Source organism: Coffea arabica, chromosome 8e (assembly GCF_036785885.1).
Source record: "Coffea arabica cultivar ET-39 chromosome 8e, Coffea Arabica ET-39 HiFi, whole genome shotgun sequence".
Lineage (NCBI taxonomy): Eukaryota > Viridiplantae > Streptophyta > Magnoliopsida > Gentianales > Rubiaceae > Coffea > Coffea arabica.
In genome coordinates, this window is record NC_092324.1 from 36,189,793 (window position 1) to 36,261,881 (window position 72,089).

At 35.7% G+C, this 72,089-nt stretch overlaps 2 protein-coding genes across 5 annotated transcripts in view; both read left to right on the top strand.

Moving 5' to 3' along the window:
- Positions 1-568, top strand: part of LOC113704308 (SNF2 domain-containing protein CLASSY 3-like) — a 6,623-nt gene extending 6,055 nt beyond the window's left edge. For both annotated transcript variants that reach the window (XM_027226125.2, XM_027226126.2), the window contains one exon: positions 1-568. This exon is cut by the window's left edge and continues 1,644 nt beyond it. In XM_027226125.2, coding sequence (XP_027081926.1) covers positions 1-189 — 189 coding nt within the window. In that variant the 3' untranslated portion in view covers positions 190-568.
- A 22,456-nt stretch (positions 569-23,024) lies between these two features.
- Positions 23,025-37,342, top strand: LOC113703943 (ubiquitin carboxyl-terminal hydrolase 18-like). 3 transcript variants are annotated; one of them, XM_027225474.2, is made up of 11 exons: positions 23,027-23,569; positions 28,897-29,059; positions 29,144-29,232; positions 29,336-29,421; positions 29,516-29,678; positions 29,778-29,901; positions 30,267-30,424; positions 32,136-32,220; positions 33,347-33,559; positions 33,927-33,988; positions 35,735-37,342. In XM_027225474.2, the coding sequence occupies exons 1-11, from the start codon at positions 23,196-23,198 to the stop codon at positions 36,804-36,806; spliced, it is 2,589 nt and encodes an 862-aa protein (XP_027081275.2). In that variant the 5' UTR covers positions 23,027-23,195; the 3' UTR covers positions 36,807-37,342. The 3 variants fall into 3 exon arrangements, with proteins under 3 accessions (XP_071917495.1, XP_027081275.2, XP_071917496.1); XM_072061395.1 differs by lacking the exon at positions 23,027-23,569 and adding an exon at positions 24,033-24,046 and having other exon boundaries at positions 28,896-29,059; XM_072061394.1 differs by lacking the exon at positions 33,347-33,559 and having other exon boundaries at positions 23,025-23,569.
- The last annotated feature ends 34,747 nt before the right edge of the window (positions 37,343-72,089 follow it).

The window sequence follows — 72,089 nt, forward strand, 5'->3', positions numbered from 1 at the left end:
GCTAACAAAGATCGCTTGTCTGAATTGGTATTTTCTTCTCGAGATAGGCAAAGTAACAAGTCCAGAATTTCATCCGTTTTCGAAGACAAAATCTTGGAAGGAATGCTTGACAACAAAATGCTGAATGATATCTTTGAGAATGTTATTAACCAGCCAAAGGAATCAAATGTATTTGCAAACTTCAATTAAGTTGAGCACAAGCATTAGCCAAGAGACCTTTTGCTGCCATATCTCTCATCAATTGTTGATACTGTAGCATTTTGTTTAGGAGCTCCAGTGACCTTTGTTCTGGCAGCTTTTGAAACTTGCTGCACTTTGTCATAGAGTCTACTGATATGTTTTAAACTGTCTGATTTTTCTGTTGTACAGAATAGTTTTTCATCGTCCTGGTTCTTTTTTCAAGTCCCCAGAACCGCCAGTGTGATTTGGTAGTTTTTCCAGCCAGATAGCGTGTTTTGTTTATGATTTCTGTAGTGTCAGGCTGGATACAGCAAAAGGTCTTAATTAGCTTTATAATGGATTAACTCTTGCAGTCCTCAATAGATTATTTTGAGGAATTCCTTTTTTAGATTTCTCTCTCTTTTTTTTTTTTTTGAGGTTATAGAATGTTTGTGTACATTCTACACGGGAATGTGCTGGGCAGTCTCCCAGATTTTAGTTATTGCAGGTGAGCCTTTTGCATGGAGTTTCACTTTGATTTGGGAGCTAAATCCATGATTTGCGAGTAAGTTCAGGTACATATTTCTTTCATGATCTTTTTCTATGTTGAACGATGTTTCAGTCCATCGAATTATTAAGACAAGCTATGTTCCCTTCGTTGTACATGTTTAGATTCTTGAAAGAATTTCTATAATATTCTCGAGCTTGGATAAGTAGAATGAGAAAGTATTCTGGTCACTGCATCGTCGTATCCCATAGCTCTTCGGAACATGTTTAACCTCTGGATAATGGCCTCTTGGGCAGTTAGATAAATTCCTTGACAGAATTGAATTGTCCATAATCTAAGCAGAGTGAAACTCCTGTAGATGCAGGTATTGCTCCTTTCTTGCTTGGACTTCTACTTCTCTGTTAGGAAGCAGAACTAGAGAATGGTTATATTTTATGTAGCTTGATACATTGTCCAAATTTGCTAGCTATGTTTCCGAAGGGTTTTCAATAACCAAGTTTCGAGGAATCTAGAAGGAAAGACTGCAAGGTGGTTTGATTATATTAGGAGAACTTGATTTTATATTCCTTTTTGGGGGTTATGTAGCATTAACATAAATCCTTAAATCCTCGTGCAAATTCTCGTGAATCGTTGGTTATGGATGCAGGCATTGGTCCAAAAAACTGGTTTTCTGCAACGACACAAGTATGAAATTTTGAATGGGTAAGGCTGAAATCTAAGGAGAAAGAATCATTTAAATGGTTGGACTGGAGAACACGATACTGAACTGATGAGATGTTAAAAAAGCTGCATAGGTACTGCAGAGAACTTGTTGCAAGACAATTTAATAGAACTCAAATTGGAGAGCTTTCCAAGTTCTTCAGGAATGCTTCCTTCAATAATGTTACCTGATAGACTGAGGATGTGTATAGCACACCGATTCCCTAGTGAATGTGGTATCATTCCTCTGAAATGATTCACAGAAAGATGCAACACAAGGAGGTTATTAAATGAACTTAGCACAGCAGGAACTTCACTTTCAAGATTGTTGCTTTTCAAATTAATGACTTCGATGCGTGCATAAGTTAGATTTCTAGGAATATGAAGTGAAATATGCTGCAGGCACAAAAGATGACTGAACTTATGAGTACCATCAAAGAAGCTATTATGCAAGATTGAGTTCCTTAAATATGTAACTGAAGGAAGCTCCCAATTTTCAGTGACGACAAGTTTAAGGCTGTCTCGCTTTGATCAAAAGAACTGTTCCAAGAAGTTAAGAACTAGAAAAGGGTCACTCTCAATTTGAACTTTGATGGCAAGCAAAGCTTGCCAGTCTGTCTAATTTGATGAACTGCCTAAATTGCTGGCTGCAGTAGGCGTGAGTGACTAATGTTATAGAGTTCACGAAACAGAGTATAACACTTGAAAGCATTTGAATTTCAAATTGGACCTTCATTTCCTAGGTGGATGGGCTATGCACATGCAATGTGTTGAGTATGGCCTGGCAAGGTTTAGCTGGAATCCTGTGTAGATTACCATATCCGATGAAAAAAGTACCTCCTTTTGGGAAATAAACTACTGTTTATTTTGGCTAATGTAGTGCTAACGAGCTTGATTAAACTACTTGATTAAAGCTCAAAATAAAGCTTTAGAGCTCGGCTCGTTAAGGCTCGTTAATTTTGGTTAACGAGTCGAGCTCGAGCTCGAAACATGCTCGTTTAGTTAACGAGCCGAGCTTACTCGGCTCGTTTGATACTCGAGTAGCTCGTTAGAGCTCGTTAATGAAGGGCATATTTGTCATTTTAGAAATCAAAATTATAAAAATTAAAAATTATAGGTTTTTATTAAGGTTAATTTGCAAGAGCTCGAGCTCGAGCTCGTGAAGCTCGACTCGTTTGTGATAAACGAGTCGAGCTCGAGCCACATGTACATTTAACGAGGCGAGTTCGAACACATTTTAAAGCTCGTTTTCCTAACGAGCTCGAGTCGAGCTCGGCTCGAATTAAACTCGAGTCGAGCTCGGCAGCCAAATACTCGACTTGACTCGGCTCGATTAACAGCTCTAAGTGCCAATGCCGGATTTGCTGGAAACTTGACAAATTATACTTAGTTTGTCAGGTCCCCATTGCAGCTTGGCTCACACCACACAATGACATTTCAGCTCCTCCTGATAAGAATTCTGGTTACGACTTGCAAGTAAATGTAGAATCACTCTCTTACAGCAAGTGACTATAGTTTGAAAAATGAGAAATGTTCCCAGAATTTTAAGTTCAGGAAGCATTACTACAGCTGTTGTGAATCCCTACAGTTTTCCTTGTAAACGTTGCTCAATGATGTTGGGCACTGGCTCTCTCTTAGGCCTTTGGTGAAAATCCCTTTTGCGGTACGCATCCAATTTCCCAGGAGCGGGTATCATAGTTTTGAAGAGGAAAAGTGAACAGCCAAACTTCTCAGCTTAAGAACCCCAGTGATCATAGTTTTGAAGAGGAAAGTGAACAGCTTCTGAAACACAAAAAGTAGCTGGTTCCACTTTATAAATGAAATAACTACAGCATAGATGTTTTTCAGTTTTTAATGAATATTAGTAATTTTTTGTTGAACCCAACTTCTTCGTTTCCTGATTACTGTAGTGAATGCTGAATCTCCTTTGAACTAGATGTGTTATTTCCAAAGTACAAAGTACGCTAAGTGAATCTCTTTATTGACTGAAAGCCACAAATTTCTATTGAAGCCTGCAGTACAGCATTTGGACTAATCAGGTAAAGGTATCAACTGTAAATTTACAATCAAGAAATCAGCTGGAAGAACAGAATTTTGTTCTTCCAGAATACCATTCTAGGATCAAGAATCAAATTCTATCTGAGAAGGTAAGACATACAAACTGAAAATCCAAAAGGCATTGTGCACACAGAACCTGCAAAATTGGATTTGACACTTCAACTTTGTATACTGGTTGTTGTCATACCTTCACTAATTTCATCTACACTATCAGCAGCTTTTGATGGGGCATGAGCAGTAAACGACACTTCATCTTTAAGTATTCATGCTTAAGAACTACATCCCTAGCTGCCTATAGGTTCATCAATGCATCCGCTGCATCCATCCTTTCTCTCGGCCTCTGAGCCGAAACCCCGACATGGAAAGCAGAAGCCAAACACCTTTCAATTTTATGACTGGCACGTCTTCTGGTCCGAGTATGAGTGACAATTGAAGATTGAAATAAGAAAATCAGAGACCTCAACCAACTGAAAATCGAGCAACTCAAAAGCGTCAGACTTGCAGTTATATTTGGATTAACGATGTATATAGGAAATACAATTAATCCAATTACATAAGATGATCAGTGAAGAACAAATTCTGTGCAAGATTAGCAGCATTTAGCTAAGCAAACATGTCCTGCGGAATTTCATTGACATCAAAAAGGTGCCAAGACAAAGTAATGTGGATTTTATTTGCATAGTTTCAAGGTTTGACAAAAAGCCGTATGGTAATCACCTAAAGCAACATATCCAACTGTTCCTACAAGTTCAATTGTTCTTGAATGGATATCAACTGCAAGAAAAATAGACCTTGCAAAGCCAAAGTCACCTAAATGAGCGCAAAGTTGCTCATTGAGAAGCATGTTGCTTGGCTTTATGTCACGATGATTGGGTGGGATTTAACAGCAGTAGTGAATATACTCTAATGCTGAGGTAACATCTACAGCAATGTTTAACCTCCAAATAAAGTTCAAGTTCTTTGGCTGCAGTAGGTTAGAAGAATTTGGATGTAACCAGTTTTCCAAACTCCCGTTAGGCATGAACCCATGAACCAAGGCTTTGAACTCATTGCCTCTGAAATCAATGCTTGAGAAAGATGTAATTATCTTGACTAGATTTCTGCGATGAATTTTCCTCAGAGCTTCACATTCAGGCATAAAACTCTTTTTGGATCCTCAGTGTTGAAGGTTCAGTACCTTCACAGAAACTGCTCGTTCACTGTACTCGAAAATTCCCTTGTAGATAGAACTATATCTTCCCTCAGCAATTAAATTGGTTGGAAAAAGCAATCAGTAGCTTGATGAAGTTCTGTATAAGAAAGTGTAAGATATTGATCTCCCAGAGGAGAGGCTGAAGATGTACTAGAAATTCTTCTCTTTCTTGTGGAGCAGCAGAAAGCAGTTAGGTATGCTAGGCGAAAAGAAACAAGGAAACCATCAAACGTGAAGATCAAAACTCCAATCAAGTTAAACTTGCTATTTGCAGAATCTAAACTTCCATATAGCTTTTCACTTCCAGAAATGGAAAACATTGTAGAGTTCCTAAAAAGACCTTCGTTTGGCACTTCTCCTTCCAACATATTATAAGAAGGATTCAGAAATGGTATCAAGCGAAACAGTGCAAGACTCACAGGAATGTTACTAGAGAGATTATTTCTAGAAAGATCTAGAAGTTGAATTCCTCTCAATAGATCCAATGATGATGGAATTGGGCCTTTAAAAAGGTTGCCCTGCAGACTCAGAAACTCCAAAACTTCACAAAAGCCAAGGGAGGATGGAAGCTCTCCAGACAATCTATTGTTTGAAACATCCGATCTCCCAAGATTTATCAAGTTACCCACCCCTGTTGGTAATAGTCCACTGAGACAGTTCTGAGCTAAGTTCAGGCTGAGAGTGAATGATTGAAGGCCCATCAGTTCTTCAAGTATTGCACCAGTAATTCTATTCTGTCAAAGATCCAAGTGTTGCAATACTTTACAGTTACTCAGAGAAATAGGCATGCTTCCTTCTAATGTATTCTCTTGCATTTCAAGAACATTTAGCATATTAAGATTCCCAATGGAGGCTGGGATCTTACCAATGAATTTGTTTCCTTAAAGATAGAGTCCCTGTAGTTTTGTAAGTTTCCTAATAAATTCAGAGATGTGGCCTCTAAGCATGTTCTTACTCATGCCAGATTCTCAAGGTTGATAAGGTTCTCTAGGTTGTCAGGGATTCCCCCACATATATAGTTTCTGTCAAGCATTAGGTATGTAATTTGGTGGACAGATTTGCAACAGAATTGGGCAAAGCACTTCCATGATTGTTAGCATTCAAATGCAGAATTCTCAGATTAGTGCAATTAGTCAAGAAAATCAGAAAGCTTAAGCCAGTGCTATCAGCACTTCCAAGTGGATTCTTTGAAAAGTCTAACCTTTGCAAATGTTTAAGATTTCCCATATTCATGCGTACAACTCCTGATAAGGCATTTGCACCAATGTCCAAAATCACAATTCCTGAAGCATTGGTAATGGATACTGGCATGGATCCAAAAAACTGGTTTTCTGCAACAGCAGAAGTATGAAGTCTTGAACGGTTCAGACCAACATCTTTGGGGAAAGATCCATTTAAATAGCTGGATACTGAATTGATGAGATTTTGAAAAGCTGCATGTGTACTACACGGGACAATTTGTTAGAAGACAGCTTAAGAAACTCCAAATTGGATAATATTCCAAGTTCTTCAGGAATGCTCCCTTCAAGAAGGTTATCAGATAGACTAAGGATGCGTAAATCAGCCAAATTCCCCAGTGAATGTGGTATTGTTCCTTGGAACTGGTTTTAGAAAGATACAACTCAAGGAGATTTCTCGATGAACCCAGCTCAGTAGGTATTTCACCTTCAAGATTGTTTCTCTCCAAATTTATGGTCCTGATGTCTGCATATGTTAGATTTCTAGGGATTTCACCTTGGAAAGAGTTGTTATAAAGTAAAAGATGCTGCAGGTGTAAAAGTTGATTGAGCTCACGAGGTATTGTGCCATGAAAGTGTTGGTTCTAGACCAAATTAATCATATAAGTAATAGTAATTTCTTTGGTAAAATTTAACAAAGAAATTCACAAAATCTCATACCTCAATATTGCATTAATAAATGCAAATAATTTGTACCATCAAAGGTTATTTTGGTATGGGTTGATGCGCGAACTAGATCTTAAAATTATTGGATGAACAACTTTTGATCTTCAATCCGACTACCTTGAATTAACAGCTACTAAAAAGTTCGGTAGGGTTGAGGCGCGTAGAACGCTCTCTTTAAGATGATACGCGCCCCTACGGTATTTTTTAAACCGATGCAGAAGGTCTATCGCGCCGCCTCCAGGATACAACAATCCAACTCTATAGTTGTTACTTCTCTTTGATCTGCACAACCAAGAGAAGCAGAAGCTTCTCAATATCTTACTTTGCCCACAGAAAATAGATTGAGGGAGAAAGAAATGAGTGTGAGGAAAATAGAATTTAGAATGATCTTTTATTGAGAGAAGTGTGTCTCAAAATTCTCTAAAGAATTTCACTATTTATGGGTTACAAAAACCTTTAGAAAAACATTTGAAAGTCCAATGTATAACGGTTTTTTTTGCAAATTAAATTATAGTTAATTGGTAGAATTTGTAACCTATAAATGAATTCACATTTGAATGGCTCATAATGACTCAATAATTCCTCATTTGAACAAATAATTCATTTGTAACTCTAATTCAAATAATTGTATAATAACTCCAATTAAAATGCATTGTAACTCCCACAATTATAATTCCCATAACTCCCAAATAAATTATTATAACTCCTTGTAAAGATTTGGCCAAGGAAAAAATTAAGATTTTATTAAAATACACCAACAAAAGAAGTTATTATCATGGATGAGTTCCTCGAGAAAAGTCAAGTTACCTATGTTGCATATGAAAATTGAAGTCGAAAACTCATTTTGCAAGTGGAATTGCTGAGCAAATCCTGATGGACTTGAGAAAGGAATACAGTGTGGAATTCCACTCTCAGTGGAAATAATTAGTTGTTTGAGAATTACATAATTGACTATATTGACTTTTGAAGTGGCAATGCCTGATTTCTTTTCCGGAAATAGTAAAATACCATTAGCGTAGAAGCACTGGTGCTCATTCAGTCAAGTCAAGATGCCTGTAGGACCACCATTAGTGCTTGTCAACTGAAGGTATTCTTCTTGACATTTCACTCATCAAAAGAAAATCAAATTATAGGAAATTTCTTGCTCCTGTCTTCACTCTTCCGTCCATAACCACAGCCAATATTTTGTATCGTTCCAGGGGTTCAAATTTGGCAGATATGAAAGCGTGGCAGTCTATGACTAGGGCTGCAACTAAGAGCTTTCGTTACTATGATTATTCGTAGGCATGCAAAGCAAAGCTAAATTAAGGAGGCATCACCTAGAGTGAATGCGTCTTTAATGAGGACACGGGACCTCATACGAGACCGAGAAGGTTTTAATTTAGTGATTACGTGTGTGAGATCTCAGGGATTAAAAGTCCTGTATTCTAAAACTCTTTGTTTCCTTTCAATTTTTTAACTCTCATCCTTTCCCTACTCGAAAAAAAAAAGTCTTTTAATACGAGTAGGGAAAAGAAATCGAAAAAGAGTGGAATTTAAGTAGTTGTTAGTATTGGCTAGAATATCCCCTTTGCACACTGCAATAGTGTTTGCAGTGGACTACTAGAAGGATTGTGCATGGGGCGAATTGAAAAATGTTCAGCTTAGGAGAGTGTGACCATTTTAGTTCATATCCAACTTTAGTTCTTTTTTTTTTTTGGGGGGGTCAAACTTCAACTTAGTATTTCTTAACTTGAAAATTCAAGGTTAACTTCAAAATAGAGCCACTGCTCTACTCTCTTCCTGGGCACATTCTATCAGCCACAGGGGAGAATTCTCTTCTCGACTAATGTCACACACAAGCTAGTGTTATAACAAATTATGCTAACTTGTGAGCTACTCTCTATGAACAAAAGAGAAGGAACATTGTTCAAACAACCCTCTCAAATTACAAACATCCTCAAGGATGGTGGCAATAATTGACTCATCTTCCTGTTTTAGGTGTATCCTATCCACAATTATCTTGCAGTCTGATTGGATTTCTATTTTCTGCCAATTTTCTTATCTTGCCAAAATCATAGCTGCTCTTATAGCTTCTGATTCCTGGATATCTAAACCAGCTTGCTTCTCTCCCTATATTGCCTACACTCCGATGATCTTCCTCTGTTAAAATAATCACCGACTCCTGTCTCCAATTCCTCTTGTATATTCTATCTAGATTGTTCTAGCAGAATGTTAGTAGTGTAGTAAAAGGAATAGTCTAAACTGTCTAGCAAAGCTCACCGCATCAAACTAGTTTGATAGTATTATAATATTAGATTTCTTAGGTTTCTAGATCAATATTAACCGACCTAAGAGTCTTAAATATAGGCAATTGGAGCTGAGTCTCCAATGTCAATGTGAGGTAAGTTGCTTGTATCTAAGCTTTGTGGAAGTTTCTTGTCTTTGCGTTGTGAGTTTGTGCTCAAGTTATGTAGTGTATTATGAGATAGTGTCCCATGGTTATAATATTTTTGGTGTAATGCATTTTGTATTCAATTATTAAGTGTTATTTGTAGAGTATAGTTTGGGCCTACCACTTGATAAAAATCAACAAGTGATATCAGAGCGGGATGCTTCGAAACATATTCGTTAAGGTGTTTTTTTGCAGGATGGCTCGATCAAGGACCAAATAAATTGTTTGTCGAAGTGAATGGCTAGGTACCGTGTGGTACGAGTAAGGCTGCTCATTAAGACACAGTTTGGGACTATATAAGTTGTTGGCCTGGGACCACGGTCACTTGGTCGAGGACCAATAAGGCATTATTCTTTCAAAGTGAACGGTCAGGGACTATACTGCGCGGTACGAGAAAATTTCGTCAAGAATAAGGGTGGCAGTGGGGCGGGGTTTGCCGTTGTCAAATAACTTCCCCCGCCCCAGTCCCGCTTCCCTTGCGGTTCTTTGCGGAAGAAAAAATTAATTTTTCATATTTAACAATCTCTTTATCAACGAAATAATTTTATTATTCATTCTATATCAAAATATTCAATAAAAACATGTCCAAATACTCAATTTTAGACCATCAAAATGAGTTGCAAATACTAATAATTAAAGAAGATTAGCAACCTGTCAATGCTATGAAAATAACATTAAAACTTCTGATTGAAATATAATAGGACAAAATCACAATTATATGTTCACAAATATGTTTTTAATTATATTATTAAATATTAAAAATTGGATAATAACTAAATTATTATATTGTGTACATATACGTATTATATATATATTTATAAATTTAAATATATAAATATATAAGTATTTTTTTGATATGCAGGGACGAGGTAGAGGATGGAGCGGGTGTATGCTGCTCCGCCCCTTGCCCCGTTTGAAGGCAATAGGAATTTTTCTCACCCCGTCCCACCCCATTTCTACTCCAGGGGGGACGGTTGCCCAGCTCCAACACTCGTTGGCCGTTGCTACCCTTAGTCAAGAACAGTTTGGGACTCTTAGAGTCATTGGTTTGGGATCGGATTTACTTGGTTAGTGCTGGGCACACCAAGGAGGGATGATGGATATTGCCGCATCAATAAGCGCCATTGAGAAACTCAACGACCCTAATTATGGGAATTGAGCACGCAAATGAAGTAATATTTTATTGGCCAATTTATGGGAAGTGGTCAACAGTGAGAACACAACACCACCAAGAGGGAACAAAGCTCTCGAGGAATGGACGAGAAATGTGGAAAGGCGTTGTATGCATCGGCAATTGTTGTAGAGGATGAGCAATTGCGAAGGGTAAATTTAGCACTGACACTAAAGGAAGCATGGGACATCCTGGTAGCTGCATTGGCCAAGCAGAACAAATGGAAGCTACAGCCACTCGAGAATGAGCTCTATTCGATCTCGCAGCAAAATCTCACTGTAAATCAGTACTTTTCTAAAGTGAAGTCTTTATGTGATATCAGTTTTGATGATTTCGATTGGTGTTTCAAAAACTTGCAAACCACATCAAAATGTCGCTTATTAAATTAAACGGAGTTAAATTCAACATTTACTAAATCATAGAAGATTTTTGGCAGTTCACCCATTTTTCGAATAATATGGGTGGTAAACGCTTTATTGTAACTAGTGTTAAAGGCACGCCTAATGTGTGTGCGATTTAGAGATAATTATTAATTTTTATGAATATATTAATTTTTTACAAAATTAAATTTATATAAATTATTCATGGAAAAAATTGCAATTTGTTAGTAAATTTTTTCTTTAATACAATTATAGTTAATTTGATAGTTACAACATTTAAAGAAATTATGGGAGATTGTTAGTAAATATGATTAGGTAATTAGGATAAAAATTAATTTCTTAAAGGCAAAATTAGAAGTTCAAAAAATGACCAAAAATATTTACCTCAACTGCCACTTCTCTCCTTTCATTATTCTATAGATATTTTTCTATGAGATCAATACAGACTTTTATCTTTTTATAAGAAATGTTGGTATTTCGAAAAGTGATAAAAATTAATAGCTTTAAAGGAGTTGCATGGAGTTGCTATGGCACTATTGAACTTTTGACACCTTTTTTTTTTGCCCAATTCCTACTCTAACTTTAGGGAAAGATTCAATTGAGCCAAGGGAGTTAGAGGGAAAGAATCTCACCTCTAGATAAAAAAAGATGCATTATTGTGCATCCTTTGGATTTTAATATAGGTGTATAGGTTTGAACCCCTAATTTGTAGCCAAACTTACATAAAACTTTATGTTTCACCTGGTGGCCAACTCACCTAAGAAGAGTTAGTTTTTGACACTTAATATTTACCATAGTCAGTTTATAAATACATCAATTTACATTTGAGTTGGAAAATGATTTGGTGATAGTAATGAGATTGGAACTGCAAATGTACCATGTAGAAAGGTATTTGTCAATGAACTGAAAGTGAATACACACACATATATATATATATATCTTTCCTATATAGCTACTTCACATAGCGAGTTTTTTACACTCACTCTCTCATTGTCGATGCGCTTTGGAATTTCATTATTTTCTCTCTCGCAATTTTCCTTTCATTTTGCCCTACCAATTCCAATATACCTTAATTAAGATTTAAGAGCAATAATCTCTCCAAAGTTTTTCTTTGTCACTTTTTTTCTCACTTTCCCGTTTCTCCCTGTTTCCTAAACTTTCAATGGTTAAAAAATAGAGTTTGAAAACTCCAATCTTTATCATCTAAATTTTGTCTTTCTATCTTCCTATCTATGTTTTTTTTGATAGATTTATTTCAAATCCCAGCATCTCACTGTTATTTCAATCCGAATAGTTTCAATTTCTTCACTGTATAACCGCAATTCAAAATCGAATAGAAAATTATCCTTATCATCATCAAAGCTCTATATATCGTACAACCAATTACTTTTCCTTTTATTTGTGAAGGATTGCACTTGCAGGTACGTATCAAGAGGGTTTCTTTCATCGTTTTCTCCATGACTTTTTCTGGAAATTCTTACCAATGGTTTGTTTTGTCACATATCAATTAAATAATGTCTTATATATTTATTGAGAGTTTACCAAATCATTACGAGTTTCTGATTACTAATTGCTTTTGTGATTATGTATCAATGTTTAGACATGCTTGCTATGAATTTTCCCATAGCTTTCATGAAAGCGCAAGTTCTTCAAATTAATTTGTCTATATATAAAGGGGTATTCCCGGCCAGCGTAGAAGTATTTGCTGGCGAAAGAGATGCTTTTCCGGCAGTAGGCAAAGCTACTTATATTTTGAAGCAATATGGGTCCAATCATTTGAATTTTTGCTATGTTTGGTCGCCACAAGATGACAGGATCAAAATACTTTAGCAAATGTTGAAGCTTACAATTTCGGATGCTGGTAAGCAAATCTTATGACTATTTAGTTTTGGCCAATTTTTGTGACAAAATTTGAATTCTTCTTCAGGAATAATTCTTTTATGGGGATATAGTGACACAGGTTTACTCTTATTTGTTATTTTCAGTTGTAGGTTGAACTGGTAAATCTCTTTTGGCAACAGGATTCTTTCTCGAGTGTGTGCATAATACATGTGTATATATAGCAATCCATTTGTTTGAGTTATTTTTCAGTCCTCTTTTGTGTTTTCTTTTTGTCAGAAGGAGATTTTATTTCTTTTTTGTTTCTTACCCTTCACAATCACCTTTACTAATATTACTATTATTCTGTTTATGACTTTCAGATTTTACCTGAGGGGACAACATTATATTTTGACAAGGGATTGACAATACGTTTTTTTTTTTTTTTGTCAATAATTAAGTCAAGAAGTTGGTGGAAATTTCAATTATTTATACCATACCCTATGCATCATTAAAGTATTTCTTCAAACAGCCAAGCTTTTGCTATTGATGCTTAGGTTGAAACGACAAATTAATAGATGTTCTTTTGGTTTAACAATAGTTATTGTAATCACTAAACTCATCAACATCTGGCAAGCGGTAGCTAATCTGTAAGAATTTTTTTTATTTAATTTCTGTTGTTAAAAAGGAACGAAAAGGCTCCTAAGTCGATATATTAGAAGCAGATATTCACCTCGAATTTTTACAAGTTTTTTTTTTAATTTTTTGCACATAAGCATGTTCAAATAAGAGAATTCAATATAATAAAAAATACATTTTTATTTGTAACATATGGAAAAATAAATATTCTAATTTATATTTAGAAATTCATGAATAACTAGAATTATACTAATATAGTCCCATTCATTACGAATGACGTCGAAAACTAGTTATATTATTTTGTGAGACATGAACAACAAGCAAGGGAGGGATCGGTTGGGTGGTTCCAACGTAGAGAATATAAGTTAGAGTTTTCGAGTTCGAGTTCGAATCCTCCTACTTATACTTAAAAATAAATTAAAGTGTAAACTTGCAAATGGCATATAAATTTGTAAATAAAAGTGAAGAACAAGCAAATGAACATACCAAGGAAACTATATAACGCTACAAAAATAACTCGTGTGAATGCACTACTATATATTGCTTAAGGAAAAGTGTGTATACTTTCATGATAGGTTAGGTGTATAAAAACTCATAGTATTATTTGACTTACATTTTAATGGTTACAAGTCATAGAGGCGTGGAAAGATCTACAAGAATATCAATCACATGCTACATCTTTTCGAAATTAGAATTGGTTATACAAGTTAACTTAATATTTTCACTCCTCGATAATAAAGATGAGAAAAAAAAGAAGAAGAAACAATTAGATTTGATAGTCAATAAAGATTTTATTAGCATAAATAAGCAATCAATTCAGCAGGATTCCCCGTCACCCACTGCTTTCCATTTTCAGAGTAACCTTGTACACATATATGGTAATGTCTTTCTCTACAAGAATGCACGCACCCCAAAAACCCTACCCAGATCCTCTCATCTTCAATAAGCCGAATTTTCCCAACTCGAATCACCCAAATAAACAATGGAAGCATATTGGGGTTTAGGGGCTATAGGGAGAAGTGGCAGCAATCCCTTTCCTGCTAAATCAACGATGAATGCTGAATACTTCACTGCTGAAGTGCCCATGGTGGACACACTTGTTCGAAATTATGACATTGACGCTAGTTTAGGAGGGTTTTCTGGCTTGATCAAACAGTATTCTGATGAGTATTTTGGGCCTATAATGGAAAGTTTCTGCAATCCTATTACTGCTGAATCCATCGGCGATGCTGAAAACTTCACTCCTGAAGTTTCCATGGTGGATACTCTTGTTCCAAGTTATCAGATTGATGTTAGTTTAACAGAATTTCTTGGTTTGGAAGAAAATTCTGATGTAGATTCAGGGGCTATAGGGAGAAGTTTCTGCAATCCCATCAATGCTGAATACTTCAATGCTGATGGCCCTATGGTGGACACACTCGTTCCAAATTATGAGATTGATGCTGGTTTAACAGAGTTTCTTGGTTTAAAAGACGCTGATTTAGAGGGTTTAGTGGGAGGTTTCTGCAATCCCATCACTGCTAAATCCACCACCAATGCTGAATACTTCACTGCTGAAAATCCTATGTTTGACGCACTTAATCAATATGATGAGGATGATGCACGTTATAGAGAATTTTTTGGCTTGAAAGGATATTGTAATGAGGGATCATATGATGCAGTCCGTCCATTCTTGCCGACAACTACTCCTTTAGCTCTGAATGTTGATGCAACAAACGAAGTATTTTACCAAGAAAATCAAGTGGGGTTTGAGCCAATACTGCAGCAAAACATAAATGATTCAAATCAGCCAGAAAAGCAAGTGGAATTCCTGCAGAAACTGCATCCAAATGGAATTCCTGCAGAAACTGCATCCAAACTGCAAAAACTGCACATAAAAGAGTATGATAATCAGCCAAAATCACAGGAAGAAGCAAAAGAAGATGAGGAAGTACTTATAATTGGCGAAATCCCAGCTCCAAAAAAAAAACGCCATTCACGGAAGAGGAAATGTGACATCATTGTCTCAGGTGAAGAACTCCGTCTAGATAGCTCGGGTTGGATCAAGTACGGCGAGAAGACACTCATAGGTTCGACTTATCCAAAAGGATACTACCGATGTGGATTTAAACATTGTCCCGCCAGGAAACACGTCGAGAAGATTTCGGAAAATCCGGACAAATTTGCTGTGTGGTTTAACAATGATCATGAGCACGGTGAGAATCCAGCAGCAAATTGCGTTGTCTTTGATGAGAAACCTTTCCTCCAACCAACCCCGGTGGCTACAACACCTGCATCAAGTAATTTTACGAATAGTTTTTACATGAACCATGATCTGATCAGGAACGAGGGAGAAGATTGTTGCCAGTATACTAAAATTAAAGAAGAGCCAAAAGACTTTTACGAGGGAAATTACAATGATACAGATTAAGTGGCGCCGCGATGGGAATTTATCCTAGTCTGCTTTTATTAGTGCTATTTTATCCTAAAACTTTTTGACAAGTTCTTTTCTTATTGAACATTGCATGGATTTTCAGTCAGCGTTATTTCTATGCAAGTAGGTCTAGATTTACAACGCATATTCTCCGTTTAGTATTGATATTTACAACTTGCATATGTGTTATATATTTAGATCTGCTTGTATAGGGCGGTTTTTTATACAATTAGTAGAAAACTTTAATTCATATTGAATCTCCATTTTTTTTCAAGTTCCGGATGGGTAAAATTTTGTTGTTTACGTCATATTCCTTTCTTGTTAGATATTCTATCTAAATGCCTGGCTTGATATTGGTTTCAACTTTTGTCTTTGTCAAACTAATTGAAACTACATAGCTATGAGTTTTCCTCTTTTTGTAAACAAAGCTCTGACTTTATTACTAACTTGTTACTACATTATTAGATTTGATATACCCGAGTTTATAACCAACGAGAACATTTAATTAATTACATTTTCGTTTTTCAGTTCTCTGACTGAACACCATATATAGTGTTCTCATACTTGGAAGGTCTAGGGTGTTTTTGAGTCTTAACTCCTCAATTAGGTAGGCTCTGGTTCTTCTCTGCCACTTTACTTTGACTCTTGGTGGACCAATTCTTCTAATACCTCAGCAAAGGCAGTGCCTCTTTAGAATTTAGATTGATCCCTTATTCTGTATATGGGAAGATATGGAAAGCTAGGAAAAAATCTTTCTGAAGCTCGAGGGCTATCTAATGTTAGCTTCCTCTGTAGCCGTTATGAAGTGCATACCAATGTATGCACTGAGTAATTTTAGCTTTCTCAAACTGTTGGGAAGTGCATACTAGTATATGGGATATTCAATACCACTTTTCAATAGCAATTCAGTGCTATATTTATACCAAATGTCCTATTATTTAAGTTGTTATGTGCTATTTATTTAAGTTGTTATGTATGCACTAAGTAATTTTAGCTTTCTCTAACTGTTGTGAAGTGCATGATAGTATATGGGATTCTCAATGCCACTTTTCAGTAGCAATTCAGTGCTATATTTATACCAAATGTCCTATTATTTAAGTTGTTATGTGCTATTTATTTAAGTTGTTATGTATGCACAAAGTAATTTTTTTCATCGGAAAATATTATCGTTTTCCGTGATCACATTTCCCTATTACCTTTTTCCCTCACATATATCAAATCGCTACAGTATTTTTTCCATGAAAAATGACGGAAAATGCAATCCAAACACAACCTTAGCTTTCTCTAACTGTTGTGAAGTGCATGATAGTATATGGGATTCTCAATGCCACTTTTCAGTAGCAATTCAGTGCTATATTTATATCAAATGTCCTATTATTTAAGTTGTTATGTGCTATTTATTTAAGTTGTTATGTATGCACTAAGTAATTTTAGCTTTCTCTAACTGTTGTGAAGTGCATGATAGTATATGGGATATTCAATACCACTTTTCAGTAGCAATTCAGTGCTATATTTATACCAAATGTCCTATTATTTAAGTTGTTTGTGCTATTTATTGAATTTGTTATATATGCACTAAGTAATTTTAGCTTTCTCTAACTGTTGTGAAGTGCATGCTAGCATATGGGATTTTCAATGCCACTTTTCAGTAGTAATTCAGCGTTATATTTATACCAAATGTCTTATTATTTAAATTGTTATGTGCTATTTATTTAAGTTTTCTTTATCTTCACGTAATAAGTGAGACTGGTACTAGATTTGACACTGAGTAGTATTACAGAGGGTCTCAACTGTATGCACTAAACTGAAACTTAGCTGGAAAGGGTGAACTTTGCCTCCAACTCTAGATAATGTGCCTTGACCTGGATTCAAAATGCTATGCCATGTTGTTAATGGTGTTGTGAAAGTATTGTGGAAAATCCATGCTTACATAATTTCTTTTCTTATTAACGATTTCAAATTTTCGTTTTACCATTTTTTGGCACAATGAAAGCACTCTGCATATTTATAGGCAAGGCCAGAGCCACGGCAGGGCCGCAGGGGTTAAGCCGCTCCGAAGTTTTGAGATTTTTCGATTAACCACCAAGAGATTTTAAAATTTTTCATTAAAAATCTCTCTCGCGCCTCCTTAGATTTAACAAAATTTCTTGTCCCCCTCCACTTAACTTTTACTTTATGAAAATTTGAACTTTTGCTGCTCTTTAAATATTTTTGACCTTACTATTTGGCTATTGATTTATAAAGTTCAACTTGTTGTTAATAGCTTTAACATTACATATTGACTTGCTAAAATTTTATCTATTATGTTAACAAAATTTCTTCAAAGCTAAATTGCATACAATTTTCAATTAATTATTTCATTTTCCTCTTCATTTTTTGTTTAGAAAATTTGAATATTAAGTCCTTGGTTCTGCATGCGTATGATCTTCTATATGTGAAGTTAAAACTAATAAAATTTGTATATTTCAAAAAGTATTCTCCCTAAGCATATAAAGCCAACATTTACATTTCTGTTACTTTTGTATACTTTTGTTTTTTCAAAATATGATTCGCTGTTCAAAGGTTGAAACTGTAGAATAGTCAGGCCATATTTTGTGCCCCTTAGGATTGTAAAAATGAGCAGATAGAAAAATGAGTAATTAGTTTATTAAAATTAGCTTCCTTATTAAAATTTTAATATCTTCCTTATTAACATCTCCACAGTGCGCTCTTGCGCACTGTGGCCCCCACCTCGGAGGAGAGCAAGGCTGTTCTTGCGAGGCAGGAAGCGGCTCTTTGCGCAGACACTGTTGCAATTTGAATTTAAAATTTAAATTCAAAATTCAATTTCGAAACGTTAATAAGAAAGCTGTAAATCTAGTTTGCAATAATTTACAGCTTCCTTATTAACGTTTCATACAATTAAATTTACTCTTGTTTTATTAAAATAATCTAGTGGTAAAAAAAACTTGTGGACATAGAATTTAATTGAAAACTTATACAATGAATGAAATTAGATAAATGATTGGACAGTTAAGCATCGAAAATAAAAAGAAAATTTAACATGCAAGCCAAAGTAATAAGATTATACTCGTAAAAATATTGGTATACATGGGTCTGCCCCAAGCCAAAAATCCTAGCACTGTGGCTCCGCCATTGCATTATTGGCCAGTTTAGGTTAGGATGCAAGACGCTAACTTTTTTTGTACTAGCAATTTGGCCTCACACTTTGTAGGAAGTTTGCGGACAATTGGCCGTTCAAGTAGTTGATAATTCCATGCATTGATAAGCAATACATACACTTTTGAGAATTTTTGAGACTTGTGAGTTTTAGACTGATTTACCCCTAGGTAAATCATTCTAAATTTTAAGATACACTTTTCGTAGGGGTAAATCAGTCTAATTGTCCAAAGTAAGGGTAAATCAGTCTAAAATTTTAAGTAGGGGAAAATCAGAACAAAAGTAGGGGCCAAATTCACAAGTCTCAAAAATAAGGTGAATCAGTTTAAAATTCACAACACATAATCCTCCTAGTTAATTATATATCCATATTTTCTTAGTCAAATTTAATTCATAAAAGGTTATAATACATGTGAAACGAGACTTGTGAACCAATTTAATAAGGTCGAACTCGGCCCAGAACAAAAAAAGAAAAAAACTTATATGTTGGTTTGGGTTTAGATCACACAAAATTCACATATCTGTGTTACTAAAGATCAAGCTCATATTGAAATTGAGCAGTATACACACACACACATACAAATATATATGTGTGTGTGTGCGCGCGCACACGTGTTTGCAACCTTTTATATGCCAAGTTTGGATTTACTAAAATCCGAACACCCTTAATTGTGAGTTTCCTAAAAAGAGCATTTTGATCTATACGTAAGTAATCCTACCTCATTTTATCTCCGATCATAGGATGAGCATATTTTCTAAAACATTCAAAATATAAAATCAATCAAACATTAGATAATAAGATTACTCATCCAAAACTAACGCAATCTAGAATGAATAATTCGAAAATAAGTAATCCCTTTTCATCCAATCTATGAACCAAATGCACCCTAAAGATAATAAGCATGTCATAGGAAAAGTTACACCTATATGCAAAGTAACAGAATAAAAATAACACGCTGTAAATTTCACTATAAACAACTACCATAGGCATCATAACTTTGGTTTAAGTTCCAAATATAGATTAGATGGCTAGGGGTTCATTCGCCGGAACAAAATATATACCACAGATTTTCATTATTTTAGCAAATTTATTGGGTCATATGTAGTGTTTATTCATCCTTTTACTTTCAAATGGAAGCACATCTTATGGAGGTCTCACGCCCTATTTTTTTGAGAATGAAAATGAAAGAAAAAAGGGAAGATTTTTCACATGACTGGGAGTTTGTTTGCGGCTATCTTCAACAGGAGGTCTTCTAAAAATGGTGTTGATAGTAGGCTTGAACCTGATTTTTTTGTTTAGCCCTTCTTCCTGAAGGTTGCTTTCATCCATCTGATTATCGTATTTCAACGAAGATAAAACCCTACTGTAAGTTTAAAATTGTAACGAGATCTAGATCCTAGCCATGATCATCATCAGTGATTACTATTTTACAAAACCTGATAGATTTTCCATTTCTTAAGCAAGAACTGCATATTGGTGGTTGTTCAACAATTTATAGACTTCAACAAATCAATGTTTATTATCGGCCAATGAGTATAATGTCTGGATAAAAGTATCTCAATATTCAAGACATGTAATTGAACTTGAAGATTGGCTGCTGTCAGATGCTCACATGGCTTTTGGCATTGTGTGGTTTTTAGAAATATGACATGCGTAAGATTTTGTGCCATTGAAGCGATTCTTATTTTACTTTTGCAAAGTTGGATATATTATGAACAGATTTGTTTTTGCTAAAAAATTCCTTGTTATCTTCAAGCCAAACTTGTTTACGGAATAAGGAATAAGGAATCAATCCATCTAATGTGCCTCTTCCCTATTAAGTTGTTTACGGCCAACACTAATATTCACCATCAATGTGTCGAATTGCTCACTTTTCTTGCCTCCGTTATAGTTTGGCTTGTATAATTAGTTTAATCATAAGAGGAAAAGGAAATTGTTACTTTTAAGTGAGAAATATAGTTTTAGACTTTTAGTCTTCAAATATTCAAACACTAGACTATAACTCCCTACAATTTGTTGGATGGAGGAATTTGCAGAGAAAAGAAGTGAAGATAGGGGAAAGAAGGAGATATTCTCTTGATTTGCATTTTGAGTGGAAAAAAAAAAGAAGAGAACTGAGAAGAAATATAGGATGAAACGGCTAAGAATTTTTTGTTTTTAAAGCGAGGAGGTCAAAAAAAAAGAAAAAGAAAAAGGGAAGTTAACTTATGTCATGATTAACTTTATTTTTTAAAAGTCAAGTTTATAGATAAATGCTCTTGAATGACAATAAATGCTCCATGAATTCAATATCACTCATTTTCAACTATAATTGACCAAAGATATCATTTTGGGATTAATTCCACTTTGCGCCACTAACTTGTATCACCTTTTCACTTTGCACTATAAAATTTAATTTTCGATATTTTACACCTTAAATTCTTAATTTTGGGTACTTTGCACCCTAAACTCTCAAGTTTATCCTATTTAAATCCAATCAATAATTACGCTAGCAAAATTAATGAGATAAAGGGCAGTGAAAGTTAATGACAACAAACCATTTTGTTCTAACTATGGTTCCTTAACTTTTTTGACCATTTTAGCACATTATCATTTATTAATATGGTCTCAATTATTAATATAGTTAGCAAAATAAACGAGATAATAGATAGTACAAATTAACGTAAAATACAGAAAACTTCCTTTGTGGTTTGGAGTTCAATCATGATAGCTCCTCATTGTTTATCCTTAATGATAATGTATTGTTTTATTTTTGCTATGGTACCTTGGCACTTTTGGAATAGTTTTAGCATATATATCATTGATTTGTTGAGTCCTCTATACTGTTAATTTTGCAAAAGTAGTTATTGATTGGATTTAAATGAGATAAACTTGAGAGTTTAAGGGACAAAGTATCCAAAATTAAGAATTTAAGGTGCAAAGTGTTCAAATTTGAAGTTAAGGGCGCAAAGTGAAAAAATGATACAAGTTCGGAGTTGTAAAGTACAGTTTGTCCTATCGTTTTGCCTTCAATATTGACCAAAGAGAGAAAATTGACAAATATAGTCGTTAAATTTTCTAGGTGTGCCTAGAAAATGAAAATTGGCATAATAGTACATAATGTTTCTAATGTTGATGGGAAAAGGACGATTGGCAAAAACGATTTTGTTAAAGTCTTAAAGATATGGTAAAATTTGAAAATATTATCAATAGATACGCTTTTCCTAAAAACTTCCTTCTTGTCTTCAATTTTGATGAGATTGACAAAACATAGTAGTCTCTAACTCTCAGATTGTGATTAGAAAAGAAACTTGACATGATAGTCCATAATGATTTGTTAGGACAACCACGAGGGATAAATTTGATCCTAATAAAACTGGAGCAAATTGATTTCTTTAAATCTCTGAGAAGTGCATTTTTATCTATCTTGAGGATCAAAACCCAAATTTCCCCCATTTATGAGTTCTTAAAGTTTGGGTAATCAAATCACCCAAGTTTTCCTCCCTTTAATATTCCTACCACCCAACTAAAACCCTTGACTTTTCCCGAATTGCCGAAAACCCCCACACACGCATCCTTCCTTGCCTCCATTTCCTAGCTTTCCCATTCAATCAGTCAAAAACACGTAAATCAAAAAAACCTATTCCTATTCTTCCCCAACCCTCACGCCAACCAAAAAAAAGAAAGGCACAAAAAAGAAAGAAGTGAAACAAAAATAAAAACCAAAAGTCACCCAAAACTTATTTATTTAGGATTATTATTATATACGCTGTAAGTGTAAATATTTTTTTTGTTGTGCTCTGTCAAATAGTATAGATGTATAATATATTGACAAAGAAGTGAATTTAAAATTTAAATTATGATGTATTATTTATCAAAATTTATTCGTATCAAAAATGAAAAATATTATTTATACTCCATATTTTGTTATATCATATAATCTAACAAATGAAAATTATATAATAAAAATGATAGTGGGGGTATAACTAACAAAAAAGGAAGTGTAAATAACATATTTTCTTGAAAAAATTTCTACCCTTAATCTCAGTTATTTAAAGCGTTCAGACCATCAATATTTAGATACAAGATTGCAAGAATATACACATTTTATTTAAATTATATATTTTAAAATATTCAAAAATTTACACATTTCAAAATTTGTTTTACAACTTTCATAGTACATTACAAAATTACAGTAAAATTTTAGATAAATATCTAAAAAGCTCATTTGCCAAACACGATCATTTTCCTGAAAAAAATCTCTATCCTTAACCTTATTTATTTAAATCATCCAAACCATCAATATTTAGATACAAGATTGCAAGAATATACTCCCATAATTCCAATTGTAATCCCAATCAAATTTCCTACCATAATTACAATTATAACCGTTGTCGCATCAATTAGTGACAAAATTAACAATTTCATTTCTTCCTACCTAGAATGATAGTATTACCAGTATTAAATATTACTAGTAATAATTAGGTTGAATTTCCTTTTTCGGTTTTGAAATTTAAATGCATGGATACATAATTGGAAACTTGTAGGACTATATAGAAGTAGCAGAACAATAGCTAGTGAGTGATAATAGGAAGAAACCCTAGATGTAAATAATACACTACTATTATTTAGTTTAGAAACTGAAAAAAATAAAATAAAACAGAAAGATCGATGAAATTGAATGTCGCTCCTCGCGGCGGTGGATCTGAATTGGCCATTGCAATTCGTCGTCACCGTTTTTATTGTGGCCTTCGGATTGCTCCACCTTGTCAAAAACACGGCCTCCAAGTATTTCCTCGCCGAGGACAGCGACCCCGACAACGACCACGTTTCTGAGTGGTCCTCTGCTATTGCTTCAACGGCGGCGGAGAAGAACAGTAGGAACTGTAATAATAGTAGTAGTAATAATCATATGATGATGATGACGACGACGAGTAGGGCGACGGAGGAGGTGACACGTGGCACGGCGGCGCCGGCGTTGGAAGACGACGCCTGTGCCGTTTGCGGGAATCGTACTAAGAAGAAATGCTCAGGCTGTAAGATGGTTATGTACTGGTAAGCTCGTGAATTTTTTCTGTACTTTTCTTTTTTGATTTTTTACTTCCTTCTTTTTTTTTTCTTTTGTGCAAATGATTGAATTTTTGAGTGGGCAGTAAGATTGAAAAAAGATTGAATTTTTAAATTTTTTTCCCTTCTTCTTCAGCTGTAAGATGGTTATGTAATGCTGAGTTACTGTTTTAATTTTTCTTGCTTTTCTTTTTTTATTGATTTTTTTCCTTCATCTGTTATTTTCTTTTGTGAGAAATGATTGAATTTTGAATTTTTTCCCTTTTTCTCCATCTGTAAGATGGTTATGTGCTGTTCAGTTACTGTTCTTGCTTTTCTTTTCTTTTTTTAATTGATTTTTTTCCTTCTTCTGTTATTTTCTTTTGTGAGAAATGATTGAACTTTTGAGTGGGCAATAAGATTGAAGAAAGGATTGAATTTTGAATTTTTTCTCCTTTTTCTCCATCTGTAAGATGGTTATGTACTGTTCAGTTACTGTTCTTGAATTTTTCTTAGTTTTCCTTTTTGATTTTTTCTTCTTTTTTCATTTGCTAGCGTGAAAAAGATTGAATTTTTGAGTGGGCAATAAGATAGGAAAAGATTGAGTTTTCCCCCCTTTCTTCTCCAGCTGTAGGATGCTTACGTATTATTTTGATTTTTTTAAGCGAAGGTTTATAATGGTTCGTAGTTGAATGAAAGATAGTAGCCATAGTTTTTCCTAGTTTCTTTTATCTGTTGGTTAAAGTTTTTTTTTCTTTTTCATTTATCCCATTTGCATTTATTTTGTTACCGGAATTCATTCAATTTTTATTTTGTTATTTCTAGATGATTTATTTATTTATTTTCAAAGTTGGTTGGACTGTTCATGAATTTCAGATTTGGTTATTGTTGCTGCTTTCTTTTCTTTCTTAGTTGCTTTCTCATCTTTTCATATTTGTTTGTGAATGTTGTCTTGGAATTTAGCCAAGGGTTTAGTTTGGTGTAATGTAGATAGAGTTAATTTATTTGATTTCCTGTTAATTCACTTTGGTGATAATGTTGCGGCTAACATGTGTCATATGAATCTAATGTTTAGTCAAGTTTTTCTTTTTCAAAAGGGTATTTAGCTCAATGTCATTTAGGTTTCGATTAAGGTCAACGTGCTTAGAGAAGTACAAAGAAAGTGTGTAATACTTCCCCTGGGGCATGCTCTGTGTTGAGTTGGGATAAACACAGCCATACATCTCATAAGTTTTCTGCTGGAAGCTTTTGTGCGCAACCTAAAGCATGTGTTGCTTTTGTTTGCTCTGCGATACCAGTAAAACAGTATTATGGGCAGAGTAACTTACTTAAACCCCAATAACAATGGCTGTTTGTGTGTGGATTGATTTGATGACTTGTCTTGTTTTCTGCTCTGCCACATTCCTAATTTATATTGTTATGATGTGGTCTAGAAGATCCTCTTTCCTGTGAGTATTTTGTTTTCTGGGAGTCATAAATGTGCATCCTTATGTTTAAAAGTGGCAACTGTAAGGTCGTTACTTTTTGTATTTTTGGTTAGTATAATGGGCAGTCTAATAAGTGTGATCATCGATGAATTTGGAATTGAAAACACACATGACTTACAATAGAAACTGAAAAAGCGCACAGAAAAGGATTGTTCATGGTCTTGGATATGATGGTGGTAATGGATAAAGATCTAAGTCAGCATTCTAGATTTAAAAGCTGCCTATATTAGAAATAGTCTGGAAAGGTGAATGGTATCGACATACTTAAGAATATTGTTACAAGTACTTGAAGTCCAGTAATTGTCTGAATGTCAAATCTAAGGTCATCTCTCAAATGGTATGCATTTGTAGTAGATGTTGACTCTTAACATTTTTGCCTTTGCCCTGCTTCATCTTATCCCACGGTTAACTTTTAATTAAAATTTGCATCCTGACTGTATGCTGGGAAAGTAAAGCTAATGTGGAACAACTCTCTCACCTAATTTCTCACCATCTTTATACAGCCACACCCAAATTATATGATTCTTTGCTTTTTTTGTAATTTTTTTTATTTTTTATTTTTTCGGACACACCCAAAAAAATTTTGATGTGAAGGGTAAACGGAACTCTATTTGGACAAGTTTTCAGGTAAACTTATGTTTAACCACTTTGCTTTGTAATTAAATAATTATCTAAAAGTCACAGAAAAAGTACTTAAAATAAAGGTTGTGAAACTAAAGGTGTTACAAGTTCAACAATGCTGTCTCCCTAGTTCATTTTATCATGTCACCTTTAAAAAGACCAGGGCTTTCTACTGGAACAAAAAATTAAGCCCTTTACCGAGCTTTCTTACTATTAAAGTCCTACCCTTTTCAAACCTCACATTAGTTGCTCCAGTCTAAAGCCAATCAATTGTATTAAACCTAAACAGCTGTCTGGATGCTTTTCCTGGCAAGTGTTTCTTGCCTGTTTGGACATCAAGTTCCAACTGTATGGAAGTTCAATGAATGATATGTTTGTGGTATCATTTTCATTCTAGAGAACAGGGAACAAAATCTTTTAGACCTCTGTAATAGGCAATCCTGCAATTCTTTGTATCTGTGTAGTTGCATCTAACTTGCAAGAAATTGATAAAAAAACATAGTGAATAGTATGCAGAGGCTTTAGATCCTCTGGAGCATAAGAGAGAGGAGAAATGAAGATGCAGGGCTTTCATTTCTTCAAAACAAGGTTCTTAGCAAGTTTAATTCATTTGAGGTCTGCAGGCTTAGGGCTCTGTACTTTATCTATTAGTAACATTTTTGTGCATGGTAAAAATTTGGAGACCAGAATGACAGCATGTCTAGTATAAAGCAATTTCTACAGCTGGCCTCAGGCTTTGATAAAACAAGAAGATGGAGCAAAACTGCAGGGGCCTGCTAGTCAAGCCCATTTACTGTGTCACATTAAAGTTTAATTGGCTCCTGTTAAGTCTGATTAAGCATTCTGAAACTTTAATTTGAAAATTTGATTTTTAAGGAAATTATTGGTTTTCAAATACCTCCTGTTATTGAAGAAACCTTTTAAGTGTTGATAATCAATTTGCGCAAGCACAAAATGTATGGTTGCACTCATTAACCGTAGCAAAAAGCCTCTTATTTGATTGCTGATTTTGTAAAAGCTATTGGCACCTTCTCATTATTAGATGGCGCGTTTTGTTGCATATCTTGCTTCATTTTCTGAGATAGCTATGCCGTGTATGTGTCTGCTGATACAAAATTAATAGATTTCCAGACATCAAGTATCAGTTGCCACGTAGGAGACTATTGGATTTTCAATGTCTTATTATATTTGCTTTAGTTCACTGAAATTGGTTACTGGGGCACGCTTGTTGCATTTGCATGTTAGGAAATGCATGGGGATTTATAAATGTATTTCGTTCAAGTTCATCTTGACATAACAAAATTTTGCGTAGGTTTTACTCATTTGTGCAGTTATTAACGTAAGTTTGTTGTAGGTACTCATGAGTAATTGTAGATGACTTTCCTTTTCATCAGAGTTTAAATTTTGCAAGGAAAGCACACCAAACAATGTGTCTGTTTTGTTTTGTTATTGATATGACCCCCTGTTGTATGTCTGATTTAGCCCAACTGATGCAGAACAGAAAAGCTGATGCCAAAGATCTACTAGGCCATTAAATTAAACCTCTAAAGTCCAAGTTTGCAACCATGGCTCAAGCCCAGCATTGTCTACTTATTCATTTTTTCTACTTCAGTCTACACAAGCTGAGAAACTCACCTGTATGACGTGCTATAACTTAGTTGACTGACTTGGATGTTACATTCTGCAAATTTTAATATGTCATGGTAAAAAAGCTTCAACTGGTGGCCTTTATGGAGCAATGTTAATTATTGGCCACTACCAAGTATACCTCCATTGTACAAGGACGTGGAACGAACTGGAAGAAAGGAGTTTTTAAATTAAGATTTACTTTCTGACATGGTGTCAATCCGTTACTTCTTTTGAGTAAATTGTGGATTTTTTTTCTGGGTCTTATTCTTAAGAACCCTAGGTGAGACTGTAGATTCCCCTCTTATCTCTTCTCCATTACTTCATTAATCCTGAGATTCATATTTGACCCTTGCACCATAGAATGTAAAAGGGCTGCCGGAGTAGCAACTTCTATGGCGCTTCACTTATGAAATCTCATTGCGCCAGTGTCTAAATGCTGTTTCAGTTTGAAGCTAAAGTCTTTACCCTCTCATCCTATTTGTTTTTTTGTTGCCTTGTAGCAAGATCTCAAGTAGTCGATAGGATTTAGTCTAGTTGTAAGCTGAAATTGTATTGTCTGCATGCTCTTTTGTTTAATGCTTAGGTTATTATTCTTCCTGGAAAAGTGATTTTGATCATCGTCTGACCAAAATGGCTTTTGCGTATTCTTTAGTACCTTTTATGTGCCATGTACATGTGAAGCACCCAAATTAGATCCAGTAAAATCTTCCATCTACATTGTTGGTGCCCATTTTTCTGTTCTGCTTAGGAATGGCAATGGGGCAGGGTTACACTCCTCCATTTTGCTCCCCACCTAGAAAATTTAATGCCTGCCCCGTCACCTCTCCGGCCTACTTAACCCCCATCCCCAGCCCGCCACCATCTTGCATCTGCCAGAATCCACCTTTAAGTGTTCACTGTTGAGCTTCTTTATTTATTTATTGGAACTATGAAAAAGTTAAGCATAATAAACAAATAGAACATTAAGAAACTACCAGTCAAACTTTTACATAAAGTTGAAACTGTATAAAAATATTTCAAAATGTGGAAAAAAAAAACAGGAAGACTATATCAAAAGTTCAAAGTACTTAGATAAAATAGTTGTGAAACTTTATTAAATCAATCAAATATATAAAAAACACTTTATATATCAGTGTAACAAAGAAAACAAGATCCTTCATATACTGCATGTAGACACACACATATACATATACATACACACGTAAAATAAGTATTACTATTAAAATAATACACATTCATTACATAAATTTAAAACAGACACCTTATGTGGGGGATGAGATGGTGCTGGGGATTTTTGTGTCCCCATTCTGCCTGTGTACCCCCTTCACCCTGCCGCATGTAGACCCCAGAGAGGCGGTTGCTCGTTGGTGCCTGCCCCATTGCCATCCTTATTTGCACTGTTTGGTGGTTCATATGTGTGTTCATGCTTTTAATTAATTTGAATCTACTATTACCCATTTGTTTGATATTTTGCTTCAAAATTGCATGCCTTAGTTTTTTTTCATGCAACAGCAGATGTTTAAGTGTTCTTTTTTTTTTTTTTTTCAACTCTTTCTGATTTATAGAGCTTAATCTGTCATTTTATCTTCTGTCTTCTAGCTCTGAAGTTTGCCAAAGATCGCACTGGAGATCTGAGCACAAGTTAAAGTGCAAGGATTTCCAATTATCTGGCAGATCTCTGCTGGGAGGAAGAAGAGCTTCTTCCACTGTTTCATTGGTTAATCCTGGTGGATCCTCAAAAGTTCTCCACCAGACAAAAAAAGTGAGTCACTTTTGCTTAACATATCTTGCAATTTTATTAAGGGATTATTGCCTAATCATAACCTTGGTGTATCCATGTTGTCAGATACTTTTCCCTTATGAGGAATTTGTTGAACTCTTCAATTGGGACAAACCTGGCTTTCCTCCTTGTGGACTATTAAATTGTGGAAACAGGTATGACAACCTAAATTTCTCTCAGCTTAGGGATATTTCAAAACTCATTTTTGCTTTAACATTTTAAGAAAGGAAGTTTATCTTTGTTTTGTCCATTGTGCAGCTGCTTTGCAAATGTGGTTCTACAATGCCTTGCCTACACTAGGCCACTCGTTGCATTCTTGTTGAAAAAGGGCCACAGGAGAGAATGTAATTGCATGACTGTTACTGTTCCTCAATTTTTTCCTTGGATTGATTATTAAACTGTCCTTGTTTAATGTATACTTTCCTCCTTGTTCCTCAGGTAGGAGGAATGACTCGTGCTTTTTATGTGAATTTCAAACTCATGTTGAAAGAGCTAGTGAAAGTTTACATCCTTTTTCACCCATTAACATTCTTTCTCGACTACCAAATATTGGTGGTAATCTTGGCTATGGAAAACAAGAGGATGCTCATGAATTTATGAGGTATGTGTTATATGTACTTGAAAGCTCCCTATTCAAGTGAACTGCATATTTTTGACCTTTGATATTTGATATATTTGATAAAATTCAACTGTAATGCAGGTTTGCGATTGATACCATGCAATCAGTGTGCCTTGATGAGTTTGGTGGTGAAAGGGCTGTCCATCCTACCTCTCAGGAGACAACTCTTATCCAGCATATTTTTGGTGGTCACCTCCAATCACAGGTAGTTCCTTGGTAAAAGTTTTCAAAGTTCCTAGTGTATAGCTGTTTTTCAAGCTGTTTGCGTGCTTCATAACAAGAATAGAGCATAAAGGCGTGTAGACAAAACCTCACAATGACTAGGATTCATCATTAGTGGTTTCACATGCTAGAAAGGAAATCGTTCGCATAATGTACTCAAATTATAGCTAGGAAACTTGATGGGTTAGTTGAATTTGTTCTAGCTGGAAGATTTGCATGCTTGTACACCTTTGTTTGTCCATCATTGTGTTTTCACTTTCTGCATCTGTGTTTTTTGTATTCGTGGTTTCACTTCTCTTTTCCTTTTTCTTTTCTGATTTTCTGTTTTTGATCTTCTTTCTTTTGAAGGTGATTTGTACGAAATGCAACAATGTTTCAAATCAGTTTGAAAATATGTTGGATTTAACTGTTGAAATTCACGGGGATTCTGCATCTCTGGAAGAATGCTTGGACCAGTTCACTGCCAAAGAATGGCTCCATGGGGATAACATGTATAAATGTGATGGGTATGCATCTTCTGATATGACTCATGTTTCTTTCTTGGTTTACAATTTAAATTTGAAGTCTTTTAGCTTTGTACATTGTATACCATATTAATTACTCTTTTTGTTTACAGTTTTTTTGGTCTCCAATGCATCTTGTGATATGACTCATGTTTCTTTCTAGTTTACAACTTAAATTTGATGTCTTTTAGCTTCCTATGTTGTGTACCATATTAATTGCTCTTTTTGTTTATAGTTTTTTTGGGTCTTCATTCATATGGAAGATGGGTTTTATGTTGAAACTCATGATTTAACATTGTTTGCATTTTTGTAACTATTTAGGCTGAAGATTATGCTTGATGAGTTAGAATTCTGTTTGCAACTATTAGCCAATTGAAGTGTTGTATGTTGTGTAGCACTTTGTTTGGGATGTGTTTGGAGCTGGATGATGTTCTTCTTTTGCTTTTTCATGTTGTTTTAGCACAAAGAACTGTGCTAAAATTCTGTATTTGATTGAAAGGATCCAGAATCCATGACAAGGTTCAAATGGTTCCTTCCGATTTTTTTAATTACATAATTTGATGGTAGAGCAAAAGTTGAAAGTGAGAATAATAGTCTCAAACAATGTGTTTGGCTTAGAATGGAGAGTCTTTAAGGCATACTGCTGTTTGAAATGATCATTCTAGGCTATGGCATGCTCTTCTCTTCTTTATTTTTTAGTCTCAAAAATGATATTTTTTAGCATATCAATGTATGCAGAAGTTTAACAGCATCTTTATTTAGTCTAAGCAGGCTTACTTTCCTGGTTACCTTTGTGTTTCAAATGACTTTCGACCTCTTTTGCGTCCATTTACTGTGTCATGGTATTCACTCAATTGAATCTTGCGCACTTTTGACTTTTCCCTTTCTTTTCATTTATTATTTGTATGACAGTATGACGAAAACTCAAGCTTTTAGAGAACAGAACCTGTAAATGTTCAAGCTCTCAGTCTATCCTGAGTTCCAAATTCCAGGATATTTCTTCATTCATTATCTGGGCATCTCGAACCGGCTAAGCTGCTAAAGTCGCTAAATTTGTGATGAATCTCATTAGTAAAATAAGTCCTATAACAAGTCCATCTATTCCTAATCTCCAATCGAAACCAAAAACTTTATCCATTTATAATCCTCTACCAGTTGAATTAGTGGATCATCTGTTTGGAAATAGTCTCTAGTTACTGCATGTAAGAGACAAACAGGAAACTACTGTTTGCATGAGACTTTTACCAATTTATCTTCCCAAACTCTAGTTAATATTCTTTTTGCTTTTAATATTTGATACAGAGGACAAAAAAATAAAGTTGCAACATGATATATGAGAGTTAACCCTACTGAAGTATCATTCTCTTATATCTTTGTGCTCATACGTCTCACCTTAAATTCCTGGCTATGAAATTGACTAATTTGTTTCTAGCTGAGCAGATACCTGGTTTGATTGTCCATGCTCTTGCTGTTGTAGTTATCTCTGCTCACTGAAACATCTCTTGCAACGGACTTGAGCTTTTGTGCCAAGTCTTGCATTTTCATTTTCTACATACAAGTGGTCCCACAACTAAAAGTCTTGTTAATAAAAAAGTAGCTTTTTCCCTTGTTTGGTTAGGTAGGTTATTAGTTTGATTTAGTCTGCATATTGTTCAAAGTTATGGGGTTTCTTGCCTCTATATGACTTAACAGATGGGGTGCTTTGTGCATGCAGATGCAATGACTATGTCATGGCGTGGAAGCGGCTAACAGTTCGGCATGCACCAAATATACTTACAATTGCCTTAAAAAGGTTCCAGGTATGTTTTGTATCATTTTTTTTTACTTTCATAATTTGTTTCTAAATCCACAATATACTTGGGAAACCTTGGACAACTTTCTCAGCTGGGTGGAAATATCACTACTTCTATACCATGAGTGATGAGTTTGCATGTCCATTTTGGAAGAAAAATAAGTGACTTATCCCATTTGAGACATCATTTTGTTCATCATGTACTGAATATTGGTTGATTCTTATAACCTTTCAGAACTAAATAAATTTACTTGCTTGCAGCCCTTTGACTTTTGTGGACCCATTCTGATAACACTGATCTAAGACCTAGCTGAGCTCTCTCTCTCTCTCTCTCTTCCTCTCTCTGTCATCTTTGAAGGAGAGGTAAAAGGGAAATTGAAATGTGGGCAGCATAGAGACCTGGGCAACTGATATTGTTCTTTAGTATTTGTTTTTTTCTCATCACTTAAGTGACTGTTAAGTAATCCTTTGCAGACCTTTGTGAATTATTTATATTTAGCCAATCAGATATGCTAGTAGATATATAACACTTTTTCATAAAAACAAGAAACAATTGATTACACGTCAAGCTTTCTCTTTCATGGTTTAAATTTGAGGTGTTGGTTCCCGAGCCACTCAAATATGAGCTTGATAGTTTCGCTTCTTGTGTGTTTGCTTTTCTTGTTACTTAAGAAATCACAATGCATTACATAATAATATTTATTTGTATGAAATAAACATTCATAATTTAAGGAGATGAGCAATAATGAATTACACCTCAAGCTTTGTCTTGTAAAGTATGTTGCTAAAACTTAAAGCTTGAATTGGTTCTTGAGCTGCTCAGACATGAGCTTCAGCTTAAGCTCAAGAAAAATTTGAGTCGTGCGAGTTCTTGTGAAGTTAGTAGTGACCAGATTTTGAGCTGCTTGCTTCCTTGGGAGCGCTGAGAATACCACTGGATGGCCAGAAGCTAAAGGAAGATTTTCTCTTGAAAACATGTTCACTGGCATGACACCTTTTAAACCAAATTTGAAATATCATGCTCATATGGTAGTGCTGTCTGAATTCTGATATGCTCTAGGGCTTGTCCCTTTCAATTTAGTAAACACAATGTTGGTTTAGTGCTGTCTCCTCTAAATCCTTGCCTTCTGCAGAGTGGCAGGTTTGGAAAGCTGAACAAGAGGGTTGCTTTCCCCGAAACCTTGGATCTTAGACCTTACATGAGTGAGACAGGAGGAAACAATGATATTTACAAACTATATGCAGTTATTGTTCATGTGGACATGCTTAATGCCTCTTTTTTTGGCCATTACATCTGCTACATCAAAGATTTTCGTGGAAAGTGGTACAGAATTGATGACTGTAAGGTAGAGATTTCTCTGTTTGGGCATGCATGCATTTTAATTTTGCTTATTGTGACTTACTATAAATGTGTTTTTAGTGTTTAATTGCTTTCTTGATTGCAGAACCTTATTGTAATGTATGTTTTCTTTATATCTTAACCAAGGGTTTCATGCTACCTTCTTTGTGCCTCTTTTTTGTGAAACTAATCATGTAATTTACATCTAGTGACCAATTACTGTTTTTTCCTGATTTGTCTAGTCTGATATCATATATGAGATATGCATTCAGTGGAAAGTGCTCCCTTGATTTCATGCGTATAACTTACTGTGCATCAATTTTCTGGTACATACAAATTTTTTATTAAATTAACTAATCCAACTTCCTTTTCAGGTTGTCAGGGTTGATTTGGATGAAGTGCTTTCTCAAGGAGCTTATATGCTATTGTATAGCAGGTATTTCTCTCACTTAAATTCTCTTAGGTGCAAGCTTTACTGCTAGAGTTGCCAATTGCAACATATGATGTCATCTCAAAACAAATGCATTTAGGCTTCACCATATTTCAGTCATGTCAGAAATAGGTTATATTTGATTGATCGCATATTCATGATTGATTTAGTTATTCAGCTTGTACGATCAGTTTTAACTTATTTGTTTTTTATTACTTGGTATCATACTTTGATTGAAATTTAAGCAATTATAATGGTGATGGCAGTTGCAATTGGGCTAAGTTGCGTCAGTATGTGGTTTGAATTATATGGTTTTACCTGTTTGACTTGGAGAAATTAATCCAACAAGACATGGAGATGAAGAAACATCAGCTCCTCTTTTATTGTAAAAATAGATTTAAGAATGATTAATTGTATAACAACAGTTTTTCCAATGTCCAAGGAAGAAAGTATTAGCAAGTTTGTTGTAGGATGTCTAGTATTCTTAAATATTATTGCAGAGGCAACTATAAGATGTTTATTCAAACTTCTCCAGTAGATCTGACTTCCTTTCAAGAGAATTTACTGTAAGCTTTAACCGTGTAGAACTTTTATGGTTGCAGAGTCATAACCATATTGGTGCATTTAGCAGGCTGTAACATCATACGTCCATACAGAATCCTGTTTTTTGACAGACATGATGTATTTTAGATGCACATCTACAGTAACACCTCCAAAAAGAGAATACAGGAAAACAACCCAAAATGCAGCAACACCACAGCCTCTTCCCCTTTCACACCCCCTGGCAGCCACCATCTACCTTTCTCCATTACCTCCCTCCCTCCATTCCTCCCCCCCACCACCTACATTTTCCCCCTTGCTCTTGTCACCCCTCCTCCTCCCTCCCCATCACCACCCTTCCTCTTTCCTCTCCTCCCTCCCCTCTCTTCTCTCACCCACTCTTCCTCTTTCTCTCCCCTCACCCCACGCCTCCCCCTCCCCTCCAGATCTGATCGTGCACAAGGGGACTGGGGGAGGGGGAAAACAGAGGGCAAAGAGGTGGTGGTGGAGGTAAAAGATTTTAAAGCTGTCCTTGGAAAAAAGTTTCCCACTGATAATCTTCTCTCTGTCATCAGTGTCCTTACTTAAGTGAATTTCCGATATTTTCTATTGCTCTATTAATCAGACAAACAATCTGCAAAGTATGCTTACATTTTGATAATTTTTTTCCTTTTAAAAACAAAATCTTTGCTCCTTTTGATAGTATAAGCTGTGGGAACATAAGATCAGGAGTTGGGGTGTTGTGAAAGAGTCAAAAGTGATGTTGTAGATGAATTAGCTTGAAGAGCAGATGCATTTTCTGGCCTTCTGCTACTTTTGGAGTAAAATTGCCAAAGCGACTTGCAGCATACAGCTGCCAATATTGTTGTGCAGTGTAATATTTTCTTACACAATTAACATGGTAGGTATAAGACCCTTGTCATCCTATGAGGAAGAAGTAAAATGGCACGTGTACTTTTTCTAGTGATGGAGGTGTATCTCTGTGACTCTTAGAACAACTGAACTGAAATATTTGCTTGTGGGTAAATGCTGATCTTTCATCTAGGGCCAGAATAATTTGGTTCAAATGGTGTCCTACCTTTTATTTGGTCCGCGAGGTCCTCTATATCTTTTAAAGCCAAGTGATTCTGAAACACCTGCTGTTCAGTATGTACCAAAAATTTTTGTTGTATCATATAAAGTAAATATTTTAAGTGGTTTTGCTTTTAACAGGATCTGTGCAAGATCATCAAGCTTATATCCAGTTGAACCTCTAAAGGAGGAGAAGAGCAAAAATGCAGAATTAGATAAAGTAGAGCCTTCTGCAGAACACCCAGTTGAATGCTTATCTCGTAATGGGTCAACTGATAAGTGTGTTGATTCTGTTGTATTGCCATCTGAAGCAAATACAAAGTCTGAGATTGCCAGCTTGGGAGAAGGCGTCTCTTCTACAAGTAATTCTGATGTTGCAAATGAGCATTTAGAGATGATGGTAGATTTGGAGGGAAATTCTTCTGTTTCAGTGGAGGGTGAACTTTGTCAGATTTCAGGTTCGGCTGCAGCTGGGGAAGAAGCTGCTCATCTGGGTCATGCTCATGGTATTGTCTCACAGAATAATGCCTCAAAGATTGCATATAACAGTTCAGCTGATGTTTCCCAAATGAAACCATCATCTAATTTGTTCAATATTAAGGATGAAAGTACATGCTCTGGAAGAACTCCTGAAGAACTTTTTCCGGGACATTCATCACAGCAAGATATTGTGGTGGCCACTGAAAATCATGCTTATGAAAGAGAAGGAATGCTCCCTGATGTTGCTGCTGTGAAGCCAAGCACCAGTGAGGTCCTTGAAACAAAAATTGCTAATCCTAGGCATAAGGCTGTAAAAGTTGTGGATGGCATGTTGTCTTCTAATGGTGTTAAAGATGCAGAAAGAAAAGCAGATGGAAAGCGCTGTAGAGCAAAGGTAAAGCCACTTTTCCCTCCTGGTTTTCTTGAGAAACGCTCGCAGAATAAGTTTATCAAGCGAGGGGATAAAGTATCAATGGAAGTAGATGACCACATATCCAGTTGCAACACCACCTATCAAATAAATGGAATTGCCAAACCTGATCTTTCTTGTCAAACTGAAGATGGAACTGTAAATGGAGATGATGCTCATTCTGGCTGCTATAGTAAAGTATCTGCTTGCATTTCAGTAGAAAAAGTTGGCATGCCTCCTGATGAAGACGCTCCGATGGTCATTAGTGAATCCGCTGAAGCTTCACACATGGGTGATGACAATTTGGAGATTCCTATTAGTTGAGAGCCTCCTATCAACAACACTAATGGCATTGTGCTTCTGGCAGATCGAACTAGCTATAGGTCTTATCGCTAGGTGAAACCTGAATGGCAGAGAGTGGAAGAGCTTTTGCTAAAATTGCTGGAAGAAAAGATGTCATTTTGGTCAAGATGCTTTTGCTCAAGTTCTTTTGGAATATTGGATCATGTTCGGATCAGAACATGGACACTGTTGCGAAAGATTTGAAGTTTATGACCATATCAGTCTGCTGGAAATCTTGTTTCTTGAGATGTTGACATCAAATTGGTAGCTATGCCCTAGTTGGAACAGGTCCTCACCTGACTTTCGGATGTACACTTATTTTAGGAGTTAAACGGATTAATATTCTTTAAATGTTCATATATCATTCAATGATCCCATCACCACAAATGGATTTGTTGGGAACTTGACCAGGGTTTCAGTATTTTGTCGAAATCTTGGATGCGATGTACCTTTTAAGCAGAAACTCAATGCTAGAAATGGAACCCATGCCAGGTTCGGTGGCAATATTTACATAGGCACGCTATGTTATCTTTTCTCCTTTGAGGCCTCAACCCTTAAGTTAATGGTTCATCTGCGTCCGTCTATGCCTGTGCTTCGGGATTCTGATGACTTTGGCGATTTTTATTTCGAAAACAGCTTTTTTGTTAAACGCTTTAATCTGCCTGGAATGGTTGCTGATAGTTTTGGGTCCTCCTTTAAATATTACAAGCTATTCCATAGCGGTCTGCCTTTTTTCCATTTTGTTTTTTGGGTGCACAAAAGAACATGTGTCTGAGAAACCATGTCGAGGATGCATGTTCAAAACCCAAGTCCGCTAAAATCTTATTTCTGAACCAAGTCCACAGACCAAGCCATGGGTCCAAGTAAATGTATACTGAAGTCCACGGGACTAGGACCATGAACGAGTCCAAGCGACCATATCTGCAGAACCATGTATGCAAGCGATTGAGCCGAAGTCCAACCTGACGGGTTAAGCCAGTGCGCCGGTTTTACAGGCTTACTTGAGACCAAGAGATGCAGAGTTTGTGCACTAAAAATTCTTTAGACATATGGATTATTAAATTAATTTAAAAGGTTAATCACAAAAGCTCCCTTTAAGTTTAATCAGTTTTGCACTTTACCCCTTAATGTTAATTTTTTTTTTCATTTCTTCGAAATCATTAGTCAACTCTAACATTATGTAATGAAAATATCAAAAAGACATTTATACCCCAAAGGTTAATTCCAATAAACCCTTTTAAGGTATAAAATGTTTTGCATTTTATCCTCTAATCATTTTTTTTTTGTTAATTTGTTTGTTTGTCTCTAAAACCACTCAAGACAGATAATATTTAAAAATACCAGTATCCGGAAACTTCGATCGGTGCTATTTGAAATAGTACAAAAGAAATATAGCTCAGCATGGGATGTACCTTCGGACAACTGGTTACGGCATTGGCTGTCCGAAGTAAATGGAAGGAACATCACTCTTATGATCGAATTGAGTCTCGGATGCAAAAGCCACTCGTCGGCTGTTTGAAAAATTCTAGACCAAGTTTGGAGCTCTCTGTTCTCCGGTCAGACGCACTCTCGGATGAAGAAGTATTTCTGGCGGTTGTTCCAACATCTAATCAAGAATCCTTCTCAGCATTGATAGGATGTGTGCATCGGACGCTGCTTAATCAATCCAACGTCTAACATCTCTGATGGCTAGTTTTTTCAACATTTAATGTTTGACCATTAGGGGTATTTTGGACCAGATTTTGGGGTCCTATAAATATCTTAAAGCCTGATCTTGTTAAGAGGTTTGACCTACATAGACTACAAGTTTTATAAGAGTAATTTTGAGAGAAATACTCGGGTATGATGTACTTGTACTCTTTGTAAAACTGAAAAGTGTAAGTATTTCATTAGTTGCATGGGCGTTCAATTGTAGTTTCGAGAGGGTTAATTAAGAAAAATTGTAAAATTCTTTTAATTCAACTAGAGGAGGAAAACTTAGTGTAAACATAGACCGAATCCTACTTCGTACAAGTTGGTTTGTTTCAGCAATATTGGAAGAACTACATAATGGATTGAATTCCAAGCTTGGAGAAGCTTGGGAATGGATGTTGGCACCAAGGAGGGTTGTGCCCTAACCACTATACATTAGTTTGTCTATCTTTGTTTATTTGCTTTTCATTTCATTTAATTATCTTGTGTGGTTTAATTGCTCCATTATTACTTGCTTTTTCTTGGCTAAGTGTGTGTTCACTTAGGTTGATTTGGTTAGTCAAATTGGGTGAAAATTTATCTTCACTTGTATAGTATTTAATCTACCTAATTCACCCCCTCTCTTAGGTTACTTTGAAACCTTACTAAATCCCTAACATAAAATGAAAATTATTGTATATTTATGGATATAGGTCTTGTTAAATTTTATCTCCATAATTACATATTTTTAGGTAGAGAAAATATCCCACTTTGTTTAGTGGTTTATAATTTATAACTAATCTTGGAACTCCTCTTTCTTTTTCAGCTTGATTCACTACATAAAATGCTGCACAACTCCAAGGTGATTTTGAAGGTGTTATTAATCCTTTTTCTATTAGTATTTTTATTTCTTTTTTACAAAATTCTAAAAGGTCAGAATTCATTTGTATTGGTCTAGCTTTTGTTGGAATATTCTTTTCATTAAATTCTTTTTCATAGGGTAATTCTACCATATGTTGTTTTCTATCCCAAAAAGCATTAGGAATATCTGCACATATTTCTTTTTGTATTATTTTTTCTAATTCTAAAATTTTATTTTGTATTTTACTTTCCTTTAATTGTTCTTCAATTTTTAAATAAGATTTTTCTTCTTTAATATAATTTATTTGTTGCTGTACTTTGGTAATATTATTTATTGCCTTATAAATTGACGATGTTTGTAAAGTCTGTAATTCTCTTTGTTCTACAGGAGTTAAAAATTTAAAAATAATAGTTTTTCCCATTATATTTATCGAAATTCCTTCATGACTTACTAAGAATGGGTATATTTGAATTAAAAATGGTGTTGCTAGAATTACATCATGATTTATATTTTTTACAATTATGAAATTATGTCTAATGCAGTAATTATCATTACATATTGATCCTTTTGTAAATTTATATTTTACTTGTAAGTTTTCTCCGTTTGCTGCCATTAATGTTTCTTTAGTTTTTTCACAATATTTTGTAGGAATTATTCCTTCTTTAATACAACTTACATCTGCTCCACTATCTATTAAAGCTACATATGTTTCTTTGAAATCTTCTACTGTAATAGTTATTAAGGCGAACCATTTTTGAAATATCATTCTTTCTATGGTGTTTAAATATTGAATTTGATCTGTTATTTTTTCTGATATATTTATTTCTTCTGTTTTAGAATTGGAAGTGGAAGCCTGATTTTCTGTTAATGTTAATTTTGCTTCTATTTCTAAATCTTTTGTTTTTAGTTCTATAATTTCTTGTTGTAATTGTTTAACTTGTATTTTTAGAGTGTTAATTTCTGTTTGAAGATCTTTAGTGGTTTCCTTTTTCATTATATTGATATTTGGATATTTATCTAATAGTTTTGAAATACTAAAAGGTTCTATTATTTTAGGCATTTTATCTTCTTGAATAATTAGACTTTTTAATCTTTCCAAATATTCTTTTTTAGCTATTGGGTCTTCAATTTTTTCTATTATATCTAATAAAAATTCTTTGTCTTCTTTTTTAGTTATAACATTTATATATTTTGGAGTATTAGAACAATTACAATTTTCTTCACTTTCTGAACTAGATATATCATCATAATATTCATCTTCAGAACTTTGATCTTTTTCATTTATTAATAAGTTTATTAATTTATTTTTAATTTCTTCTTCTTCTGCACAAATTTCTGAAATTTTTTCTTTTAATCTACATTTGTTTGCTTTATGACCTATTTTTCCACATTTATAACAGACAATTTCGTTTTTAACAAATCTTTTCTTCTTTACAGGGTTTTCTTCTTTTGGTTTTTTATATTTTATTTTCTTATTATATATTTTATTTTTCTTATAATATGCAGATGGTGATTTTATTCTTTTAATTCCAAATGCTTCGCAAAATGATCCTACTTCTTTTCTTTTTGATCCATATTTTATCTGTAATTTTAATTCTGAGCATAATATTAATCCTTCTTTTTTCACAAATGCAAATAATTGTCCAAAAGTAATATTTTCAAATGAAATAACATCTGTTCCCATTTCTTTTTGTAAATTATCCATTATTCTTTGTGAAAATAGACTTGGTAATCCAGTTATGAATCTTTCTTTCCAAAATGAAGCATTGCAATCTGGTCTTCTTAATACATTAGTTAAAAACATATCTTTATACCATCTAAAATCTGATAATGTTGGACATCTTAAGTTTGTTAGAAATGTTTTATTAGAATTTAGCTCTTCTTTTGGATTTCCTTAGAAATACATTACTTTTGTTACTATTAAAAATTCTGCAGCATCTGATTGTATTTGAATATTTCCTTAATCATCTTCAATCTCTTGTGTATGTTCTAATATTGATAATTTATCTTGTAGTGTTAAAGCATTATCCCACCAATTTTTTAATTGTCCAGTAAATCCTGAGACTAATAATGTGGCAATATTTCTTTCTTGAATATTTTTAATTTTATAGGCTAATCTAGCCATTCCCATTTCTTGTAAATTATTTAATATTTCATATTCAGCTTTGCCATCTATATTCCATTCATATATTGAATCTCCATCATATTTAGTAGTTCTAAATTTTGATCTTTCTTCATATTGAATGTCTGGAGGACTAGGTCTTGGATAATAATTTTTTGAACTTACCATTTTCCAATTATTGTTCTTATTATAATTTTTTCTTCTTATTTTATTTATTTGATTATCTTCTTGTTCTTCAATTGTTCTTCTATTGGTAAAATTATATCTTCTTCTATTTCTGAATTTATTGATTCTTCAGAGAAATCATTTTCTTCTATTATTTGATCTAAGGTATTTATTCTGGGAGTAGAAGGTTTTGATTCTGTAGTTAAATTTTGTAATGATTGAGATATTTTACTTAATAAATTATCTGTACTATTTAATTTTTGATTGGTTATACTTTGAACTAAATCTTGTTCTTTTTCTCTTGTCAAACTTCTAGGTTGAAAATGCGGCGCTGAGATATCATTAGGGAATTTTAATTCTGGTTTCTTTAATGTATCTATTTTAGTATTTAATACTTCCATATGTTGAGAAATTGTATGAAGAATTTGATTAGTATAATTATTTTGTTGATAAACCTTTTTTAGATCTTCTAAATTTACTGAATTATTTGTACTCGATTCAGCTTCTCTTCCTTTTTTAAAAGGTGAGGCTATTATTTCTCCCTGTCCTATATTAATTTTTACTTCTTGTAATGGGGGATGTATTAAAGTTATAATTTGTTCATCTTTTAATTTCCATTTTTTATATAAATTAGTTTGAACATTTATTTGAGGTGTACTATATATATTATTTATTCCTAGTTTTGAAGTATAAAATGATAACCATGTGAAAAAAGGAAAATCAAACTTTTGTTTTTCTAATTCATCTTTCCATTCTAAAATTAATTTTTCTTTATATTCTGGTTCTAATTGAAAAAACCAAATTCTTTTTTCTCTATTTTCCTCATCTTCAAAATCTTCTTGTAAGTAAGTATGATTTATTTTATATGGTTTACTTATTACATTAATTTCTCCTTTCATTTGTGAATGAGTTGGAGAGTATTCTGATTGATTTTGATTTACAACTTCTGGGATAGGAGTTTTATATTTGAAATTTGAGGTACTTTCCATAGGAAAATTAATTTCAGTTGAATCATAATTTGAGCGTCTTGCTGGTAACCATGAATAAGATGATTCAGGTCTTTCTCTTAATGATGAAAATCTTATTAAAGTACTTCCATCTGTTTTTTCTATAATATCTTCTACATTAGTTTGTTCTATATTTCTTGCTATTTTTGGATTTTTAATTTCAAATTCACTAGGTATAGTAATTTCATTCCATTTTAATCTTTTTGGAATATATGTTGTAGGTCTATCTGCATTTACTTGTAATAAAGTAGTTTCTTCCTTAAGAGTTGGAGTCATTATAAATTTAGGATTTAAGTGTGAGGATAAAGGTCTGTAATATATTCTATATAGTATTGCAAAATTCTTTGTATGTTTTTCAAATTCATTTCCTTGTAGATGAATATCTAATATGACAGAATTCAGAATATGTGGATCTGTTAAATCTATTGAAAAATCTGGAGCACAGTTGAAATATATAGGACCATTACATACGTTAGTTTGAATCATAGATAGTAAAGAAGTTTTATATTTTTTAAGTCTTGTATCTCTTAATGCTAAATATATTGGAGCATCTACTCCTAGATGGAATAAAGGTTTTACTGCAATTTGTATTAAACCTATATGAATATATCTATATCCTTTACTTAAATATTTTTGAATGGTACTATGATTTAATAATTGAATAGATTGATATTCTTCTTGAATAGATATTGTTTCTTCATGTGTTTTTACAGATAAAGCTGTTTTGAAATCTAAAGGGCCTATTCTATATATGTGTTCTATTTTTTCTTCTGGAATTGTCCAATCTGAATTGTTATGGGCATATGATATTCATGACTTTGTACTATATTATCTTGTTTTGAATTAGATCCTATTTTTAATTGTCTAAGAAATGCTGCCATGTTTAATATTTAATTAAATTTTTACCTAACCAGGAACAACTAAGCACTATGCCGGGAACATCCTACCTTGGACTTACCAACGGTCTTACAAAAGCATCAAAGTCTTACCAATGATTTCAGTAAAAGTTTAATAAAATATGTAACATAAAAGCATAAATTATACAATTTTAAAACAGAGATTAATTCAAACACTATAATATTTTAAAAGTCTTAAATAAGCATGTAATATGTGGCTCTGATACCACTTCTACCCAGGCCTACTAAACTTGTAATGAACATGAACATGAATAATTGGACTTATAGATTTTTGAGATGTGAACAACGGAAGCTTGATAGTAATCAAAACCTTGAATCTTTTATTGATATCAAATTGATTTGAGCAGCAATTAGATCAGTGAAAAAATCTTCCTCTCTTGTATTTCAACCACTTTCTTTCTAAAGTCCAACCACTCAGTTTCAAAATCCATCAAGAACTAGAAAAATCACTTCCAATGTCATTAGTCAGAGAATTCAAAATATAATGAATGATATCTTTAATCCCTATAGTTCATTCAGTATAGTATACATAGATGATGTATTAATATTTTCAGATTCAATAGAACAACATTTTAAGCATTTAAATACATTTCTAAAAGTAGCCAAGAAAAATGGATTAGTAATATCAGCCCCAAAAATGAAATTATTTCAAACCAAAATAAGATTTCTAGGACATGATATAAATAAAGGAACAATAAAACCAATAAATAGAGCTTTAGAATTTGCAACCAAATTTCCAGATGAAATAAAAGAGAAAAACCAATTACAAAGATTTTTAGGATGTTTAAATTATATAGCAGATTTCTTTCCTAAATTAAGACAAGAATGTTCTATATTATTTAATAGATTAAAGAAAAATCCAAAACCATGGAATCTTTTTTATTAGGAATTGGATATCTAATCCATTGTAATACTTTGTTTAGTGGTTTATAATTTATATTGATATTTGGATATTTATCTAATAGTTTTGAAATACTAAAAGGTTCTATTATTTTAGGCATTTTATCTTCTTGAATAATTAGACTTTTTAATCTTTCCAAATATTCTTTTTTAGCTATTGGGTCTTCAATTTTTTCTATTATATCTAATAAAAATTCTTTGTCTTCTTTTTTAGTTATAACATTTATATATTTTGGAGTATTAGAACAATTACAATTTTCTTCACTTTCTGAACTAGATATATCATCATAATATTCATCTTCAGAACTTTGATCTTTTTCATTTATTAATAAGTTTATTAATTTATTTTTAATTTCTTCCTCTTCTGCACAAATTTCTGAAATTTTTTCTTTTAATCTACATTTGTTTGCTTTATGACCTATTTTTCCACATTTATAACAGACAATTTCATTTTTAACAAATCTTTTCTTCTTTACAGGGTTTTCTTCTTTTGGTTTTTTATATTTTATTTTCTTATTATATTTTTTATTTTTCTTATAATATGCAGATGGTGATTTTATTCTTTTAATTCCAAATGCTTCGCAAAATGATCCTACTTCTTTTCTTTTTGATCCATATTTTATCTGTAATTTTAATTCTGAGCATAATATTAATCTTTCTTTTTTCACAAATGCAAATAATTGTCCAAAAGTAATATTTTCAAATGAAATAACATCTGTTCCGATTTCTTTTTGTAAATTATCCATTATTCTTTGTGAAAATAGACTTGGTAATCCAGTTATGAATCTTTCTTTCCAAAATGAAACATTACAATCTGGTCTTCTTAATACATTAGTTAAAAACATATCTTTATACCATCTAAAATCTGATAATGTTGGACATCTTAAGTTTGTTAGAAATGTTTTATTAGAATTTAGCTCTTCTTTTGGATTTCCTATGAAATACATTACTATTGTTACTATTAAAAATTCTGCAGCATCTGATTGTATTTGAATATTTCCTTGATCATCTTCAATCTCTTGTGTATGTTCTAATATCGATAATTTATCTTGTAGTGTTAAAGCATTATCCCACCAATTTGATACCACTTCTACCCAGGCCTACTAAACTTGTAATGAACATGAACATAAATAATTGGACTTACAGATTTTTGAGATGTGAACAACGGAAGCTTGATAGTAATCAAAACCTTGAATCTTTTATTGATATCAAATTGGCTTGAGTACAATGGAGTGGTTGGACTTTAGAAAGAAAGTGGTTGAAATACAAGAGAGGAAGATTTTTTCACTGATCTAATTGCTGCTCAAATCACCTATATGAATATATCTATATCCTTTACTTAAATATTTTTGAATGGTACTATGATTTAATAATTGAATAGATTGATATTCTTCTTGAATAGATATTGTTTCTTCATGTGTTTTTACAGATAAAGCTGTTTTGAAATCTAAAGGGCCTATTCTATATATGTGTTCTATTTTTTTTTTCTGGAATTGTCCAATCTGAATTGTTTATGGGCATATGATATTCATGACTTTGTACTATATTATCTTGTTTTGAATTAGATCCTATTTTTAATTGTCTAAGAAATGCTGCCATGTTTAATATTTAATTAAATTTTTACCTAACCAGGAACAACTAAGCATTATGCCGGGAACATCCTACCTTGGACTTACCAACGGTCTTACAAAGCATCAAAGTCTTACCAATGATTTCAGTAAAAGTTTAATAAAATATGTAACATAAAAGCATAAATTATACAATTTTAAAACAGAGATTAATTCAAACACTATAACATTTTCAAAGTCTTAAATAAGCATGTAATATGTGGCTCTGATAACCTAAAAAGGGAAACGGGTCAAATGAATTGAGTGACATTTGATAACTTACTCAAAATTGACCGGATCATCCTAAAAAAGGAACTTGGTCAAATGAATTGAATGAAATCGAGAATTTATTCAAAATTGACCAGATCGCCCTAAAAGGATAAATTGGTCAAATAAATCGGACGAAATTGATGATTTATCGAAAATCGACAAAATTGCCCTAACTAATCAAATGAATTGAATGAAATCGGTGATTTATTCAAAAATCGACTAGATTGCCCTGAAAATGAACAAATTGATAAAATGGATTGGATGAAATTGATGAATGAAATGGTCCAATGGATTGAATGGAATTGGGAGCTTATTTAAAAATCAAGCTATCCACTGATAGTTTCAAAAATTTATTGTGATTCATTAGTCTATGAGCCTTCTAAAATCAAATTTTGGCCTCAATTTATTTATTGTCTCAATAGGAGGAATCATTTGTGAATTTCTTCAAATTAATGTCCTTTGCGCAAGGGATTTTTACCAATTTTGATAAAAGGGCCAAAAAATGATTATTAGATGCTCATATTCCAAAGATTGCTCTATGAAAATGATCGGATCCTACCTTACCTTGTGCACTACCCCGTTGGATGGTACAAAATGTAAACGTGCAAGTCTTCTTGGATTAAGTATCCGAGACACAAGGTGGCTTATTCCTAACACGGGATCCCCTAAATGGCATTCCCTTTCTAGGGTGGATGCATGATGCCAGTTTATTAAAGCTATGTAAATATGTGACAAATATGGCCTAAAGGACATAAATAATGCATCGGGGGGCAAAAGGTCTAAAATAAAATGTATTTATTGAAAAATAAGTGTAATGACTGAAATTTAAACATGTGAGTTATCTGGTGGGTAAGTCACTAAAAGAGTGCCAAAGAGGCCTCTTATTGCTAAGGCACATGAATGCAAGCCAAGAAAACAAAAAAATGGTTAGTGCAATTGATAGTACACGTAACATATTGGGAGTAATTAAGAAAAGAAATACAGTAAAAGAAAATAAAAGGGGTGGAACCCCTTCCCTCGTGCCTAATGTGCTTAAAAAGGGTGAGGCTGACTCTAACCTAGGAAAACTCTAACATGGATGCATGAGGTTGGGGCTCACTAATGCAACTAGACTTGATAAGGCTTCGGCTCCCAAGCCTTTAGACCTAAAGGCAAAGGGTCATCACTTCCAAGGCCTTTGATCGGTGGCTCGAGTGATCCCTTAGGTAGCGCTATGGGCGCAGTGCACACCATTCGCCTACCCAAGGCAATCAATCCTAATCCTACAAGGCGGTGCGGGATAGCGCCCACAAAAAATAAAATAAAATGGGATAACAATAAGTAAACGTGCACGTATGAAGTGTTCCCTATTTTGAGGGAAGGGATTGCGAACCAACGCGAGGCTCTAAAGGTGACACACACCCCCCCAAATGCAATGCAAAGCGCGAGATAAAACAAGTAAAACATACATCCAAACAACCAATCATACATACGTGAGTGAGGGAGTAGCTTGATACGTGCGCGAGGAAAAAAGCACTAAAAATGGAAAATGCAACCCTAATATCCAAATGCTATGCATAACAAGGGTAGAAAACGGAAAAGAATGGCTAAATCAAATGCTTGGACCCACTTAGGAATTCCCCAGTGGAGTCGCCAACTGTCGCGCCCCACTTTTGAAATGGTGTGGAAGTAGTGTGTGAAATATGTATGTGAACGTGTGCGAAAGTGAAAATAAAAGGCCGTGGGATTGAAATGCGACGGTTTGGCCAAATAAAGTTCAAAAAGGGTTTTTGGATGAAAATGGAGTCGCCACTTAGTACGGAGTTAGGGTGTACCAAGTCACCCAAAAATGATTTTTGTTTTTGAACGAAAAAAAGTAAATAAACCCTTTTAAAAACTTTTAGGTCTACGTAACCAAAGAAAGGGATCGGGGGTCACATTTGATAAGGAAGAAGGCAAAGGCAAAGCCCAAGGCACTTCCTTACCCTATCCAAAGCTAGTTGCGTGACTTAGCCCCACTTTTCCTAATTTTTCTACCCAAGGTATGTATCGCATGTTGGATAGGACTAATGGATGTAAAAAGGAAAGAAAAATGCAATCCTAAACCTAAAATGTTTCTTATGAGGCTTTTATGTCCCAACCACATGAATTGTGGTGGCCAATAAGGAAAGCTCTCATAGAAGTCGTGATTAATGCAAGTGAGGACTCAAGTGCAAGTGTGCAAGTGTGAGAAAATAAAGGTGTTTGTGTGTGCAAATGAATGAAAATAGGATATTAGATACGTATAAGTGCAATTGGGTGCCATTTGTGAGATAGAAAAATAAATAAGTGATAGGAAGAAAGTGGTGAGAAAGTGTAGATTGAGAAAAAGTCTAAGTAGTGAGAAAAAGTGGCTAAAAAAGTGTGGATGTGATATAAAAAGAATGCAAGTGTATGACCCTAAAGGAATGCATCAAGTCGGGCACGGGAATGACTCCTAATTTCATGACTTTGATTTTCCCTTGGATTAGAAGGAAGAACTAGCGTGCTAAGGCTATTGAGTAGCCACACTCGCTCGTTTCCCTTATCAAAAGGGGACCCTCAAGCAAATGTACCCTATACCTAGCATGAGGATGCAAAAACCTAAAATGAGGGGAAAAGGGTTGAAGGGACATGCCAAATGATAGAAAACTAAGAAAAATGCGTGAAATGTAGTGAAACATGCAAGTACGTTCTATTGAGAGGGAACGGCCTATTGGGTCTAGCATTGGACTAGCCCTTTCTATGAATTCCTACTAGAGTTGGACTAGTGGAAACGGACAATGAGCCACAACTAGCGTTGGACTAGTGTGGTGACGTACATTCATCCATCACATTCATTCATGACTATAAAAAAGCGAGTAGACATGCGAATCACTTATAAACACGTAGCACATAACACTTAGCATGCTCGACTAGATGCAAGAGCCTAATAAAGCAAATTAACACATAGCAACAAAGGCAAACAACCAAGCTAATGAACCTATTACATTTGCTAACTAAAACAAAAGGGGAAAGGGGAGAATGGACAAAGTTGCTCTCCAAGCCCTATCTATTACAAGCCAAGAGGTGTACACATACCCCATAAAGAATAACTTAATGAAAGCCAAAACAAATGAAATAAATGAAAGGAACTAAAGAACGGCAAGGAAAGCAGAGTAGACATGCAATTCACGTAGCACGTTGGTTCACATAGAGGAGAGACCAAAAAGGATAAAAGAAATTATACCTCCCCCTTTTGTGATGCTAACAAAGTGGACAAGACTTAACTTGGGTTATAGTCACCAAAGAAAAGATAACTTGGGCTAAACACAGATGAATAACAAAAGGGACAGCTTCGGGATCAGTTTGTTCAGCGAAGTTAGACGGCAACAAATGGTGACAGCAAGGAAGACAACTCTGGTTCCTCTCTTGGATTTTTCTGTTTCTTTTTGCTGTTTTTCCCTCTGGTTTCTGCTTCCTTAATCGTCACTAGCCTAACTCCCGAAACCCCAGCTCCTCCCTTTCCCTCCTCTGTTTTTTCTTTTTAGTTTTCAGCCGTCACTCTCTCTTCTGATTTTTCTTTTGCCGTTCCTCCACCTCTCTCGAAAGCTGCGCTTCTTCTTTTCTATTTATATAGGACCTCAACCCTAAATTCCCAGCCATCTTTCCCAAAATTGCAGCTAAAGGAGCTGCCAGTCCTTCCTTGCAAGTTGCGACAATACGCAACTTGCAAGTCGCGTATTTTTTTTTTTCAAGAAAACATTGAAATTAAATCACAAACAACTAAATCATATTTTTGAATGCTTTTCTTTCTTCTTTTTTTCTTTTTCAAGAAATTTTATGCTAGAAAGTTTAAAATAAAAATAATAAAATAAAAACTAAAACTAAATAGTGAATAAAACTTAACATGACAAATAAAAACTAAGAATTAAATAGTAAATGAAATTACGCTAAAAATTTGGTGTCTACACCTCAAACACAATCATCTATATCTCAAGAGATCTATTCAAAAACCGAGCATAAAATGCAGCAAAAGCAATGAAGAAAACATTCTGCAACTGAAACCATTCTTTTGCAATTGGAAACTTTCTGCAGCTCCTTGGGTTCACCAATGCCAAGATTTGCACGAATGTTGTGCCATGAAAAACGGACCTAAAAGACATTACTCAACAAAGCAAATCAATTCAACATCCTCTCTAAACTCCTAGCAAAAATCACCAAGACACCACCGAGAATTCTCCTTTCAGCAAACCAGAAGAGATAATGAAAAGATGGAAGCAAAACATTCGGCACACTTGCTCAACCAAAGAAATCCAACATTAGTCGAATATTCTCAAGCATTGATCTACTCTTTTTTACAGTAAAACACAAGAAAACACAAATTTCCATGGCTTAAAACCACCCTCAGCAACCCAAGGAAAGAAAGCTTCGAGCTTTGGGCAACCAAAAGAAAAATTCCACGCTGCTGCAACAAGCCAACTTCAAGCTTGTTGCAGCAGATTTTTATGCACAAATCTTCAACCAAACGAAACCTGACCCATACAACCGTATTACCAAGTATTGTTTTCAACTCACAACATAGAAAACACCGGATTTAAGCACAAAAGAGCATACAGAAAACTGGAAAAAATTTCTGCACTTCATGGGTTAGTTTGCAGCAACCATTTTTATCCAAATAGCCAAGTTCAGAAACAAAATGGGACCATTATACAACCTCCAAAAATACCCAATCTCATTCACACGAATACCACATGCAATCACAAGAAACATGGAGGCAATCAAACAATTTCTGGATGAAAACAGCAAGCAGAAATGCGAACGGCAAGAACAACAAAGCAATATTTTGGAATGCTCATTGCATGTTCAGGAATAGATGAGGGAAAAGGGAAGAATGGGATACCTTTTGACACCTTTGGGCCTCAAACTAGCGTGGAAAAATTCAAGAACAATGCGTTCCAATGTTGGAATCTGATCATCGAGTTACTGCTTTTTCTTGAATGACGGTTAGAGACGGTGGAGATGGCTGAAGTGATGGTTTACGGCCGCTGCAACAGGAACCCATAAGAGATTGAATATGCTCCAACAAGGATCGAATGGGATGAATTTTGCAGACTTCGGTGAAGAAACGCGGGCTCGAAACTTCCTCCCAGACTTTTCCTTGCTTTTTTCCAGCCGTCAGTCCTCTCTCTCTCTCTAAACTCAGCCGCCTCCCTCAACCTTCACCAGATTTCTAGCCGTCACTCTCCAGATTCTCTTCCCTTTTTCCTTCAGCCCAGCCGCCAACTCCACTTCCAGTTTTCTTCTTCCGCCGTTCCTCCTGCCTCAAAGCTCCCTTTTTCTCTGCCGTTGTTTCACTCCCTCCCCAGATTTTTTCAGCCGCCTTTTATCCTATGGTTTCTGGTTCCTTTTCACAGCCTAGCTCCCTCCAAAACCTAGTCGCCACTCCATTCCCCTCAGCCCCCCTTGCCGTCTGCTCTCTTGTTTCTTTTCTCAGGTTTTTTGTTTTCTTTTGTTTTCTTTGTTTCTATCACTCCGATCTTCTCCCTTTTCAGATTTTCAGCCGTCCCCCCTAGGCTTCACGCTCTCCTTCTTTTCCTTTTATATCCAATGACCAAAACCCAAAACCCTGATATCAATGGTCATTTTCAATCCCAGCTCCCCGTTCCTCACCTCAGCCATCCGATGGTTATTGTGTCCGGAAGGCTCTTTGATAAGAATCCAAAGGAGTGAGGTGGCCAAATGTTTGGAAAGCTGAGAAACCGTGGAAATTGGTATCTTTCATATATTCACTGCATTGCATGTTTTTTTTGTTTTTTTTAAGAAAACATTGAATTTAAATAAAAAACAACTAAAGCATATTTTTTGAATGCTTTTCTTTTCTTTTCAAGAAATTCTATGTTAAAACTTAAAAATAAAAATAATAAAATAAAAAACTAAAAAACTAAAAACTAAAATGTGAATAAAACTAACACGACAAATAAAAATTAAGACAAAATAGTAAATGCAAATTACACTAAAATTTTGGTGTCTACAGTTTGCCCCTCTTTGTCTGAGTTTTGGAAAAACTTGAGACAAAGAAGTAGACACCAAATACTTATCTGCATTATTCGGCTGCGAATGATTCCAACGATTGCCGCCCTTGAAACGAGGACTGATCCGAACAGGAATTTAAAACGGGACTGACCCGAACAGGAATTTAAACGGAACTGACCCGAACAGGAAATTTAAAACGGGACTGACCCGAACAGGAATTTAAAACGAGACTGACCCGAACAGGAATTTAAAACGGGACTGACCCGAACAGAAATTTAAAACGGGACAGAAATTTAAAACGGGACTGACCCGAACAGGAATTTAAAACGGGACTGACCCGAACAGGAATTTAAACGGACTGACCCGAACAGGAATTTAAAATGGGACTGACTCGAACATGAATTTAAAACGGGACTGACCCGAACAGGAATTTAAACGGAACTTGCACACTAGTGGGACTGACCCAATAATGGCAGTGCAAGTGAAATGCCTTGACAATCGGTCAGTGGGATCAAACCCGAGCCTGCCGTGATAAAATTTTATTCGATTTTTGATTTGATTTTTTCCTTTCTTCTGATTTTTTTTGATTGATTTTTTGATTTTTTTGAAACTTTCCAAAACTAATTTGCCCCAGTACGATGATTTGGTCAGTGGGATTAAACCCGAGCCTGCCTCAGTTGCACAGAATCCAAGCCCAATCGGGATGTTGGCAGCATAAAGTTCAGGCCCAACGAGATTTTTGTGATGTTGGCGGCATGAAATCCAGGCTCAACGGGATCTTTGGGATGTTGGCGGCACAAAATCCAGGCCCAACGTGATGTTGTGATGTTTGGGATGTTGGGGGCACAAAGTCCAGGCCCAACGGGATCTTTGGGATGTTGGCGGCACAAAGTCCAGGCCCAACGTGATGTTGTGATGTTGGCGGCATGAAATCCAGGCCCAACGTCATGATGTTGGCGGCACGAAATCCAGCCCCAACTTGATGTTTGTGAGGTTGGCGGCATAAAATCCAGGCCCAACGTGATTTTTGGAATGTTGGCGGCACAAAGTCCAGGCCCAACTTGATTTTTGGGATGTTGGGGGCACAAAATCCAGGCCCAACGTGATCTTTGGAATGTTGGCGGCACAAAGTCCAGGCCCAACTTGATGTTTGTGAGGTTGGCGGCACGAAATCCAGGCCCAACGTGATGTTTGGAATATTGGCGGCACGAAGTCCAGGCCCAACTTGATGTTTGTGAGGTTGGCGGCACGAAGTCCAGGCCCAACTTGATATTTGGGATGTTGGCGGCACAAAGTCCAGGCCCAACGTGATATTTGGAATGTTGGCGGCACGAAGTCCAGGCCCAACTTGATATTTGTGAATGGTCAGTGGGATAAGACCCAATCCTGCCATCCAATTGGTCAAGAAATTGAATTTGATTTTCCAAGAAATAAGAATTTGATTTTGATTTTTGATTTTTGACTTTTGAATTTTTCTGATTTTTCGAGAGAATCTTTTTCAAAAATAATTTGCCCCCAGTGTAGGGCCCTTTTCCCTTCTTTCTTCTCTTTCTTCGGCATCGGCCTTCCACATCACCAGATGCTCTTTCGTCGATTTCAACTATGAATACCTGCACAGGGGGGCTTACATGCAATCAAGTTTTCATGAAAAGGGCAGCGTGATTGATTTGAAAAATGCATTATTTGATTCTTGGACGAAATCCTCAATTGGACTACACAAATATTTGCCCCTGTGTGGGCTTGTTTTCACGAAGTCTTATAAACAAAATTTTGCCCCAGTATGGGCCATTTAATTGCAAAAACTTGTTTGGATGACTTTCCATTTATTTGAACATTGTAAGAAACTATGTTTCCAAAAAGAAAATTTCATGATGAATTTCTTGAAATAATGCCAAATTACAAAAGATTTCTTCCTTACTTTTGCATCGATACTTTGGGTAACGGGTCACCACTTCTTGTTGGCTCATCTTTCAGGACCAATCGAGTGAGGCGTCATTTCTGATTTTGAGGTGGCTAAGGAAAATGAGAGGTCAGGATTTGTCTTATTTTTGTGCCCAAATTGTATGTAATCCCTTGAATTGCCACATCTTAGTGAAAGCAAAGAGTTTGTCACCCTTATTTCTTAAGAAAACTTAGTCAACGTATAAGCTTTATAGGCTTGCAACAAAATGGGTAGAAGCGATAGCTAAACCTGTGAAAACTTGTTATACCCCCATGATCACAAATGATTGATGGATTTCTTACGAGCATAATCCTCACTTTGGATTGTCATGAAGGAATAAGTCAACAATGGACTTTATTAGCTTGTAATGTGGCTTGAAACGATAGTTGAAGGATAAGTCTTTCAAGAACATTGCACCGAAGATCGCATTTTTCCAAAATTGCCCCTATTCTAAACTCAAAGATCTCAGAATTTGTTTGTATTCTTCTCATCATTCACCAGGGACTTCAGCGTCGAATTTTTCTGCATTTTCTTGCATTTACTTTTCTTGCTTTGCTTTTTGCCTCTTTTTCCTTTCCCTCAACTTGGTGAGTTTTCACATGGTGAGTAGCGTCAACCCCATACCCAAGCAATTCAGAAATACAGCTAAAATTTTCCGGCATCAGAAATTTTCTTGACAGGGCTATTGCAAAGAACAGAAGTCAGGACTTTCGGCTTTTGTAATGGGGTCTGGTGGGGTGTTTAGAAAAGTTAAGGCTTGAAGGCAGATTTCAAGAGTGGTTTAAGTAATCTGAGATCGCATTGTTGTGCCAACCCTATTTTAGGATTAAATCAAGACTTGCCCCAGAGTTTATGCCCAATTGAGGCTTTTTCTCTTTCATTTTCTTTTTTCTTTTGATTTTTCGGCCTTCTGCCATTCTTTGAAATTTTCAAAATTTGCCCCAGTTTATTTGTGAACTGAGGTTCTCTTTTCTTCTTTTGTCTTTTGATTTTGTGGCTTTTCACTTTTTCACTTCTTGAAATTTTCCTTTTCAACTGAAACTTGCCCCAGTGTGGGGTTTGCGATTCTCAGGGGTTGCCAAATGAAGTATTTTATTCTGAAGGCTCAAAAGGGATAACTAGGGATAGAATGATTGATCGGAAAAGAAGAGGGCCTGACTTTTATTCTGTTCCTTACAATAACTCTGAAAGGAAACTTTCATTAATGGGAAATTTCTGGCATGTATCTGAATTAACTGACTGAGGAAGACCCTTGTTCATCCATATCTGTGAAACATAGGCGGTCTGTGCGGACAAATCTCTTCCTTTTCTTCTTTTTTTTTTTTTTCGAAAATTGGAACCCAAGTGGAATCAAATTTCCCCAATTTGCGGTTCCCTCCTTATTCTAGCATTTTTGCTTTTCCCCTTTTTGGAAAATTCTGCAATCTCTCTCCCCAATGCGGGGTACGATCGTAAGTGCTTTGAAAAGAACCACCAATTTTAGCTCAAATGAGGATGCAAGGGATGATCAGTGTTTAGGTTGTAGAAACGACGGCCAAAATATCATTCTTACACCTCATGACAACCAAAGTAACGAAATGGTCATTGAAAATCCATTCCCCTTTTTGATATTTGAAAATTTTCCAATATAGGGTAGTGATCATTAGGGCTCTTATTTGAAACGAAATTATTCTTTCAAAGGCTCAAATGGGAGAGCAAATGATAAAAATCTGTATAGGTAGAGAAACAAATGCTCGAAGTATCATTCCAAATTTTCAAAACAAACAAGAATAATGCACTTTTTTTTTTTTGCTTTCACTTAGATGTGGATTGAACTAGATTAGACACAATGAACATTTGCAAGCAAAAAGTTGCCCCAATTTGCAACTTATCAATCAATGTGACTGATTTTTATTTTGGGGTTAAGTGAAGGAGAAAGGTATCTCATGGGCCTTCTGAGTGACCTCTTTTAATTCTGAGCACTCTTATTGTGTAGCTCGGATCACCAATCTAGTGTACACAAGGATTTTAGAAAACATACCCTTGCGAATTTTCAGACTGGAGGTTGAAAAAATCCCAATTTAGTCTTATTTCTTAAAATTTATCATGAAATCTCCAATGAGCTCAATAAAGAATGAAATGTACACGAGTATTATACAAAACAAATAATTGTCCGAACAAAAGCTTCATTATTGCCAATGTTTGAAAAATTTTAAAAGCAATATGAGGAACATTTCTAAATAACTCCTTTACACATGTATACACACTTTCCTCTCTTAATAGCCCCCTTTTCCCTTTGAGCAATGAAATCTCTCAGATGTTTTATACGAGCACTTTCAGATGAATTTTCAAATTCACATTTAGGGCTTGCCCAAGAACCAAGTAATACTTGTAATTTTCAAACTTTATCAGATAAAAATTGTTATCAGATATAGAAAGATATTTTCACCTTATTGAAATATTTTTATGAATGCAGGGGGGAAGGAAAAAACAAAAGGAAAAATACCCAGAGTCAGTAAGTAAGAATAAAAAATCGGTATGCATGTCCTATAGGGGAACCCTTTTTGTGCCAAGGGTAGGCCTAGAATGAGAATGCAATCCTCCAGAGCAGGCACTATACAATACCTGATGAATCCGATCAACTGATTGAGTGAAAAATGATTTGAAAAAATTGGCCAATTTGGAGTGAGAAGAAACATTCGTCCTAAAAAATGAGGACAAAGTCCGAATGAATTGCTTATTTTGATCGACGCATGATGTGTCAAAAGAGGTAAAATGGTCAAATTCATTGAATGAAATTTGATTATTTATTGAAAATTGAATGGATAACACTAAAAATGAATAAACTAATCAAATGAATTGAATGAAATCAATTGATCAAACAGATCGAGTGAAATGAGGATTTATTCAAAATTCGACCATATTGCCCTAAAACTAGGCAAATCGGTCAAATGGATCGGATGATTTATTCAAAATTGACTAGATCACCCGAAAAAGGGTAAACTGGTCAAATGAAATTGAACGGAACTGGCGATTTATTCAAAATCGACTATATTGTCTTAAAATGAATGAATTGGCAAAATGGATTGATTGAATTGTCCGGCCATTGGTGATTTCAAAATTATTGAGATGCATTAGTCTATGAGATTCCTAAAATCAAATTTTGGCCTCAATTTGTTTATTGTCTCAACAGTGAGGAAATATTGGTAAATGTCTTCAAATTAATGTCCTTTACGCAAGGGATTTTTACCAATTTTTATAAAATGGCCAAAAAGTGATTATTAGATACTCATATTCCAAAGATCGCTCTATGAAAATTATCGGATCTTACCTTACCTTGTGCACTACCCCTTTGGATGGTACAAAATGTAAACGTGCAAGTCTCCTTGGATTAAGTACCCGAGACACCAGGTGGCTTATTCCTAACACGGGATCCCCTAAATGGCATTCCCTTCTAGGGTTTATGCATGATGCCAGTTTATTAAAACAGTAAATATGTGACAAATATGGCCTAAAGGACATAAATAATGCATCGGGGAGAAAAGGTCTAAAATGAAATGTACTTATTGAAAATTAAGTGTAATGACTGAAATTTAAACATGTGAGTTATCTAGTGGGTAAGTCACTAAAAGAGTGCCAAAGAGGCCTCTTATTGCTAAGTCATATGAATGCAAGCCAAGAAAACAACGAAATAGTTAGTGCAATTGATAGTACACATAACATATTGGGAACAATTAAGAAAAGAAATACAATAAAAGCAAGTAAAAGGGGTGGAACCCCTTCCCTTGTGCCTAATGTGCTTAAAAAGGGTGAGGATGACTCTAACCTAGGAAAATTCTAACATGGATGCATGAGGCTGGGGTTCACTAATGCAACTAGACTCGATAAGGTTTAAAAAGGTCCCCAAGCCTTCAGACCTAAGGGAATGGGTCATCAATCCCAAGACCCTCGGTCGGTGGCTCGAGCGATCCCCTAGGTACTGCTATGGGCGCAGAGCACACCATCCACGTACCTAGAGAAACCATTCCTAGTCCTACAAGGCGGTGTGGGAAAGAGCCCACGAAAATAAAATAAAATGGGATAACAGTAAATAAACGTGCACGTATGAAGTGTTCCCTATTTTGAGGGAAAGGGTTGAGAACCAACGCGAGGCTCTAAAGGTGACACACACCCCCCCAAATGCAATGCAAAGCGCGAGATAAAACAAGTACAACATACACCCAAACAACCAATCATACATACGTGAGTGAGGGAGTAGTTTGATATGTGCGCGAGGCAAAAAGTCCTAAAATAAAAAATGCAACCCTAATATCCAAATGCTATGCACAAAAAGGGTAGAAAAGGGAAAAGAATAGCCAAATTAAATGCTTGGACCCACTTAGGAAGTCCCCAGTGGAGTCGCCAAGTTGTCGCGCCCCACTTTTTGAACATGGTGTGGAAGTGTGTGGAATATATGTACGTGAACGTGTGTGAAAGTGAAAATAAAAGGCCGTGGGATTGTGAAATGCGACGGTTTGGCCAATCAAAGGGTTTTAGATAGAAAAGGAGTCGCCACTTGGTATAGAGTTAGGGTGTACCAAGTCACCCAAAAAGTAATTTTTGTAAAGAAAAGTAAACAAACCCTTTTAAAAGAACTTTTAGATCTACGTAACCAAAGAAAGGGATCGGGGGTCACATTTGATAAGGGAGAAGGCAAAGGCAAAGCCTAAGGCACTCCCTTACCCTAGCCAAAACTAGTTGCGTGACTTAGCCCCACTTTTCCTAATTATTCTACCCAAAGTATGTATTGCATGTTGGATATGACTAATGGATGCGAAAAAGAAATGCAATCCTAAATCTAAAATGTCTCTTACGAGGCTTTTTGGTCCCAACCACATGAGTTGTGGTGGCCAATAAGGAAAGTCCTCATAAAGGTCGCGAATGATGCAAATGAAGACTCAAGTATGAGTACAAGTGTGAAAATGTAAGAAAATGTGCATGTGTGCAAATGTAAGACAAGTGCATGTGTGCAAATTGAGAAAATAAAGGTGTTTGTGTGCAAATGGATGAAAATATGGTGTTTGTGTGCAAATGGATGAAAATATGATAGTAGATACATATAAGTGCAATTGGGTGCAATTTGTGAGGTAGAAAAACAAGTGACAAGAAGAGAAATGTGTGATCATGGCATTTGTATTGAGAAAGATATAAGTAGTGAGAAAATGTGGATAAGAGGGTAAGGGAGTGACATGATGAGAATGAAAGTGTATGAACCTATAGGAATGCATCAAGTCGGGTATGGGAATGACTCCTAATTTCACGACTTTGATTTTCCCTTGGATTAGAAGGAAGAACTAGCGTGCTAAGGCTATTGAGTAGCCACACTCGCTCGTTTCCCTTATCGAAAGGGGACCCTCAAGCAAATGTACCCTATACCTAGCATGAGGATGCAAAAACCTAAAATGAGGGGAAAAGGGTTGAAGGGACATGCCAAATGATAGAAAACTAAGAAAAATACGTGAAATGTAGTGAAACATGCAAGTACGTTCTATTGAGAGGGAACGACCTATTGGGTTTAGCATTGGACTAGCCCTTTCTATGAATTCCTACTAGCGTTGGACTAGTGGAAACGGACAATGAGCCACAACTAGCGTTGGACTAGTGTGGTGACGTACATTCATCCATCATATTCATCTACGACTATAGAAAGCAAGTAGACATGCAAATCATCTATAAACACGTAGCACATAACACTTAGCATACCGACTAAATGCAAGAGCCTAATAAAGCAAATTAACACATAGCAACAAAAGCAAGCTATGAACCTATTACATTTGCTAACTAAAACAAATGGGGAAGAGGAAAAATGAATAAAAATGCTCTCCAAACCCTATCTATTACAAGCCAAGAGGTGTACACATACCCCATAAAGCATAACTTAATAAAAACAAAAGTAAATGAAATAAATGAAAGGAATTAAGGAAAGGCAAGGAAAGCAAAGTAGACATGCAATTCTCACGTAGCATATTGGATCACATAGAGGAGAGACAAAAAGGATAAAAGAAGTTATACCTCCCCGTTTGTGATGCTAGTAAAGTGAACAAGATTTAACTTGGGCTAGAGTCCAAAAGAAAGGGATAACTTGGGCTAAAACCATCAAAGCAAAAGATTAATGCACCAATTTAATGGTAAAACATAAATAAGCCAATTTGAATCCACCAAATCATCGAATCCCTTCCTCAATTGTAACTTAAAATGATCAAGTAATGCATAATTTCCGAGCAAAAGTGAATTATTGATCAAATTTCTAAAATAGAAAAAAAATGACTAAGGACCCAATAGCAACCATTAACCAATCAATCAAGACCAATTGAAACATTTTGGAACTTTAAAGGTTCACAAATAATGAAAAGGTCAAGTAATGGTTCAAATTGCAATTATTTTAGGACTTAATTGCAAGGAATTAAAGCATAATTGGGCCACAATGCAACAAAGGGAGACTTGGGGGGTCAAAGTACAATTTTTGAAAGCTCTTTCATGCAAGTTCATGCAACTACGTAGAAACCTAAGCTTCTGCAACAACCTTGCTGCATCTTGTTTCCAAGCTTGCTGCAATTTTCTTAAGCAGCCGAAGCATGCTTGTGAACAACACAATAAGTCACTAGATTTATCCACCAAACCCTCCCAATGCCATGACCTCCATCTCATGTTGTTAACCTCAAACACAATCATCTATATCTCAAGAGATCTATTCAAAAACCGAGCATAAAATGCAGCAAAAGCAATGAAGAAAACATTCTGCAACTGAAACCATTCTTTTGCAATTGGAAACTTTCTGCAGCTCCTTGGGTTCACCAATGCCAAGATTTGCACGAATGTTGTGCCATGAAAAACGGACCTAAAAGACATTACTCAACAACGCAAATCAATTCAACATCCTCTCTAAACTCCTAGCAAAAATCACCAAGACACCACCGAGAATTCTCCTTTCAGCAAACCAGAAGAGATAATGAAAAGATGGAAGCAAAACATTCGGCAAACTTGCTCAACCAAAGAAATCCAACATTAGTCGAATATTCTCAAGCATTGATCTACTCTTTTTTACAGTAAAACACAAGAAAACACAAATTTCCATGGCTTAAAACCACCCTCAGCAACCCAAGGAAAGAAAGCTTCGAGCTTTGGGCAACCAAAAGAAAAATTCCACGCTGCTGCAACAAGCCAACTTCAAGCTTGTTGCAGCAGATTTTTATGCACAAATCTTCAACCAAACGAAACCTGACCCATACAACCGTATTACCAAGTATTGTTTTCAACTCACAACATAGAAAACACCGGATTTAAGCACAAAAGAGCATACAGAAAACTGGAAAAAATTTCTGCACTTCATGGGTTAGTTTGCAGCAACCATTTTTATCCAAATAGCCAAGTTCAGAAACAAAATGGGACCATTATACAACCTCCAACAATACCCAATCTCATTCACACGAATACCACATGCAATCACAAGAAACATGGAGGCAATCAAACAATTTCTGGATGAAAACAGCAAGCAGAAATGCGAACGGCAAGAACAACAAAGCAATATTTTGGAATGCTCATTGCATGTTCAGGAATAGATGAGGGAAAAGGGAAGAATGGGATACCTTTTGACACCTTTGGGCCTCAAACTAGCGTGGAAAAATTCAAGAACAATGCGTTCCAATGTTGGAATCTGATCATCGAGTTACTGCTTTTTCTTGAATGACGGTTAGAGATGGTGGAGATGGCTGAAGTGATGGTTTACGGCCGCTGCAACAGGAACCCATAAGAGATTGAATATGCTCCAACAAGGATCGAATGGGATGAATTTTGCAGACTTCGGTGAAGAAACGCGGGCTCGAAACTTCCTCCCAGACTTTTCCTTGCTTTTTTCCAGCCGTCAGTCCTCTCTCTCTCTCTAAACTCAGCCGCCTCCCTCAACCTTCACCAGATTTCTAGCCGTCACTCTCCAGATTCTCTTCCCTTTTTCCTTCAGCCCAGCCGCCAACTCCACTTCCAGTTTTCTTCTTCCGCCGTTCCTCCTGCCTCAAAGCTCCATTTTTCTCTGCCGTTGTTTCACTCCCTCCCTAGATTCTTTCAGCCGCCTTTTTTCCTATGGTTTCTGGTTCCTTTTCACAGCCTAGCTCCCTCCAAAACCTAGTCGCCACTCCATTCCCCTTAGCCCCCCTTGCCGTCTGCTCTCTTGTTTCTTTTCTCAGGTTTTTTGTTTTCTGTTGTTTGCTTTGTTTCTATCTCTCCGATCTTCTCCCTTTTCAGATTTTCAGCCGTCCCCCCCCAGGCTTCACGCTCTCCTTCTTTTCCTTTTATATCCAATGACCAAAACCCAAAACCCTGATATCAATGGTCATTTTCAATCCTAGCTCCCCGTTCCTCACCTCAGCCATCCGATGGTTATTGTGTCCGGAAGGCTCTTTGATAAGAATCCAAAGGAGTGAGGTGGCCGAATGTTTGGAAAGCTGAGAAACCGTGGAAATTGGTATCTTTCATATATTCACTGCATTGCATGTTTTTTTTTTTTTTTTTAAGAAAACATTGAATTTAAATAAAAAACAACTAAAGCATATTTTTTGAATGCTTTTCTTTTCTTTTCAAGAAATTCTATGTTAAAACTTAAAAATAAAAATAATAAAATAAAAAACTAAAAAACTGAAAACTAAAAAGTGAATAAAACTAACACGACAAATAAAAATTAAGACAAAATAGTAAATGCAAATTACACTAAAATTTTGGTGTCTACACGTGATCCTCTCGAGTCTTAGAATATACCAAAATATCATCTATGAACAATCCAAGTAGGGTTTAAAGACCCGATGCATCAAATCCATAAATGCGGCAGGAGCATTTGTTAAACCAAAGGGCGTCACTGTGAATTCAAAATGACCATATTGGGAATTAAAGGCAATTTTCGGTATGTCCTCTTACCTAATTCGTAACTGGTAATATCTTTGCCTCAAGTCTAACTTAGAGAAAACTACTGCTCCTTGTAACTGGTCAAACAACTCGTCAATGTGTGGCAAAGGGTATTTATTTTTCATCGTAACATCATTTAAACCATGATAGTCAATGCACAGCCTCAAACTACCGTCCTTCTTTTTGACGAATAGGACCAGTGCTCCCCAAGGTGACTCGCTTTCTCGAATAAACCCCCATTCTAACAAGTCCTGTAACTGCAGTTTTAATTCCTTAAGTTCAGCGGGAGCCATTTGGTAAGGTGTCTTTGAAATCGGAGTGGTTCCAGGTACCAAATCAATCTTAAATTCTATTTCCCTTTCTGGTGGCATTGACCTTAACTCGTTGGGAAAGACATCGGGAAATTCATTCACCACTAACACATTCTCCAATTTCACCTTATCTCTAGGAGTATTAATTAAGAAGGCTAAGTAACCTTGCGCCCCTTTACTCAACAACTTTCTGGCTTGAATTTCCGAAATAAGTGCAGACGAGGCTAACCTACCTCTCACGTCCAACTTTAGAGTTGCCTCTCCGGGTATCAAGAATTGCACCACTTTAGTTTTACAATTCAATTGTGCATTATAACGGGCCAACCAATCCATGCCTATAATTACGTCATACCCCTTAAGGTCTAAACTTATCAAGTCTCCCACCAATTTTCATTCTCCTACCCAGATCTCACAATTTCTATAAACCATATTGGTAATTAAACTCTGATCTCCAGTAGGTGTTTTAACTTCTAGGTCATAGGGCAATTTAACGGGGTTCACATCAATACCATGCATAAAGGCAGGATTCACAAAAGAATGGGTCGCCCCAGGGTCAATTAAAAACTTAGCTAAGCGGTGGAATACAGGGATCATACCTTCTTCCACTTCAGAGGACTCAAGAGCTCGCTACTGGTCCAAGGCAAAAACCCTAGCCGAGGATTTTGGTCTACTTCCGCTAGCCGCTGGTGGCTTAGGGTTAGATTTCTCTGGCTGGATACTCTCGTTTCTCTCGCGGTTCTTAGCAGGGCAAGAGGCCAACTGATGATGGGAACTACCATAGCAAAGGCACTTCCTCAGTTTTCGCTAGCAAGCATCCTCGACGTGGCCTGGCTTACCACAATATCCACAACTCGCTCGGGTAGTGGGTGCAGGAACCCCTTGAGAGGTAGACCCCGGTTATCCTTGTCCCTGTCCGCCATGAGGTCCTCTAGATGAAGTCCCTCCTCTCGGTGTTCCAGTGGTTCGAGCTCCGCCTGCACCTCTCCCAAACTTAGGAGGTGGTACGTTCTGATCAACTCGCCCAGGAGTACCACTAGATGTACCACGCTTCTTGGCCTGAAAGGTCCGAACTAGGAAGCGGGCCTGCTCCACTCGTTGCGCTTTGTCCAGCGCATCCTTAAAAGTGTCGATCAGAGTAGCAGCCAAGTCCTTTTGTATCTCTACGTTCAATCCTTGTACAAAGCACCTTATGTGCTTTTGCTCACTAATGACCAATTCAGGAGCATACTTGGAGAGTCGAGTGAACTGAGTCTCATATTCCGCTACACTTAACATGCCTTGACGTAGTTTGATAAACTCATCCTCTCTTTTCTCCCGGACTAAAGGCGGAAGAAATTTCTCATTAAATTCTCTAGTAAAATTAAGCCAAGTACAGGGCGTTCGGTCCCTATCCCACTTTGCTCGTACTACGTTCCACCATGAGCGTGCCGCACCCTCCAACTGGAATATGGCAAAAGTCATTTGCCTTTCCTTGGTGTAATGTAGTGCGGCAAATATATCCTCCATTCGCTCGAACCAATTCTCTGCAGCTTTAGGATCAGGTCCTCCAAAAAAATTTGGAGGAGTGAACTTTTGGAACCGCTCTAGGGCCCTATCTTTACCTCCTTCAGGGTCCCTTGGTTGGTTACCGGTACTTGGCCCTGCTGGTCAACCAAGTGAGCCAGCAAGTCAGTCATTCGATTGATGGCCGCAGCTACCTAGTCCCCTCTATCACCTCGGGGTACTTGGTTCTGATTCGCCACAGAACCTTGTTCCTTCCTTTGGTCTTGGACTTGCCTGGATTCTCGTGCACGACCCTGAGCACGTTGCCGCCTAGTCTCCATTATTATTCAGTGGTCTAGGGTTCATGTGACGGCCCCATCTCACCCTAAGGCGAACCAAAGAGTTCGGCGGACCGCCTGCCCAACTCTCGGCGGGACTCAGTCACTCATTACAGTCCACAAAAAAATTACAATATAAATCTCAAATATACATCACTTCTTCCATGAATATACATATCAAAATGAAGCAAATACAAATTTCCAGGCGTGGAACACATACATACATCCGATCGAATCCAAACATTCCGACAATCCTCGATACCAACTATTACACTAGAGGAATTCCAAATTCAAACTATACATGAGATAACCCATCCGATCACATGAATAAGTGCTACAAGCCCTTTCTTTGCCTCGAGCCCTGTGGAGGGGAAATAAAATATTTTTGGGGTGAGTTAGAAGCTCAGCGAGTAACCAGAAAAAAACTGGAAATCAAATAAGCTTCACAATAGTGCATGTAAATGATGTCATGAATCAGTGATTAAATGTATGTATGTTGCTCTAGTGAACCAGTGAAATCCTCGTACTTAGAATTCCAACGCTCAAACAGATCAATGAACAGTCAAATATCAAAAGGGAGCCATCATTGCTCCCGGTGAACAGGGTGGAGATGTTGGTTCCAAGTACAAGATTTCCCAAGAACTCAACGGAGCCAAATCATGTCATGGCACACACACAAACACAAATGATATGCAATCGAGTAACCAATGCAAGAACTAGTTTGAAAAATAATTTTGGAAATAGTTGTGGAATCACCCACCAACCACAGCTCAGGAACCATCCATCATATATCATTGCCTTGCTCAAGTCCAAGCCCTAAATCACAAGTATCATGTTAAGCAAAAGAAAGTCTAAAATCAGCAAGTTCCTATCACCTTTTAGCATTTTAATCACAAGTAAAGCTTCCCTCATCCACTTGAAACGAACCTTATGGCATTACGAAGCTAAGCCATATCCCAACATTTCCTATGAAGACCTCCAAATCCAACTCATATATATTCAGGGTCAAAAACCGAATCTTAGAGAAAAATGGAAACTATCCATGAAACAGGGGTTATGGGTAGTCAAGGGTATTTCGGTCATTTCATAGGCTACAGTACTCCAATAAATCTGAAATTTTGCAGGTAACTAGCTAACTCATGTATCTACAAGTTTCATGTTTTGAACAAGGGTCGATTCAGTCTTTCTCAAGGTCAAACATACAGTGTAAAAACAGGACAGATTACTCCCATAATTGGAAACCCTAATCTGGAATTCATATACTCTAACTGAAATTCCTTTAGGTAATCAAAACTAGTATACCAAAGCTTCATTTATCACAATATCAAGCTATCATGCTATGAACAACCCCTACTTATCACATGAGGGCAGAAATAATACCATAAAACTGAAATTACACTTCTAAACTAATCTTTGCATATAACCATCACTAATCACAATTAAGGCTAGTAATTCCACCTTAACACTAGAATAGCTTCTACTAATCATATACATGGCAAATCGGAGATGAAATTACTTAGATAAAGTCTGGAAATATCACTAACATGGAACTTCATCATCCCAACTTCCAAATCACATGAATCTCTTATAAAATTAATCAAGATCAACTTATCCAATACTTAATCACAAGATTAAAGAACAAAAGAAGCTTCTAATGATTATGCCTTCTAACACCTTGAAAACAAGCAAAGCAAAGCCCCTTCATTTCTACCAAAAGGTAACTCAACTCAAAGCGATCAAATGCTCTTAAAGATTCGACAGCACTTCCCCTTAATTTCTTTATTTCCACCCTACAATAAAAACACTAAATTGCATCTTACCAACCAGAATTACACATACGGTTCAAAAGCAATAAAACACATCCAATTAGGACCACAAATACCCTTCCACTTGAGCCAATTAATAGCTCCAATACTGATCACAAGAAAGCCCCAATTCAAAACCCTAGAACTGAAATTTACCCTTCAAACGGAAATTTTTCGCAAACCATCATCACAACTAATATACACAAGCCTCATTTTATACCATATCAATCCATTATTCCAAAGCCAACCCATGATTATTATATAAAATCAGAAAAATCCCCAATAAATCAGAAATTGGTCCAACTCTACTTAAAATCATGAAATCATCCACAATATAGCATCTTTAACCTTTACAAGCCACTAATTTCCAATTATAAGGAACAAAGAGAGGATTTCTTGGCCACTTACCTTACAACCACAAGAAACAGGGTAGCTTAGTGCTTGACCCTCCAAACAACTCCACCAATAGCTAGCAATCACCTTAGATATGAAGTTAATCGGAGCAGACTTCGGCAATTTAAAGAAACCTCTCAAGATTGATGAAAGAAATCAAAGGAAGAGAAAGGAGTTTTCTCTCTTGTTTTTACTCCCCAAGAGGTTCGGTCAGCTTAAGGAGGAAGAAAAGTGGGTTTTGAACCCCCAAATATAGCCAAAAGTGAAGACTTAATAGCTAAGAAAAGCAGGACACGACAGAATCCGGCCGGATAGTCGGCCGGATTCAAGGCAGAAGAAAACCCAATTTTTTTTTTCTAATGCCCAACTCAATCCGGCCAGTTCTTGGCCGGATATGCCATCGGATTTACTAACACTGTTCACCAGCACTTTTTCTTTCTTTCGAGCGTTACAAACTCCCCTCCTTAAAAGAATGTCATCCTCGACATTCCAACTTATACTAATCAGATCAGAATAGCCCTCGAAAGTTGGTCACGTACTAAGAATCACTCTAATCTCACTTATCACAATCAAGTACTAAGAAGCACTCCAATCCAGCTTATCAAATAGTCATGATCCAATAGATAGTTAATCAAGTAACTAGATAAAACATGCAAAAGGCATGAAGTTGGACTTAAAGTCCCAGATATTTAGAAGAAGTTCAGGATATAGCGAAGCCTTAGATCGAAAATTTATCCCTAGTGGTACTGGACAACACAACAAGTTAGCACACGGCTATACTTCACCAGAAAGTCTCAGTTCAAGAAGTTGGCCCTGGTGGTGCTGGAAAACACAACAAACTAGCACAACGGCTATACTTCACCAAAAGCCTCAGTGCAGGAATTTGTCCTTGGTGGTGCTTGAAAACATAGCAGGTTAGCACAACGGCTTTACCCCACCAAAGGATCTCAGTTCAAAAATTTCATCCCTAGTGGTGCTTGAAAACACAACAGGCATGCCTCACCAGAAGAATGGCGGTGCTTGAAAACACAACAGGCAATGCCTCACCAGAGAGGTTCAGTTCAACCGCTATAGAAGAGTAGTAGCCGGTCTACAACCATACGAGTACGAATAAGTTCAAGAGTAGGGTCAAAGCAGAGTTCAAACAAATAAGTTCAAAAGCAGAGCCAATTACTTCAGGTTCATGGTGCACGAGTACGAATAAGAGCACAAGTTCAAGTTCAAGGAGCATGAGTATGAGTAAGAACACACTCACCTAGCCTCTGTCCAGCAATCCACAATCTTAAGCAGTCACAAAATTCAAGTCCACATAGAGGTTATATACGAATCAAGCTACTTGCTCAAGCGTAACAGAGATACCCTATATTCAGGCAAGTCAGGTCATTAAGTGTACGTAAGAGCACACTCGCCTAAACAAGTTCAAGTCTCAAGTAAGCTCAGCCTAATCGGTTTCAGGCAGTTCAAGTTCTTCAAATCTCAACACTTATAAATTAGGTGGTGCAACTCTAATCAAACAGGAAGACTAGGAGAAAGATGCAAAACTAAAAATTTCTTAACAATTCTGGACACCACCGAAATCTATCCAATTTCAATTCTCAAACGAGTTTAAAATGTATATACATATATATATTTTGTGAAAAAGTAAAACAAGTAAGTGAATCTGGGTATAGTAATAGTCAAGTAAAATTGAAAGCGCTTTTGTTCAAGTAGAACAAATAGGTAATGAGTTCAAGTCATCTCACCAAACCAACGAAATACTTTCGGAGTTCAAACTTTCATAAAAGTTGAAATATGGCCACAGGACCAATCATAATAGACGTATAAAGCAACTATTAAAATTTTGCACAGGAAAATCTCACTAAATTCCAAACTAGGGATGGCAATGGGGGCGGGTGCCCGCGGGCAACCGCCCCGCGAGGGGCTCTCGGGGCTGGGGTTGGGGCGGGGGCGGGGGGGAATTTTTTCCCCCATTTAGAAATGGGGCGGGGGTGGGGGAGTATACCCCCGCCCCATCCCCCGCCCCGCCACCCGCAAAAAAAAAGTATATATATAAATAAATATATATAATATGTAATTTAATTAGTTATAAACTTATGATAATGAAATTATTAGTTAGATGTATTATATAATGTATATTAATGTATGTAATATAATTGATATTATCAATTATATGAATAATTAGACATGTCTACTAATAGAATTTATTAATTAGTTATACTAAATTTACTAATACATTTATACTAAATTTCTAATTACACTTAATAGAATAACACTTTTTTCTCAAAAAAAAGCACAAACACAATAATGAATTAGTGATTGTATTTGTACCAAAAGTGAAAACTTGACTATTTTAGTTGTATTTATTTCATCATGTTGGATTGTATTCAAATAACTTTTGTTTGATTATTTTTATGAGTTTCAATTGTAAAATTACAATGAATAATAACTTGATGATGTGTTGATATTTTAGTATTTGATAATTTATTAAAATTTAACTATAATAAAACTATATTAATCCCGCGACGACAATTTTATTAACCCTGCGGGTGCCCCCGCGGGGGAAGCGGGGCGGGGCGGGGGGAGTGGGAGGTGGGGGAAGGGGGACGGGGGGAATTAATAGGCAACGGGGCGGGGGGTGGGGGAGGGTCCCCCGCCCCAACCCCGCTCCGTTGCCATCCCTATTCCCAACTAGGTTAATCCATTATACACTGGTAGATCTAATCTTTTGGTTTATTCTCGATTCATATTCAGTACTTGGGACGCATTAAATTATATAAGACTATCCATTAATTTTTCTCATGAGTACGGGGTTGTCTAAGCCCTCGGCCACGACCCCTTTTTCCCATTCCAGCTGCCATGCTTAATAGAAGTCTATAAGCACAAGAAAAGGAATAATTAAGCATAAAAGAACTTAATGCATATACAAGTTGCAAAAATATTTAGAATCAGGACATGATTCTTTACATGTATCAAAAGTTATAGCACGAGTTAGAAGTCACAAAACAAGCCCAATATGTCAAATACTTCATATAGGTAATTAAGTACTACAAAATATAGAAGTATATGCAAGCAGGATACAAAAGGCCTCACGGCGTGCACCACCCTTCCTAAGTCCATAGTTAAATCAAAGGGTTCAAATATCACTAATTTCAATCAGATCACATGCCTTTACGAAATTAGGCCCAATCAAACCATAACACAAGCTGAAACTAAAGGTTATCCATTCGAAGTTCAAAATCTTTAATAAGCAAGCCACCAGCCAGAGCACCATCATCTCCAAGAATAACCAGTCTTAGGGTTTTATAGTTAAAGTCTCAAGCTCCAAGTTCAAACCCAAGAAATAAGTACAAATTGCTAACTTACGTGTCAAATGGAAACCAAGTCAATTCACACTAACTTCGTGCTCTTGATTGCGGTTACTCTATATCTCAAAGTTCCCTCGGTCCATACACCTAAAGATAGGCTCACTCTTTTTGAAAACCAAGAATTTTAAAACATAAGAAGAGTATTTAAAGTAACCAAAAATAATCTTATCAAGTTCAAAATTTACATTATAAAACATAAGTTCACCATTCTTCCGAAAACTCAAGATTTTTTTTTTGCATGTAAAGCATAGACAAATTCAAGTGTGAGAATACACTAGTATACAATCAAGGAAGAAAAACCTTAGTTTAGAAAATTTTAACCTTGTAATAGCCCATCATATACAAAATTCAACAAGCTCATCAGTTATTCACAAATTTTCAAATTTGAAATTCAAGTAAAATTCACATATTTACCAAAATCGGAAAATTACACATGCTTAAAGCATATATATATTATTTCCAATCATTGTTTGAAAATAAAACTAATACATCCTAGTTTTTCTTTAGAATTTCAAAGCAGAAATTCTCTAGGAGGTAAATGGGCGGGAAAATGCATTTTATTCCTTTGATACTCTTTTATCTTGGTTCAAAATCATCATACATGGAGTTTGACCATCAAATCTTGGTCTCTTATTCTCCATACCCAGTACTAATAATTACCTCAATTCTTTCCACACTTACAAGTATAATGATAATTCAAATTCGTCCAATCTTTCACTACTAATCTCTCATGCCATATTTTCCTTCAATATAACATCACCTAATTCCTCAATTTTTATTTCTACAAGTCCCAAGTAAGAAACTCTCAAATAATCAATTTCTTTAACCCCTAAGATACAATAGATTCTCGTTCACATAATATTCAAATTAATCCCACAGTCCGTCATCTTAAACTTTAAGCCTAGGATACATTACAGAGATCGGAAACCTAAACTCTGATACCAACTGTGACGGCCCCACCTCAACCTAAGACGAACCAAAGGGTTCGGCGAACCGTCTGCTCAGGTCTTGCCGGGACTCAGTCACTCACTACAGTCCTCAAACAAATTACAATATAAATCTCAAATATACATCACTTCTTCCATGAATATACATATCAAAATGAAGCAAATACAAATTTCCAGGCGTGGAACATATACATACATCCGATCGAATCCAAACATTCCTACAATCCTTGATACCAACT

What these genes read in the sequence shown, in the direction of transcription:
- LOC113703943 (XM_027225474.2), top strand. Translation starts at nt 23,196, where the DNA reads ATGTCGCTCCTCGCGGCGGTGGATCTGAATTGGCCATTGCAATTCGTC. An exon ending in AAAGGGCCACAGGAGAGAAT is followed by an intron (nt 29,422 to 29,515) that starts GTAATTGCATGA and finishes CTTGTTCCTCAG; the next exon opens with GTAGGAGGAATGACTCGTGC. An exon ending in GATGCTCATGAATTTATGAG is followed by an intron (nt 29,679 to 29,777) that starts GTATGTGTTATA and finishes ACTGTAATGCAG; the next exon opens with GTTTGCGATTGATACCATGC.